The sequence below is a fragment of the Protopterus annectens genome, chromosome 1.part2, assembly GCF_019279795.1.
Source record: "Protopterus annectens isolate FY-2018-M chromosome 1.part2, PAN1.0, whole genome shotgun sequence".
Lineage (NCBI taxonomy): Eukaryota > Metazoa > Chordata > Ceratodontiformes > Protopteridae > Protopterus > Protopterus annectens.
Window position 1 is genome coordinate 624,311,062 of NC_056727.1, and position 72,089 is coordinate 624,383,150.

Sequence of the window (72,089 nt, forward strand, 5' to 3'; positions counted from 1 at the left end):
GAAACAGCTTGCCACTGCAATCGCCAGAGAACAAGGTGGAACAGGTGGTGGGCCACCAACCCAGCCCCCACTCACACACACGGAGGAGCTACTGGCCAGTCTGGGGACACCCAGGGAACAGCATGCGGAAACACTAGCCGCCATCGTGGAGGTGGGTGTCTCCCAACCACTGAGCCTGGAGTTGCCTGGTAAGTCAGTCCTGCATATGAGTAAGATATCCACTGTAGTTGCAGGTGTCACTGTACATCATGTAAAGTAACAACACATGCCAGGTATATGGGCACACAAGCTGCATACTATAGTATGCTATGTTGTGTATGCAGACGTGTGCATACCATATGCTATCACACAGGTACATGTGTTCACATGCACAGTGCGAACTGTGGCTGTCATACAGTCATGGATAATGTTTCTACTGTTGTGTCACCCCTATACAGGTACCTCTGGCGTGTCGCACAGACATGGGTCCATCGCAGGTGAGACTGTTGTCAGTATCAGGCATGTTACAGTGTAGAGTTATTTGCCATGTGGCCAGGTATAACATGCACACCTGGGTTTTGTTCCAGTCATGTTATACAGGTTGCGCCACCAGACACACACACATGCCACCCATGTGCAATAGATACAACCGTTATTATACACCGGCATGAAACCACAGTACCTGTCAATGTGATATGTGCGGTCAGCTATGCATACAATGGTGGAGGTGTTCTACAATGGATGCATATGTAGTATGCATTGGAACAACGTTTGTGGTATGCACACAGTACCACACAGTGAGCAGTGATATGGGCAGCACACAGGTGTCACCACTGTGACATATGGCCCTGCATTCTGTGCACACATTGTGACACGCCACCCGACATGTCACAAGCTTGTGGTGTTCTGTCTGCAATATTGTCACACCATCACATGACCTACACCCGGCATAACAAACATCCACACTGTTGTCTGCATAGCCCTGTGGATTGTGACACCTCTGACATGTATGGGTGTATGTCACATGGGACACCACAGACATGTGTACAAGATGCCCATCACACACAATTGCCCATGACCCGTTCACACATGGCCATGGGTGATAGCCACAGGCATGTTGCCACATGCCTGATGTGGATAGACCCCGTTGCACATTGTCCACACATAGTGCAATCATAGCCGTAGTGGACCACTTGTACATTTGATGTGTTACACCGGACAACCGGAATGCCTGTCTGCAGCCACCGGAGGTGTCACCGATGTCTACCATATACGATCTGTGGAACAGCATGACTGTGTTGCAGTCATGGCAATGCAATGCGTCCATGTTATGCATTGCACAGCAACATACATGCGTCATGTTGCCATGCAATGACACAGTGCCTGTACTCCACACTGTATAGCTATGTACACGGCTCACACTAACCACACCTGCACATACACATTTGCTAAACATGCATTCTATCTGTAGGCTGTACACACAACACTGCACTGTGAAGCCCATTATGATGCTGTGCATGTGTCAGGACACCATTGTGTCAAACATGTATACATGTTACTGCACATGTCAGCGGATTACATGTCAAGGTAACGTCAGCCATGTGTACTATTAACCTGTTTGTGGCCACATGGTGTATCACGGTGATGCATGCAAATTACCATGATTGTGTGTACTGCATGCCTACTGATATGACACCTTCTTGATGTATTGTGCACCACAGGGTGGTATGCATACTAACACTATTAATGTCTGAGCTGCATTCCCTGTGCTGTAGTGCAGGAATGCTGCATGCCATCTGAAATATCACATGCATGGTGTGTCTGTGTGTGTCTGTGTGTGTCTGTATGTGTCTGTGTGTGTGTCTGTGTGTGTGTGTGTGTGTGTGTGTGTCTGTGTGTGTGTCTGTGTGTGTGTCTGTGTGTAATGTACCTTACAGTATGTCTTTGCATTCACAGGTGGTGTAGGTGCGTTACCCTCCTGCGGTCCATCTGATGTTAGTGTCCCCACAGATACTAGCGGTGATGACCATATGCATGAAGTACAGGCAGGGTTGTCAGGGGCTGAATCTGTGCCATTGGTTACCATCCCACCTATGTCCCCCTCTTCCCCGCACACGGTTCTGATGCCAACACATACCACATCACCGTTGCCCATAGAGGAAGGACAGTCAGCGTCTGTTGGCATTGAACAGGAATGTGTGGTGGCTACAGAAGGTGTGTCTACACACCATGTTGCCAGTGTAATGACTGGCGATGTGCCACACAGGCATGTGGCTGGTGCAGCTCATAGGCGGACCTCTGGCAGACATGCTCCTGCAGTACAGGGTGCAGCAGCTGGTATCACCAGACGCATGTTCCAGACTGTAATGGCGGCACAGGCACGTGCAGAATGGCAGAGCCAAGAAGGGCAGAGGCTGCAGAGGGCTGCAATCCGTACCCTGAATGACAACATCCAGTCATTGGCAAATGCTCAACAGCAGATTGCTAATGTACTGGATAGGCGATTAGGTGAAATGGTTGGAATCCTCGACCGAGACATGGCAATCCGCGAGCGTGAGCTGTCTGTGCTGGAACACCTGGTAGGGGTGAGGCATAGGACACGTGGGCGTAGGCCAGCAACACCACCTAGTGTAGGTCGATGTGTGCGTGCCACCTCTCATGCCCACTCACATAGGGCCGGTAGCAGTAGCAGTGCAGCTGGTGCTGCACTGTCCACACCAGGACACAGCAGGCCATGTCGACGTGGCCCTGGCCGGTCCCATCGTGGACACGGTTCCAGCGGACATGTGTCATCGGACAGTAGCCACTCTGTACCTCCACCTGGTAGTGCCCATGCAACCCCAGGCAGGCACAGGTCACGTGGCCGTGGACGGACACAGTGAGCTGTACAACCTGCACTGTTCAGTCTGGGGCTGTCAATTATACCCCGTGTAGGCATCACATATGGCTGAACTGTGTACACACATACCCACACACAGCAGACACAACTGTAGGGCTCCACCACATCCACATGCATTCTGCACAGACATGTCCAGTAAACTCACCGGCCCTTACACACACACATGATGTTATCCATTGGTGCAGCCTATGCCCCTGGCAAACATATCACCCTGTGCATATGATGAAGCCTCTGCCACATCCCTGTCATCCACACCATCGGTGCAGGGTTATGCAAATATATTCTAATGCACAGGGTGGACAGGAGAGTGAGAGGTGTATGTGATACCTGTGTATGCATAGCGTGGGATGTGTATGTTGCAGTGGTTGTGTATGAATACTGACAGATGCGTATGTGACGTGGGTTGTGTACTGTCAACATGCAGCAGACATACCATGTAGTGCAGGTGCAGCATGCATTGTGATGTGTTCACGGTATGTGTGACGGTTACATGTGTAGCACCATGTTGGTTCTGATACCCTGAATCCCTCCTATGGTGTACTTGCATGTGCCTACAGGGAGCACTGTTATCGGTTCCCCACGTGTAGCTGTGGATTACTCAGAGGCACATCTGGCAATATCAGCATACTACATGTACCCGCAACCTGCCTGGACACCTACATGACACACATGTCCACACATATACTGCACCTGACGCATGTTGTCGGTGCCACAGGCTACAGTGGACAGAGATGTAACATACATAGCAGGACACACTACAGGTATGGTGACATGGTGCAGGTGTCATGGCCACTGACTTCAGGTGTCACCTGTCAGCTGTGGGGCATGCTGTGCAGCAGTAGGACCCTGTAACAGTACAGGAACATGGTCGCAATCGCGGGGTGTACACCACTATGACACACACCCCATAGTGTGCAGATGGGGACACCTGCCTTTGTGGTCAGCACCCTCACAATACTATGCACCCACACGCCATGTCACAGGGGGTGGACATGCACAGGTAGCCAGTATGGCTCACACCTATGGCATCGACAGGTTTGTGCAATGCAGCACCAGTATGGGATAGTCACCATGTGTGGTTAGTGTTCGTTCACAACAGTATATTAGCATACACCCTCACACCAAGCAGCAGACATACAAACATGTAGACACACACACATTGTGGTGACCACACATGTGTACACAGAGAGACAACGTGTTGCATGTACTGCACAATCCAAATTCATGCTCCCCACACTGAGGTATGTAGAGAGCTCTACTATGGTGTACAGGGATGTGTAGCACGTGGGACATATTCCCCCCGATATGTGGCATACATGGGCACACATTCATGCACACATGTCAGTGCTAGGAATACTACATCTGCCATATGATACATGTGCAGGCATGCAGCGGTATGTAGTGCATTATGTGTACCAACACTGTATCCGGCAGATGTGCTGATATATGCACTTGGGAGGTGGTAGGTGTTACAGTTGCCATGTGACATACAGTCGATAACACCTGACTGCTGGGTATGCATTATGTCAGCACTGTCATGTAACAGCGACATAGCATACTGTATGCACATGGCAGGGTAGGATGGTGTGTGACACAACTGTGAGCCACCACCTGCACACATGCATGTAGACAGGTGTTTAAACACATTATGTACACACATACCTCCATATGTGCTGTTTCTATGCCAATCGGTCCCTATGATGGGTATGTATGTGGTAGGTTGTTGCAACTATGTTATGAACATCGGCCACTGCTCATGCATGGCTGCTCCATGCACAGTTCACATGTCACATGTGTCTCCTGCTGCCATGTGTGTATGCATTGCTACTTTTTGACATGTGTGTTGACATACATAAAACATGGACTGTGGTATGGTATCACAGCTGTCACAGGCAAACAATACAAGGGTATGTGTCTCAGTCAACACTGCTACACCCTATAGTGGGAGCATTCCACAGACATGGGTCCACCTTCCATTCGTGTGTGTAGCACTGCGTACGCCAGTGTTATGCATGTGGTACATCACAGGCTTTGTATGTGTCATGTGTGCAGTCCATGCACACATCCAGACAATCACATGTATGACATATCCAGACATTTGTTCATTGTGGTACAGCAGCGGTCATGTGTCACAGCTGTATTAGGGCCGTGGTATGTGTGGAGCCGACCAGTCCATGTATACTGATATGGGTCGACTACATCACACATGTTGGATCATTGTTAGTACATGTGTACTCTGCACAACTGGTGTACACTGCTATACAGACCTGTGGACATATGTCACATGCTGTTGTTGGACCGTGAGGCTTACTGCTGCACCGATGACATGGTGCTGGCATGACAGCTACAGTGTTCACTGCAGTGTGTACATGTTTGACCTGCACCCGTGACACCTGTGATGTCATCTGTGTGTGTACGAGTAACTGCATGTGTGACCACCCTGTGCGTGTGGACAGGTTTACCTTACCGTGATCTGCTGTGTGTACACTCCGTCTGCATGCTGGACGGCACATAGCAAATGCTAAGTCTGTGAGCATGCCCAGTAAGCAGTTGTGTAGATGGACACACAGTACATTGCACACTGCGCCCTTCTGTGATTATACCCTGTGTGCATGCATGTTTCCCCTTTGCAACTGCTAAGTGTGTGAGCATGCCCAGTTTGCTGTTGTGTAGGTGGACACACAGTACATTCCACACTCTGCCCTTCCATGATTACACTCCATGTGTATGCCTTCTGTGTGTACACTCCGTCTGCATGCTGGACGGCGTGTAGCAAATGCTAAGTGTGTGAGCATGCCCAGTAAGCAGTTGTGTAGATGGACACACAGTACATTGCACACTGCGCCCTTCTGTGATTATACCCCGTGTGCATGCATGTTTCCCCTTTGCAACCACTAAGTGTGTGAGCATGCCCAGTCTGCTGTTGTGTAGGTGGACACACAGTACATTCCACACTCTGCCCTTCCATGATTACACTCCATGTGTATGCCTTCTGTGTGTACACTCCGTCTGCATGCTGGACGGCGCTTAGCAAATGCTAAGTGTATGAGCATGCCCAGTAAGCAGTTGTGTAGATGGACACACAGTACATTGCACACTGCGCCCTTCTGTGATTATACCCCGTGTGCATGTATGTTTCCCCTTTGCAACCGCTAAGTGTGTGAGCATGCCCGGTTTGCTGTTGTGTAGGTGGACACACAGTACATTCCACACTCTGCCCTTTCATGATTACACTCCATGTGTATGCATGTTTGCACTTTGCAAATGCTAAGTGTGTGAGCATGCCCAGTATGCCATTCATGGACACACAGTACATTCGGCACTGACGTCTGATACTAGGAATGTAGCCATGGCCATTGACATCCTGCATAGCCATAGTGGCCATCCAGGCGAATTATAAATAGTTGCTATGCCACAATGGATGCCTACATCAAACACACTGGTTGCTCTCTCAAAGGGTCTACTGTCTGTGGTGCATCCCATATCCATTTCGTGATGTAGTGCTCCGTAGATAGTTAGTATTCCCGAGTGCAGCACTGCCGTGTTACTGTACGTCCACCTTGGGATAGTAACATGCTGTGTGACTGCTCACTCTGTCTTCATTCCCTATCGGCATCCTTGCCTTTGCGGATGATATCACCCACCTAGGAGTATGCCTCTGACAGTGCTGTGCTCAGTAATCTCGGTAGCGCGTTCTGTAAATGCATCATGCTGTAGTGTGTTCATGTAGTTAGGTGTAGGTTCAACTCCCGGCCCTTCCCAGTGTGTGTGTGTGTGTGTGGTTCCAGCTGCCTCTGGAGGCAGTGATGCTTTTAGATGCCTCACAACACATACATTTGCTATCAGCATCTATTCCTTTGCGGATGATGTCACCCACCTAGAAGTATGCCTCTGACAGTGCTGTGCTCAGTAATCTTGGTAGCACGTTCTGTAAATGCATTATGCTGTAGTGTGTTCATATAGGTAGGTGAAGGTTCAACTCCCGGCCCTTCCAAGTGTGTGTGTGTGTTTCCAGCTGCCTCTGGAGGCAGTGATGCTTTTAGACGCCTCACAACACATACATTTGCTATCAGCGTCTATTCCTTTGCGGATGATGTCACCCACCTAGAAGTATGCCTCTGACAGTGCTGTGCTCAGTAATCTCGGTAGCGCATTCTGTAAATGCATCATGCTGTAGTGTGTTCATATAGGTAGGTGAAGGTTCAACTCCCAGCCCTTCCAAGTGTGTGTGTGTGTTTCCAGCTGCCTCTGGAGGCAGTGATGCTTTTAGACGCCTCACAACACATACATTTGCTATCAGCGTCTATTCCTTTGCGGATGATGTCACCCACCTAGAAGTATGCCTCTGACAGTGCTGTGCTCAGTAATCTCGGTAGCGCGTTCTGTAAATGCATCATGCTGTAGTGTGTTCATGTAGGTAGGAGTAGGTTCAACTCCCGGCCCTTCCAAGTGTGTGTGTGTGTGTGTGTGTGTGTGTGTGTGTGTGTGTGTGTGTGTGTGTGTGTTTTCAGCTGCCTCTTGAGACAGTGATGCTTTTAGACGCCTCACAACACATACATTTGCTATCAGCATCTATTCCTTTGCGGATGATGTCACCCACCTAGAAGTATGCCTCTGACAGTGCTGTGCTCAGTAATCTCGGTAGCGCGTTCTGTAAATGCATCATGCTGTAGTGTGTTCATGTAGGTAGGTGGAGGTTCAACTCCTGGCCCTTCCAAGTGTGTGTGTGTGTGTGTGTGTGTTTCCAGCTGCCTCTGGAGACAGTGATGCTTTCAGACGCCTCACAACACATACATTTGCTATCAGCATCTATTCTTTGCAGATGATGTCACCCACCTAGAAGTATGCCTCTGACAGTGCTGTGCTCAGTAATCTTGGTAGCACGTTCTGTAAATGCATCATGCTGTAGTGTGTTCATGCAGGTAGGTGTAGGTTCAACTCCCGGCCCTTCCAAGTGCGTGTGTGTGTGTGTGTCTGTGTGTGTGTTTCCAGCTGCCTCTGGAGACAGTGATGCTTTTAGATGCCTCACAACACATACATTTGCTATCAGCATCTATTCCTTTGCGGATGATGTCACCCACCTAGAAGTATGCCTCTGACAGTGCTGTGCTCAGTAATCTCGGTAGCGTGTTCTGTAAATGCATCATGCTGTAGTGTGTTCATGTAGGTAGGTGTAGGGTCAACTCCCGGCCCTTCCAAGTGTGTGTGTGTGTGTGTGTGTGTGTGTGTGTGTGTGTATGTGTGTTTCCAGCTGCCTCTGGAGACAGTGATGCTTTTAGATGCCTCACAACACATACATTTGCTATCAGCGTCTATTCCTTTGCAGATGATGTCACCCACCTAGAAGTATGCCTCTGACAGTGCTGTGCTCAGTAATCTTGGTAGCGCGTTCTGTAAATGCATCATGCTGTAGTGTGTTCATGCAGGTAGGTGTAGGTTCAACTCCCGGCCCTTCCAAGTGCATGTGTGTGTGTGTGTCTGTATGTGTGTTTCCAGCTGCCTCTGGAGACAGTGATGCTTTTAGATGCCTCACAACACATACATTTGCTATCAGCATCTATTCCTTTGCGGATGATGTCACCCACCTAGAAGTATGCCTCTGACAGTGCTGTGCTCAGTAATCTCGGTAGCGCGTTCTGTAAATGCATTATGCTGTAGTGTGTTCATGTAGGTAGGTGTAGGGTCAACTCCCGGCCCTTCCAAGTGTGTGTGTGTGTATGTGTGTTTCCAGCTGCCTCTGGAGACAGTGATGCTTTTAGATGCCTCACAACACATACATTTGCTATCAGCATCTATTCCTTTGTGGATGATGTCACCCACCTAGAAGTATGCCTCTGACAGTGCTGTGCTCAGTAATCTCAGTAGCACGTTCTGTAAATGCATCATGCTGTAGTGTGTTCATGTAGGTAGGTGTAGGTTCAACTCCCAGCCCTTCCAAGTGCGTGTGTGTGTGTGTGTGTGTGTGTTTCCAGCTGCCTCTGGAGACAGTGATGCTTTTAGATGCCTCACAACACATACATTTGCTATCAGCGTCTATTCCTTTGCAGATGATGTCACCCACCTAGACGTATGCCTCTGACAGTGCTTTGTTCAGTAATCTGAGTAGCGCATTCTGTAATTGTGTCCTACTGTCGTGCGATAGGGTAGGTAGGTGTAAGGTCAATTCCCATGCCTGCCAGATGTGTGTGTGTGTGTCTATGCTCCCAGATGCATGGGTTCGTAGGTTATGGTTTTAGATGCTTCGCAACACACATATATCCTGCTGACATCTCTGTGTTTGCGGATGTTGAGACACACCTAGTGGACTGCCTGTGTGTCTGCTGTGGTTAGCGACCTCCGTAGCGTGTTCTCTACGTGCTTCATGCTGTGGTGTGATAGGGTAGTGATGTGTAGGTTCCACTACCGGCCTTGCCACATGTGTCTGTCTGTATCTCTCTCAATGTATATATATATATATATATATATATATATATATATATATATATATATATACATATTTTATGCCCATAGCGCTGCTCTTGCATGGACAGCTGTCTGTCCCATGTATTGCATATTTGCACAGCTTACACATAGCAATGTGGTACGATGCAAATCCAAACATTGTCCATGCAACGTCCATGTTCCGGGAGGTGTTACATGCCCTTACAGACATCTGCTGTATATCTTGGCAGACAGCTATCCTTGCTATACTGTCACTGTACTCATACACGCCATAGACTTTGTGTATCATTGCCTGGTTATGATGTGTGTATGTCTCTCTGAGCTGTGTGCATGGTTGTGTGTATGTCCCACTATAATCATCTGTGCAGGTGTCGCCAATATAGGTAATTCATGTAGACTGCTATTAAATTGCATTTCAGCACATACCTGCGGACAGTACTGCACTTCCTACTGCAGCACATTTCATCATCTTGCAGTGGATAATAATGTTGCCACACACATGTATCTGTTTCTGTTCATAACACTCCACCTCAAGGAGTGTATATCTGGACAAGGCCTTATGTGATAGTGGGACACTCAGGGCCAGTAATGACATGTTGCTCTTACAAACATTGATAGTGAGCACAGTGATATGTTATGCATGAGTATGGCATTTCTGTCTGAGTTGGTGTCTTCATCACATGTTTGTCATTGTTTCCTGTCGTCAGTTATCATGAGAGTGCTGGACTGTTACTGTTACGTGGAACACAGCAAACATATGAGGCATAACTCTACACAGTCTGCGTACATCTGTACAGTTGCAGAGTATGTGTCTGATACAACATACCTACTGTCTGACTACAATACACACACAGTGTATGGCAGCATGACAGCCCACATGACATTACTTTGTATTTGCACGACACACCCACACAGACAGTTGCATTCCTCACACAGGTCTACATCTGCTTATCCACACTAATTGTTCTTTCATGTACCATATGTGTGCGTCGTATTTGCGCTTTCCATCAGTGGTGGGGCTCATGTACGGCTATGGGGGTCTGGAAATTGTTATGTTGACACTTCATGACACCCTGGGGGACACTTTACCTTTGTGTCTAATTACTTTCCACATTGACCTTCGCAGGGCATACATTGTCATTCACATTTTCCGAGGTATGACTTATACATGTTTGCCCATTTGTCCTGCTGTCTTTCTTCTCACCTGTCCACCTAGTATCACCAGTTCAGTACATGTATTTTGGACAGGTTAGCTCCTTCATACCCTTGACCTGTTGTCATTATATGTACACGCCCTGACGTTTGGCCTTTGCCCTTGTTACATTTCACATAGTGATGTGCCTTTCTAGCTGATTGCTGTCTAGGCATTACGGACTGTGCGGTAGGTGATAGTGACCGCTATTTCCATTGCATGATTCGTGACACTCATAACATCCATATTCATGGCTACGCCAGTATTCGCACAACGGTCTGACTTTGTATGGGGTATTTGTAATATAGTCCCTATCTGTATTTCCTGTACTATGCCTTACTGCAGCTGTGTTATTATGACAGTTTTCCAGTTATGGGTGCCATCTTGGTCGTACGCATGTACATCCATGGGAATCACCTACAGGACACTGATATAGGGCTGTACATATTTCCAAATTGCTTTCCGCATTATCCAGTGGATGCTTTGCACCATTATTGAGAATAAAGGCATGTGCTATACCCACATCCCTCCCACAGGGCGACCTACAAATTCTCTGCCAAACAACACCTAGGCCCAATTCTGCATACCCAGGTTCCCATGCCTGCAACCCTCTACGGTACACATTACACATGGTTAATGTGTGCGGTACTGGGATGTGGACACACTTATATGCACTCCCCACTCTAGGGATATCTGTTCATACGTCCTGCATTTCATGGACACATGTGTCATCACCCTTGCACCTGATTTTAGTGCATGTACAACTGATTCGTATTTGCGTCTGTCACTTCCTTTGCATCAATCGTAGCAGGTACTGCGAATGGATAACTTTTTGGAGTCCTACAATGGACACAAATATGCATGTTTAAAGTGTAGAACTTGCTGGACTGTCACTTTCTGGCCAATGATTTTGACTGCTGCTGTATATTCCCCATTCGTGGATGTCTGTTTGACTACCCATATTAGCTATTACTTGGCATATTTATATCCATGTGTCATATATACAGGACATAGGTCTGTTGTGTGTACATATATACATGTAAACTCCTCGTTTCGCACCTTGCTTTGTTAATGTCTGTGGATTACCTGTGTACACACATCTATAACCATACCATACCTTTCCACTGTACAGATACTGGCAGAGTGTACGGATGGTTGACCCTTTATCTTAGGTGCGTTTTACATTGACCTGTGTCTATCTGGCAATTTGCTGGCATTTCATTTGAGACTTATGGTGGCACCTTCTGACAAGTAGTTCAGGATACGAATGCATACCCTTCGTCAATCCCTGCTACTAACACACCCGTTATTCTATCCACTTTCTATGTTTGTTTTAGCACATATCTTGTGTTTCTCACTATTTGTGCCAGTACTTTGCATGGCATTGTCCGGTTCCATACTTTCAGAGGCTGACAGTTTTGAGACATGTATAACTAACGTGGGGGAAACAGCATTAATTTACTCTGCTGTCAGCGGATCACACACGCACAGGCGCACTTGCATTTCCTTATTGTGGGTTACGTGCAGGCGCACATGCATATCCGTATTCAGGGTTACATATGTTTACTGAGTCTTTGTGCTTATGTGGCCTGTATTAGTTGTGACAGTACCAGTAACATATCTCTGATCCGGTTAACGGATGTATGCGAAACACACTTTCACCTTTACATATCTAACTGTCTTTGCGGCACAGACGCATTAATTACACGTTCACATTTATATGTTCTATACTCGTAATTCAAACGGGACTGCATTCACATTGGCTGGTTGCTGTGACCACTACACGTTTGGTGTTCTGTCTCATTTATATGCATACCCATGGTACATAGCTACATTAACATATCCCCCCGCACTCACTTACGTCACAGGCATCCATTCTCCTGCTGGGAAAAGTGTGGTACTACATGTTACACATTCCCTATTCCCTAATGCTCTTGACCCAGGATGCATATGGCATAACCGCAGGGATATTCAGAACACAAAGGCTTATAGTCCCAACGCATACAGGTCTTTAATTGCCAGGGTGTTCCTGTGGTGCTCTGGGTTTGGTCTTGTCCGCCTAGTGTACAGATCTGCCCTGAACGTGTATGACTGTCAGACGAGGCACATGGGCACGGTTTGTCCATGTTTATTATACCATGACCTCCCATTATTCCAAACCGTGCACGCTGATTGGCCAGCGTGCCCGTTGTAAATCGAGTTATACTAATGGAAAACGGTCTGGTCGCCTGGACTTTTTTCCATTAGTATAACTCGGTATTTAAAACCTGTCTCGCTATGTTAGATGGGTTTAACATAGCGAGACAGCTTTAAATAAGCAACGGAGATGTCTGCTGCTTACTTTAAAGCTGTCTCCCTATGCTAAACACATTTAACATAGCGAGACAGGTTTTAAAAGAAAGCAACGGGGAAATCAAGCTCTCCATTGCTTTTTTGTAGTGTTTTGCTATGTTAAATGGGTTTAACATAGCGAGACAGTTTTAAAATTAGCAATGGACATCTCCGTTGCTTATTTTAAAGCTGTCTCGCTATGTTAAACCCATGTAACATAGCAAAACACTACAAAAAAGCAACAGAGATCTTGCTTTCTCCGTTGCTTTTGCTGACAGCTCTGATGTACTGCGCGCAGTACATCAGCACTGCCGCGGATGCCAAACATCTGCGGAAGGGTAGCAGACAGGCATTATACTATGCCATTATGTACAGGAATTAATAGTTTATTTTCTTACATGATGTCATGGTATAATAGCAATAACCCACTTCTGGGTGTAGGTAATGCTGTATTTACCCACAGTTGGCTTTGTTTGGTCCCTCGGGCTTCGCCCTCGGGACCACCCCACGCCAACCGTGGGTATATCCAGCATTACCCACACCAAGGCGTGGGTTATTGCTATAATATTAAATCTGTGTTTACAGACACGGGTGTTTGGACAACTGACAATAGCTTATGCTGTTGGCATACAATGATGTGGGTGGTGCTGGTTATCATACATATTCCATGTTGTGCGTTGTTCCCATTCACAATTGTCTATTCCCTGTAGTCATTCATACGTGGATATTTATGTAGCACATGACTGAACTATATATTACCTGCAGGTATGCTGTGTTACAGTGAACATATGTGACGGTTGGTTACAGTGTATATGTGTACGTACCTCTGTGATACTGGGGACTACCACACATCCTTCACAGCATTTCATGCGTATGTACATACTATTATTCGGTGACCTGTAGAAGGTTGTGAGAGCACTGATTACATGTGTCCCTATTTGTGCACGCATCGTGTTAGTCTTTGTCCAGCTTTTGTTGCTGTCCTGGGTTGGACGGTGGTGTTGGTGTGTGATTGGGTTGTATTTATACTGCCGATACTTCAGTGGGGGGTAGGGTTAGCACTTGTTCCTCTTTGCAGGGGAGGCCCCATTATGGACATTTGTGTCCTGCGTCAACACTTGACACGTGCCATATGTCCTGTGATATTAACACAGTAGTGTATTTCTTACCTTCATTACTACTTGCATGTTACAGGCGTTTTGTATCTGGTACACATGACTATTATATTGGATAGCTTAAGCTATTCACATGCTATGCAATAACCTTTCATTCTGGCATATACATGTTATTCTATCCTTTGCATTGGCCGTAGGTGTTTTACCATGCAAATCCACACATATCTACGAGTGATGTCCCACCTTGACAATCTGCACATGTGGCAACCCTGCTGGGGTGACCTGCTTGGTGGACAGCTGTTCCACCCTGTGTATTATGTTTTGCATATCTGCATAGCTACTCATCAGTACTGTGACTACACATACTGCTTTGTCCAGATGTGTACAGTTATGGACACTGTGGCGTGTGAACACCTATGGGGTTTCGACAGGTCAGTAACCACACGCGGGATGTACACATTCTGCCGACACATTCACATGCAGCCATTTGGATTTCAGTACCTGGGATGGGATGTTGACATATGTGGGGTACATATTTGCAAGCCTATCACTGCCTAGGACAATACTTCCTACTACATATGGGGTATACCCGCTCTTTGTAGGTGTGCAGCTGCGCAGGGCTGCTAACTGGATTAGGTGGACACTCGGACATGGGTGCGGGTTACGTGCTATAAAGGGGTTGTTGTGTATTACATTTGCATGCATGGGTTCTGCTTCTGGATATTCTGATTTGGCATATGCCATCCTATGTGTATGTGACGGTTACATTGCTGTGTATAGCACATTTTACTATACATCTGTGTGTGTTTGGGATGTCTAGTTTCTTTATGGTTGTTATATGGCCACGACTGCCCAGCTGTGTACTATCACTACCACTGTGGGACTGCTGGTGACCATGCCCATGGGGCTAGTCGTGTGTATTTGTGCCGAGCTGACATACTGCAGTACAACTCCACTGGGTATGACTGCTGACAGTGCACTACGTAACGGACACAGTATTCTAAGTATCATTTGTTCCATGAACGGGAACATTTTGTATTTCATGCAGTTATGTTTGGTTCTCCATTTTGTGTGGACGGGTACTATGTAGCATACTTGGCATACATTTCATTATCCACGGACACTGATAGGTGCGGTTACTATTGCAGGCGGGCTGTAGGATTCAGCACTTTAGGTTGCTCATCGCCTGCCGACTTGGCCACGCCTCCGAGTGCAACCTAGTTAGGCTCCCTGGACACATGCACGTGCCCTATGCACGTGGTTGTGGTTGCAGCGCACACTCATTACTATGCATGTGGCACTGCTATGCCATTTATACGCTGCACGGCCGGCGCAAGCCTTACACCGGCCTTGCGCCGAGCTTCATGAATCCGGGGGCATCTTTTTTTTTACGAACACCCATTTTATGCCTCTCCATTAAATCATGTGATTTGTTTGGTAATTGCGTTTCACTGCCTTTGCATGGAAGGTGTCCAAGACATTCTCTATTCTTTCCGTAAATATCCACTTCCTCGTAAGTTTGCTAATGTTGCTTGTAACTTTCGTAACATAAATATCTGTTAGGAATTTTGCTGTACTTTTTTTAAACTATGCTTTTCTTGAACCTATTTACACCTGTGTAGTAAAGGAATATTTCACCATATGCCTGCCTTTATCATTTTTGTTGGAAGAAAGGGATCAAAACTATTAGTATTTCATGTTATTTTAGCAGTCGTTAGTCAACACCATGCATCTTTTTTACTAACTTATCCAGCTGCACTATTTGTAAGGTCTGTGCAGTAAATGGAAAAACAATAAAAATGTATTTTCATATTTTGTTATTGGGGATTTTCATTACATTTCAGTGAATTTGTATCTCTCATTCAGTTCTCATTCCCCAGCCAGTTTTTCACTTCAGAATTATACTTGGTAAAAGAATACGAGTTCACCTCAAAATTATACTTACAGTGCCTATTTCTTTATGGCAAATGAATACGAGTTCATTTCAGAATTATTCTTACAGTGCCTATTACCTCATAGTAAATGAATACGACTTCACTTCAGAATTATATTTACGGTGCCTACTTCCTTATGGTAATTGAACACGAGTTCACTACAAAATTATACTTACGGTGCCTATTTACTTATGGTAAATGAATACAAGTTCATTTTAGAATTATACTTACGGTGCCTATTTCCTTATGGCAAATGAATATGAGTTCACTTCAGAATTAAACTTATGGTGCCTATTTCCTTATGGTAATTGAATACGAGTTCACTTCAGAATTATACTTACGGTGCCTATTTTCTTATGGTAAATGAATACGAGTTCACTTCAGAATTATACTTACGGTAACTATTTCCTTATAGTAAATGAATACGAGTTCACTTCAGCATTATACTTACGGTGCCTATTTCCTTATGGTAAATGACTACGAGTTCACTTCAGAATTACACTTATGGTGCCTATTTCCTTATGGTAAATGAATATGAGTTCACTTCAGCATTATAGTTACAGTGCCTATTTCCTTAAGGTAAATGAATACGAGCTCATTTCAGAATTATACTTACGGTGCCTATTTCCTTATGGTAAATTAATATGAGTTCACTTCAGAATTATACTTACGGTGCCTATTTCCTTATGGTAAATGAATACGAGTTAATTTCAGAATTACGCTTACAGTGCCTAATTCCTTATGGTAAATGAATACGAGTTCACTTCAGCATTATACGTATAGTGCCTATTTCCTTATGGTAAATGAATAAGAGTTCACTTCAGAATTATATTTACGGTGCCTATTTCCTTATGGTAAATGAATAGGAGTTCACTTCAGAACTATACTTACGGTGCCTATTTCCTTATGGAAAATGAATAGGAGTTCACTTCCGAATAATACTTACGGTGCCTATTTCCTTATGGTAAATGAATGCGAGTTCACTTCAGAATTACACATACGGTGCCGATTTTCTTATGGTAAATGAATACGAGTTCACTTCAGAATAACATTTACAGTGCCGATTTCCTTATGATAAATGAATATGAGTTCAGTTCAGAATTATTCTTACAGTGCCTATTTATTTATGGTAAATAAATACGAGTTCACTTCAAAATTATACTTACAGTGCCTATTTCTTTATGGCAAATGAATACGAGTTCATTTCAGAATTATTCTTACAGTGCCTATTACCTCATAGTAAATGAATACGAGTTCACTTCAGAATTATACTTACGGTGCCTACTTCCTTATGGTAATTGAACACGAGTTCACTTCAAAATTATACTTACGGTGCCTATTTCCTTATGGTAAATGAATACAAGTTCATTTTAGAATTATACTTACGGTGCCTATTTCCTTATGGCAAATGAATATGAGTTCACTTCAGAATTAAACTTATGGTCCCTATTTCCTTATGGTAATTGAATAAGAGTTCACTTCAGAATTATACTTACGGTGCCTATTTTCTTATGGTAAATGAATACGAGTTCACTTCAGAATTATACTTACGGTAACTATTTCCTTATAGTAAATGAATACGAGTTCACTTCAGCATTATACTTATGGTGCCTATTTCCTTATGGTAAATGACTACGAGTTCACTTCAGAATTACACTTATGGTGCCTATTTCCTTATGGTAAATAAATATGAGTTCACTTCAGCATTATAGTTACAGTGCCTATTTCCTTAAGGTAAATGAATACGAGCTCATTTCAGAATTATACTTACGGTGCCTATTTCCTTATGGAAAATGAATAGGAGTTCACTTCCGAATAATACTTATGGTGCCTATTTCCTTATGGTAAATGAATGCGAGTTCACTTCAGAATTACACATACGGTGCCGATTTTCTTATGGTAAATGAATACGAGTTCACTTCAGAATAACATTTACAGTGCCGATTTCCTTATGGTAAATGAATATGAGTTCAGTTCAGAATTATGCTTACAGTGCCTATTTATTTATGGTAAATAAATACGAGTTCACTTCAGAATTATACTTACAGTGCCTATTTCCTTATGGTAAATGAATACGAGTTCATTTCAGCATTAGACTTATAGAGCCTATTTCCTTATGGTAAATGAATATGAGTTCACTTCAGAATTATACTTACAGTGCCCATTTCCTTACGGTAAATGAATACGAGTTCACTTCAGAATCATACTTACAGTGCCTATTTCCTTATGGTAAATGAATATGAGTTCACTTCAGAATTATACTTAGGGTGCCTATTTCCTTATGGTAAATGAATACGAGTTCACTTCAGAATTATACTTAAGGTGCTTATTTCCTACAGGGTAAACAAATACAACTTCATTTTAGAATTATACTTACGGTGCCTATTTCCTTATGGTAAATGAATATGAGTTCACTTCAGAATTATACTTACGGTGCCTATTTCTTTTTGGTAAACGAATACGAGTTAATTTCAGAATTATACTTACAGTGCCTAATTCCTTATGGTAAATGAATACGAGTTCATTTCAAAATAACACTTACAGTGCCTATTTCCTTATGATAAATGAATATGAGTTCATTTCAGAATTATACTTACAGTGCTTATTTCCTTATGGTATATGAATACGAGTTGATTTCAGATTTATACTTGCAGTGCCTAATTCCTTATGGTAAATGAATACGAGTTCACTTCAGCATTATACTTACAGTGCGTATTTCCTTATGGTAAATGAATACAAGTTCACTTCAGAATTATACTTACAGTGCCTATTTCCTTATGATAAATGAATATGAGTTCACTTCAGAATTATACTTACGGTGCCTATTTCCTTATGGTAATGGAACACGAGTTCACTTCAGAATCATACTTACAGTGCCTATTTCCTTATGGTAAATGAATACGAGTTCACTTCCGAATTATACTTACAGTGCCTATTTCCTTATGGTAAATTAATCCGAGTTCACTTCAGAATTATGCTTACAGTGCCTATTTCCTTATGGTAAATGAATACAAGTTCAGTCCAGAATTATACTTACAGTGCCTATTTCCTTATGGAAAATTAATACGAGTTCACTTCAGAATTATATTTTAGTGCCTTTTTCTCTATGGTAAATGAATACAAGTTCACTTCAGAATTCTACTTATAGTGCCTATTTCCTTACAGTAAATGAATACGAGTTCACTTCAGAATTATACTTACAGTGTCTATTTCCTTACGGTAAATGAATATGAGTTCACTTCAGAATTTTCTTACAGTGCCTATTTCCTTATGGTAAACAAATATGAATTCACTTAAGATTTACACTTATAGTGCCTATTTCCTTAAGGTAAATGAATATGAGTTCATTTCAGAATTATACTTATAGTGCCTATTTCCTCAAGGTAAACTAATATGAGTGCAATTCAGAATTATACTTGCAGAACTTATTTCCTTATGGTAAATTAATACGAGTTTACTTCAGAATTATACTTACAGTGCATTTTTCCTTATGTAAATGAATACGAGTTCACTTTCGAATTATACTTACGTTGACTGTTTCCTTATGGTACATGAATACGAGTTCACTTCAGAATTATACTTACAGTGCAACTTTCCTTATGGTAAATGAATATGATTTCACTTCAGAATTATACTTACAATGCCTATTTCCTTATGGTAAATGAACACGAGTTGACTTCAGAATTATACTTACAGTGCCTGAATACGAGTTCACTTCAGAATTATACTTACAGTACTTATTTCCTTACGGTAAATGAATAGGAGTTCACTTCAGAATTATGCTTACAGTTCCTATTTCCTTACGGTAAACGGATACGAGTTCACTTCTGAATTATACTTACGGTGCCCATTTCCTTAAGGTATATGAATATGAGTTCACTTCAGAATTATACTTACGGTGCCTATTTCCTTATGGTAAATGAATACGAGTTCACTTCAGAATTATACTTATAGTGCCTTTTTCCTTATCGTAAATGAATACGAGTTCACTTTAGAATTAAACTTACAGTGCCTATTTCCTTATGATAAATGAATACGAGTTCACTTCAGAATTATACTTTCAGTGCCAGTGCCTATTTCCTTATGGTAAATGAATACGAGTTCACTTCAGTTCAGAATGATACTTAAAGTGCCTATTTCATTACGGTAAATTAATACAATTTCACTTTAGAATTATACTTACAGTGCCTATTTCCTTACTGTAAATGAATACGAGTTCACTTCAGAATTATACTTTCAGTGCCAGTGCCTATTTGCTTATGGTAAATGAATACGAGTTTAATTCGAATTGTACTTACAGTGCCTATTTCTTATGGTAAATGAATATGAGTGCACTTCATAATTATACTTACAGTGCCTATTTCCTTATGCTAAATGAATACGAGCTCACTTCAGAATTATACTTACAGTGCCTATTTCCTTATGATAATTGAATACGAGTTTATTTCAGAATTATATTTACAGTGTCTATTTCCTTACAGTAAATTAATACACGTTCTCTTTAGTATTTTGCTTACAGTGCCTATTTCCTTAAGGTAAACGAATACGAGTTCACTTCAGAATTATACTTACAGTGCTTATTTCCTTATGGTAAATGAATACTAGTTTACTTCAGAATTATACTTACAGTGCCTATTTCCTTATGGTAAATGAATATGTGTTCACTTCAGAATTATACTTATAGTGCCTATTTCCTAATGGTAATGTATACGAGCTCACTTCAGAATTACACCTACAGTGCCTATTTCCTTACAGTAAATGAATACCAGTTCACTTCAGAATTATACTTAAGAGTGCCTGTTTCCTTACGATAAATGAATATCAGTTAATTTCGGATTTATACTTACAGTGCCTATTACCTTATGGTAAATGAATGCCAGTTCACTTCAGAGTTATATTTACGGTGCCTATTTCTTTATGGTAAATGAATACGAGTTCACTTTACAATTTTACTTACAGTGCCTATTTCCTTATGGTAAGTGAATACAAGTTCACTTCAGAATTATACTTACAGTGCCTATTTCCTTACGGTAAATGAATTCGAGGTCACTTCAGAATTATACTTACAGTGCTTATTTCTTTACGGTAAATGAATACGAGTTGACTTCAGAATTATAATTACAGTACCTATTGCCTTACGGTAAATGAATACGAGTTCACTTCAGAATTATACTTACAGTGCCTATTTCTTTATGGTAAATGAATACGAGTTCACTTTACAATTTTACTTACAGTGCCTATTTCCTTATGGTAAGTGAATACAAGTTCACTTCAGAATTATACTTACAGTGTATATTTCCTTATGGTAAATGAATACGAGTTCACTTCAGAATTATACTTACAGTGCCTATTTCTTTATGGTAAATGAATACGAGTTCACTTCAGAATTATATTTACAGTGCCTATTTCCTTACGGTAAATGAATTCGCGTTCACTTCAGAATTATACTTACAGTGCTTATTTCCTTACAGTAAATGAATATGAGTTGACTTCAGAATTATACTTACAGTGCCTATTTACTTATGGTAAATGAATTTGAGTTCACTTCAGAATTATACTTACAGTGCTTATTTCCTTACGGTAAATGAATATGAGTTGACTTCGGAATTATACTTACAGTGCATATTTCCTTATAGTAAATGAATATGAGTTCACTTCAGAATTATACTTACAGTGTATATTTCCTTATGGTAAATGAATACGAGTTCACTTCAGAATTATACTTACAGTGGAAATTTCCTTATGGTAAATGAATACAAGTTCACTTCAGAATTATACTTACAGGGGGGCGTGGCCAAGGATGAACACAGGATAGCAGCAGATTTCTTCAGCTCCACCAATTTCATTACATTGACAGGAATTAATTACTTAAAAAATTAATTCTTGAAGTAATTTTCTTTCTAAATATGTTTGTTTTATATAGTTCTTGAACTATATCTAAAAAAGAAAGGAAATCTTAATAATATTCCTGTCAGAAATTACTTTGGAAATTTTCCTGTCAGTTTATCAGTCTGAAATGAGTTCCAGTAAGACAAATTCTCAAGACTCCAGCATCAAGAAAGAACTTCAGTCTCTGATAATTATAGTCCAGCAACTTACTGCTAAGATGGATAAAATGGATACTAAAATAGACACTTTCATAGTGAAACTACAAAACCAATAGACTTGTTACATATGGACCTGCAACAACAGAAGATCCAGATGACAGGCATAGAAGAAGCTGCGAATGACATGGAAAATAAAATACAAGAAGAGGAAATCAACATTGAGTTTCTGCTGAAACAAAATACACATTTACAAACAAAGCTGGATGACCTGGAAAATAGATCTAGGCAATAACATTAGGATTTTTGGACTGCCAGAAAATATTGAAGGTAACAATATTACTTCTTTTTAACAACATGGCTCCCTAAAACTTTAGATTTACCAGAAGCATTCTCTTTTGGTATCGAAAGAGCACATAGATCTATAGCTAATACTAACTCTAACAAAAACTATCCTAGATCAGTTATAGTTAGATTTCTATCATCTTTTGATAAAGAGATGGTTCTTAAATCTGCTTGGGCTAAAGCTCCTGTTAAGTTTAATGAGACAACTGTGCGTTTTGACAATGACTATTCTTCCATGGTAATTCCTAAAAGAAAAGTTTTTCTGCCACTAATAAGTGAGCTTAAAAAGCACAGTTTAAAACATACCTTCTGTTTCCTGCCAAGCTTAAAATCTTCCTTCCTGATGGTCCTAAGGTCTTGATGATTTAGACTCTGCTTTACTGTTTGTCAAAGAAAAAGGATTTTGGATAAAATAGAAGAAATGGAATGGGCTAGTTCTTCATTAAAGAGATTGGCAATTGAAGCTTCCTGGAAGACTTCAGAGAAGAAGAAGAGACTAAAAACAAATGATTTGTTATATGTTTTTTTCTCTCTCATTATTTTAGTTCATTATTAATCTTTTGAATATAGTTCCTGCATTTCCAGAAAGCCACAAATATTTTGGAAAAGATTTAATCAAAGTTATTCTCTATGTGCAAAGAAATGTTTTGTTTCATAACCAGTCAAAATGCCTGAGGATTTAATGGCAGGCTGTGACTCGATTTGTTTTTCTTTCTGAAAAAGTAAGGTTAGTAATTTGATACATTTTTATCTTTATCTTTTTTTTTCCTTCTTCTTTTATTATTTTCTTTGTTTAAACAATGACATTCTATTTAGAATATGTAGTGGGTAAAGGGTGGGGGAGGGCAGGGAGAGAACAGTAATGAAAATATCATTAATAGAATAATAACATATTTATTTCTTGTAAAAGTTTATAAGTTCTTCAAATGCTATTTCTAATTATACTTTCTTGATTATACTGCTTATGCTTGTTTGTAAATAATCTGTCATGCTTTAACTAATAATAATCAGAACTAAATAAGAGTAAATAATATGTTTTATTTTTAACTCTATTAATATAAACAGTAAGTAACATTCCATTGTATATACTTCTTACAGCTTTCTCTTACATTTTTTTATTTCTGCCTCACTCCCTTTTATTTTCTACTCTCTTTTCTTTTCTTTATTAATATATAGAAATGCTTTTGACTGTGTGGGCACAGTGAATAATAGGATTTGTATGAAAATTGAGTTGGGAGAAGAATGCTGAGTTTTATTGCTTGTTGGTAATTTTGAGTTTAATTTCACTTGCATAGAGGCTGTGATGATCTGTGGAATACATTGTGGAGGTTCTGTCATGTTTAGATGCATTTACACTGCTAAATGAATGTTTGTCACTAGTTTTTAATAAGTTTCCCGCCAAAATGTTGAGAGACAATCTGGGATGTGGGCTGTCTTATGCACAATGTCCTTGAGTTACCTCAGAATCTTCAAATCACAGAATTCTCACAGAGAAACTGAAAGCAGTTAGTATAAACATTGACAAGGTTATCACACTGACACACCACAGATTCAGGAAAAATACTCTGTTCATAAAATATGTCAGTTATAATGAGTTTAAATGATGTAGTTTCTTGTAGTAAGTAAATGTCTTATTTTAGAAGGCATAAAAAATGAAACATTTATTTAAATGTTTTTGAAAATCTACAGCATAATAATCTGTGTTAAAAATTTGTGTTCCAAACATATACTTTACGATAACTCATTTAATTCATCTGATTGACAAACATAAATAATCTTATAACTCTATTCTGGAAGAAATGTCATGTGATATATTTTAAAGCAGTAGGTTAGCATGATTGTAAAATCTGGTTACCAATATGTGTTTGCTGTGCATTATTTTGTATAAAGCAGACAGATTTATTCTAGGGACAGCAAGTAGGATAGTGCTCTATAAAGACACAACTCAGTGAGATCAGATATATATATATATATATATATATATATATATATATATATATATGTGTGTGTGTGTGTGTGTGTGTGTGTGTATGTATGTGTGTGTGTGTGAGTGATGTCTTTTTCTGAGAATCTGCATAACTATCCAATATGATTTATAATAATTTCTATGAATACAATATTTTACTCTATTGACAAAATGAATGTTTGCCACAAGTTTTAATAAGTTTCTCGCCAAAATGTTAAGGGAGACAATCTGGGATGTGGGCTGTCTCATGCACAGTGTCCATGAGTTTCCTCAGAAGCTTCACTCACAGAATTTTCACAGAGAAACTGAAAGCAGTTAGTATAAACATTGACAAGGTTATCACACTGACACACCACAGATTCAGGAAAAATACTCTATTCATAAAATGTGTCAGTTATGATGAGTTTAGATGATATAGTTTCTTGTAGCAAGTAAATATCTTATTTTAGAAGGCATAGAAAATGAAACATTTATTTAAATGTTTTTGAAAATCTACTTAACAGTAGCATAATAATCTGTGTTAAAAACTTGTGTCCCAAACATATACTTTACTATAACTCATTTAATTCATCTGATTGACAAGCATAAATAATCTTATAACTCTATTCTGGAAGAAATGTCATGTGATATATTTTAAAGCAGTAGGTTAGCATGATTGTAAAATCTGGTTACTAATATGTGTTTGCTGTGCATTATTTTGTATAAAGCAGACAGATTTATTCTAGGGACAGCAAGTAGGATAGTGCTCTACAAAGACACAACTCAGTGAGATCAGATATATATATATATGTATGTGTGTGTGTGTGTGTGTGTGTGTGTGTGTGTGTGTGTGTGTGTGTGTGTGTGTGTGTGTGTGTATGTATGTATATATGTGTATGTGTATATGTATGTGTGTGTGTGTGTGTGTGTGTGTGTGTGTGTGTGTGTGTGTGTGTGGGTATGTGTGTGTGTGTATATGTGTGTGTGTATATGTATGTGTGTGTGTCTGTGTTTATGTGTGTGATGGCTTTTTTTTAGGTAATAACGCAGGTGTTTCTGAGAATCTGCATAACTATGCAATATGATTTATAATAATTTTTATGAATACAATATTTTACTCTATTGACAATAATGAGTTTAAGTAAATGCTCATATACAAACAATTCAAGATTTTTTTGGAAGCTGTTGATAGAATTCACATGACAGAAAATAGATGCATCTTAATGCATGTAATGTCTGAATCATATTAGCCAAAGTTTTTGATTTAAATGAATGTTAGAACATAATTTTCTCTCCTCTTGATTTCTAACATTAAGATTATTTGAATGCTATTAGAATACAAGTGTTATATATTACATAGATCTATATAATAGTATGAACAGTTTAAAAAAAAAAAGTTTATTTTAGTTTATATGATGCTGTTTTACCAAATGTGTAGTTTTGTCTTGATAGATAATTGAATTGAAAACTGTTAACCTCAGTTAAATATAACTAGTATTAAATTGATAAGGTGGTAGCTGAGGTACTGCTGCTTAGGGTAGGGGTTAACTTGAGTAGTAAATACTGCTCTAAGTTGGAGTTTTCAACTCCAGGCGGGATGCAAGGTTTAATCCTTACATTATTTTCACTTGTTCATTGTTATATGTATATAGTTTTGACATCCACAATATATTTTGTACACTCATTGTCACTACAAACAAAATTGAATCCTATACAAAATCCCATAAGAGATTTAATAAATACAGCTATATTTAAAGGTACACCTAAAAGAGGAGATGTAACATTATTTATCTTGTTATTTGTTATTTCGATCATAAGATTCTTGAGTTTTAAAATGCCAAATGACATCTTTAAAAGGAATTTCTTTAAACATTAATGGATTGAATAATCCGTGTAAAAGGGCAAGCCTAATAAGATACATTAATCTACACAAGGCCAATCTAGTCTTCCTGCAAGAAACCCATCTCTTGAAAAAGATATTGATAAACTAGCCACTAATAAGTATACAGTATTGGTTAGTTCAGAGCACACTCAGAAAAAAAGAGGAGTGGCTATTTTATGGAATAAAAGTATGCCCATTCCTAAAACCATTAAGTCTTATCAGGATGACAAAGGAATGTTTTGTATGGTTACAATACAAATTAATGGGAAGACTTACACTTTAATTAATGTATATTGGATACCTGGAATTGGTATTAATACAGTGAAACATCATATTGATAAGATCATATCATTCTCTGTAGGGGATATTATTTTAGCTGGTGATTTTAATTGTATACTACATGAAAGTGATACTACCACTATAAAGATAAGAAGAATTACATCTAATGCAAAACATTTAAATGATTTTGCTAATTCTTATCATTTGAATGATATTAATAATCAGATAGAATCAAAATCATTACCATACACCTTTTTTTCTAACAGATACAAAACTTATTCAAAAATAGATAGGGTCTTTATTTCTAACCAGATGGTAACAGATTTAATTAATTCCAAAATCATTTCATGTCCTATATCTGATCATAACTCAATTGTTTTTGAATTCATGATAAAAATACTCATAATGTTCAGATCAAAAGGATACCAGCATACTTAACTCAGCTAAAAGACTATAAAGAATATATACTTTCAGAAGTACAACATTTTCTAGACATAAATAATACTCCTGAAGTCTCCATTGTCTGTGTTTGGGATGCCTTAAAATCATATCTATATGGACAAAGTATCAGATGGTATAATAACAAAAGGAAATCTTGGGATAAGGAATTGTTAGATATTCAAAGTAAACTAGACTCTTATAAACATAATAATAAAGAAAATATTATGGACAAGAAAGTTATTGAAGAAATAAACAAACTAAATGAGAAATACAAAGAAATTTTAACTCATAAAGTTAAAATAACTTTAGAGAAATACAAGTTTTGTCTTATTCAATAAGCCCCAAATACTTACATAGACTTAAAAATAAAACAAAAAGATTGAATAAACAAAACCATATCAAAGAAATCTTTTCTCTAAGGAAAAAGAAGAATGTTTCTAGTATACCAGAAATACTGGATGAATTTAGAAATCACTTTCACAAGATTAACCATAACAACATTAACATGGAACCTAAAGATAAAATAAAGGAGTTTATAACCACACACATGAATAAAAAGCTTAATAAACAACAGATTAAACTATTGGACAAGAGTATTTCATATACAGAAGTTATTACACAAATAAATAAGCTTAAATCAAACAAAGCACCGGGTAATGATGGTATTATACCAGAGATATATAAAATCCTTTCTAAAACTACATACTCATTAATACATAAGGTTTTTATTCTGGCCCAAACTGAGTTAATAACCCCCCATCTTGGCAATATCCATTTATTTCACCAATTTTAAAACCTAATAAAGATCCAACTAGATGTTCTTCATATCGACCCATCTCATTACTTAATGTTGATTATAAAATGTTTATGAGTATTTTTGCTGATAGATTGAAGACAATTATCCCGCGCATTATAGACATAGATCAGACGGGCTTCATTGTAAATAGAAATACTTTTGATAATATAAGAAGAACTTTAACATTAATTGATTTTGCAAATAGGAAAAAGAAAGATTTAACACTTATTAGTCTTGATATAGGTTCAGCATTTGATTCAGTAAGTTGGGACTATCTGTTTACCTTACTGAAATGCACAAATTTCTCTGATGCATTTGTAAATTTAATTGAGCATTTATACAAAGGAACGCTGGCTTATATTAAGGTAGGAACATATGTTTCACAAAAATACCCATTCTTAAAGGTACAAAGCAAGGATGTCCACTTTCTCCACTATTATTCACTTTAGTAATGGAGCCTTGGGCTAATTTGATTAGAAACAGTACTGACATAGAGGGTTTTGAAATAGAAGAAAATACAACATCAAAAATTCAACTTTTGCAGATGATGTTCTAATTACATCAGCAGGATCTAATTCTTCTATGCAGTCTTTATTTGATAAAATGATGAATTTTAAAAGTATTTCTGGTTTAATATTCAATGAAGAAAAAATAAAATACTACCTATATATACACGAAAAAATACTCTCATTAGTGATTTTACTAAATATGTACCCAACTCAGGTCAGATAACTTATTTAGGTATAATACTATCTAAAGATATTAAATCTATTATATATAATAACTATAATACCTGTTTTCTTAATATACAAAATCTTTTTAATACCTGGAATAATATGTTTTTACTATGGAGGAGAGACTTACAATTATTAAAATGATAATATTCCCCAAGATTTTATACTTAATACAATCAATAATACTTTCACCTACAAAAATAACTATCAAGAAACTGAATACACTAATGTTAAATTTCTTATGGGCACCTAATAGACCTAGGATTGCATTAAAGAAACATACTAATAGCTGGTCTCAAGGGGGTATTTCTTTTCCAGACTTTAATTTATATATTATCTCTTCTATTATAAAAGTTATTACTTTATTAATAGATCGGTCATATGTCCGAAATGGAAAGATTATTGGGAGCTAATTAGTATGCACTTCATGAAAATCTCCTTAACACATAAAAATATGATTATAAATAACTCCATGTTGTGGTTGCTAAAGGAATTTTGTACTTCACCTATTACACCTAAACATATGGTCTGTTACCCATTAAATATTATTATTAGTTATCGTAACTTTATATTCATGCACCCTAAGTATAGGGAATGGAATTTTATTGTATTCCCTATAATTTATACTCAGGGTATGCTTATGTCATCTACTTCTGAAGGCGCTCATTTAGCTATAGATAATAATCTAAACTACTGGTATCAGCTGATATCTGATAATAAAGTTAAAAATCTAGATTTCTTAAAACAAGAATTTGATCTAAGAGAAACTTGCTGGTTAGAGGTTCAGATCTTTAGACAACATCTCATTGATAGAATAGATCTAATGTCTATAACAGTTAAAGAATCTATTCCAAAACTGATTGATTACTTGATAATAAATTTACAGCATAAAGTTTCTGATAAAGGTAAACTTTCATATATACATAAAATTATCAGACAAGAAACTTTTACAATGTAGATTCATACTGGAATTATTTCACCTCTATTAATGGGGACCCACCAACTCAACAAGATAAACAATATATATTGGAATCTGCTTATAGAACTACATCTTCCATTGTCTGGAGACTTTATACATGGAAATTTTTACATAGATCTTTTTATACACATTTGATGATGAATAAAATGAATAATAAAGATAATCTATGTAAGAGATGTAATGTAGAAATTAATGCTGACTGGGCTCATATGTTTTATGACTGTATGAAGTTGAAAGAATACTGGAAGTCAATTAATGAATTTTTGCAGGCTCTTTTACAGATAATTTCATTATTTCTAAGTCTCTTATATTATTCAACACACCTGTACCTCAATGTGTTAAAAGATTAAGCTTCCCTTGTTATGGTCTATCCTAGCAGTGGCTAGGAAAATAATAACTAGAAATTGGATTTCAGATACACCTCCTTCATTCAATGAATTTAAAAATGTTATGAATATAATGTGTCATATGGAAATAAGCACAATTAGAATGAGAACAACTAGAAAAACATCACATTTTATTGTATGGGATAATTTACAAAATTTGTTAAAAAAATTCTAATTTCAATAGCACAGTATTTTAGTTTAATTAATTGATCTGATTCTAGTGGATGTCTTTGTAAATACTTTAGTTGTTTTGTTGAATATTATAATAATACCTATTTTTAATTATTTGTATAAAATTTTTATGATATTTCTCTTATATGTTAAAACAATAAACTTGTTTTGAAAAAAAAAAGAATTATACTTACAGTGCATATTTCCTTATTTTATTGCTGATTTTGTTGTTATCAATAATCTGTGTCCAGAATTTTCCTCAAGTCAGTGCCATCATCACATGGCCAAATTAAAATGAGATTTCTTCAATGTTAAGTCTACAAATGCATCCAGTTTGCGTAATTCTCTAAAAAATCTTTTGAGTCAGAATATTTCATAATCCTTCGAGTTTATATATTTCCCACTAGTTATCTTTTTTCCACAGTGCTCAGATCTTGTCAGAAATATTCCTGAAGTCAAGGTATGATGAAATATCTCTGCACCAACCTTTGCCAGGTCCATATAGAATACTTGATGGGGTCTCTCAAATTTCATTGCATTGTTCTTGTCAGTGGAGCAGACTGGTTTTGTTGATGCTCCTTCAGCTTCCTCGGTAAATTCTTTTGTCAACAACCACTTGGCTTTTACGTCTATTGGTGAATAAAATGGAATTATGGATACCTTTTGTTCCTGCAATGCTTTTTTCTGTGAATATGGATCTTTACTTGTGACTACCCATGAAGGAAGAGTCTCCCTCTTTATCTTATGTGAGGGGTGGAACTTGACTAGGTTTGCTTCCAGTGGCCCTGCCACCTTGCCTAGTTACAATTGTTGGTGAGCCACCAATGGCAGGCTCGTACTGTCTGGAAATGGCAACCAACTGCACTATCAGCGGTCACCTATATCCATCGTTACTGCTTCCCACAGTCTTAGCTGTCCAAACAAGACGAGTTCAGTTTTGGTATAGCTTGCATGAAGATACCATTCTCCTCTTTATATCAAAATTATCACTGTTTTCTTTGCCTAATCAGACATACATAAACTGATATGTTGTGGTGTGACATGATGTACATATATGCATAATGAATGGTGTTAGTGCTTGTATCTCACTGTTTAGCAAGTGATGCATATGAAGCAGCCTTATCAATTTCAGTGTGTTTATGCCATCACTGTGTATGATTGGTTAGCTATATAGTGTGACACTGTTAGTGTCATAGGATCTTCGGATCTACAAGGCTAGTAAGACTGAAGGTCACGTATGCCTTGCCAAACATTACCCTCAAGATATGCTTTACACTTCATAGATGCAAAATGTGTCAGGCTACCAGTGAATTTGGGGGGATCCATTCAAACATCGAGTAGTTCTGCAGGAGTCATGTGGGTCACTCTGCTTAAAATGCAGGGTCAACTTATTCCAGAGATGAGACAAACACTGGATACTTAATCCATCCCTCCAACATATTTGACCTATGAAATTGAACATCGATGTCTGTGCTGTAACTGAAACCTGGTTCAGGGCCTGAGACCCACCCCGCACTATTAGTTTTACCATCTCATATCCGGCCCCCGGCCCCCCAAAACCCCACAAAAAAAAGGGAGGGGTGTCATATCATAATAAAGGATACCTCCTCCAGGTGGTTGCAACAGCTTAGAATCGGGAAACCATCCAGGTGCAACTAACAGGCAAAAAAACTTTCTACAATTATGCATGCTGCAGGCCACCCCTCTCAAACTCAGGAACCCCACACAGCCTTCCTGAAGACACTGGAGGGTATAAATGTATCTCCAAACACCATCATATTGGGTGACTTCAACTACCCGAATATAGACTGGGAACATTAAGCCCTAACTTTTCTAGCCCAACGCATGGGGAAAATGCTCCAACAAAGTATATATCCCTCATTGGTGAGATCTGATCATAAACTAATACACTAAATCCACATCAATCCCCCCCCCCCCAAAAAAAAAAGACCATGAAGAAGAACTTCTCAAAAAACACACTACTCTCAAGACTGGTGTGGTATCCTTCAAGGCCCTGAGTCAGAGGAAACCACAACAGGCAATCCCCAAAAACCAAGACTCTCTTTCCCAAAAGGGCAAACGTCAGTCTGGTGGACCCCCCCCATTATTAAAAAACTTTATAATAAGAAGGGAAAGCTATTATGATGAACAAAAAAAAAAAAGGAAGTCACCCCTGTCATTTTATTAAAAAAAAACGAGCACACTCATAAAATCAACTAAGGCCAATTTTGAGAGAAAAATTGCCATGGATTCAAAGGACAAAGGGCCTTCCTTTTTCAGCTATGTTAGAACCCTGGGTGGAAACTCACAGATATGCTCAGAATTAAAAAAATGATAAAAAAAACTGAACCCACAGACATTGCCAACATACTGGCAGACAGGTTCAGTGCAAACTTCCCCCTCTCCCCTAAAGGAGAATGATATCCTTCAGAAGGGACTCACGAAACAGACACTCACATTGCTAAAGTGGTTAGAAAGACCTTTATCAGACCAATGATGAGTACAATGCCATTGCCCCATGCGACATCTGCAGCAATTAGGAGACCCCAAAAGTTCCAAACCCAAAAACAAAGGGACTCCAAAATCTGTCATATGCTGCCAGATTGAAAGAAACTCCAGCTCTATTCAGTCTCAGACGTCTGCTCAGAGGTGACATGTGTGACATACAAGGCCATGTCCAACCCATGCCATTAACATGTAAATGCTCCACCTCAAAAAAAACCAATCAAAAAAACCACTAGAAAACCACTAGAGCATATAGCTTAAATATTAGCACGGGGAGGCTGGAGGATTAGATTTTTATCACTCCTATGCTGTGGAATAAAATCCCTGTCCATGTGAGGAGGCCAGAGCAGCAGGCTGGCGCTGTTCAAGAGAAATAGAGACCTGGGGATGGGGATGGTGGTTTAAGTCTGAATCATCTCTGGGGGTCACTGCAGGACAGGCACAAAACAACAATGCACAGTATTTTTTTTTATATGGGGGTGGGTAAGCCACAATAATTTGGGCTAGGCTTATAAATGCCTTAGGGCAGATAGCCTAGTATAAACCTATGAACCTATGAACCTATGAACCTATATATTGCTGGAGGTTCAGATACTTGAGTTGGGCATTTGTGTACCTGTTCATCTTATGAAGGTATAAGTGACCCATTAGGGTGCATAGCAGGGGGAGTGGTTGATGACACAGAATGTCAGGCATCGATCTCCATGCAAGGATCTACATCAGACAGAGTTTAGGGATATGGCTTGTAATCTGTCATGGTAGCTTAAGGATGTTTAAGACAATATTTTTTCATCAGAAGTCTTTGATATCTTTCTAGCTGCATGATATGTCTGCATACCAAAAGGGGCACTGTATTCTAACTGTTCTACTTAGGGCAGAGTACAGAGACTATAATACCATTTGACCTGCAGAGATACCTTTGGAAATCAGCTGTGCTAGATAGAAGAATATCCTAACTACTGTTGCAATATGGTGGTTAATGATGAGGAACTTGTTGACTCAGGTAACAGGAGTTTCCATTACCATGTCTATGTGGAGTGGTGTATTAGCTATGTTGTAAGTTATAGATGAGGACTTTTTCCAAAGGAGACACTATTCTACTTTTCTTTGCATTTAGTTTGAGAACTTTCTCTGCACACCATTGACTTGTAAGGACTAGTAACTGCTGAAGTGCTTTTGTATTAGTGGGTGAATGGACAGTGGCACCCAACATGCAGTCATTGGTGAATTTGGCTAACCATAGGCTAGGGTTTGTGGTATGGATGTCAGAAAAGTATATCTCAAAAAGGAGGGATCTTAGTACTGAACCTTGCGATGCTCCACTGGTTTCTTTCAGATTTTCTGAAAAGGGACCTGCCATCTTAAGTGTGTGAATTATATTCTTCAACCAATTGGAAACCCATCTCACCACATAAAGGGCTTACCTTTAGCTCTTTAACTTGTTTACAATGCCAATATTGTGTACCATGTGGTGAGCCTTGACCAAATTCAGATAATGTTGTTTGGACTGAGTGACCACTGTCCTGTTTGCCTGTAATCCTCTCAGAGAAGTTTACCAAGTTTAGCAGACATGGTCTGCCTTTGACAAAACCAAACCATTGTGGTCCAATTGTATGATTTTTTAATATTGCAGTATAAGAAGTCATATATGATATGTTCCATGGCAGTTCAATTTGTGTTAAATAAGGTTATGGACCTATAATTCCTAAAGTCTGTGTTAGTGCCCCCTTTATGCAGGGGCACAGCTACAGGTGTCAAGCATCATTTAGGAATATGTAGTTATAGCAACGTAATACAACACTGTGCTATTGCATCAATTGACTGGTAGTTGGCACAAAGGATTAAGGCTATGAGCTGTTAACACTTGCATTCTGTGGTACATGGTTTGATCTACTCAGTCTTCATTTGTCAACTGTGTGAAATTTGAGAAGTCACTTAACTAGACAGTGATTTCTGGTAAATGCGAAGTTGAAGTAGACTCCTAAATGGTTTCCTGGTCTGCACACCTAGTAACTAACTATGAATCTACGAAGAACTTGTTTTTCTATTCCAGCACTGAAGAGGGAAAGGCAGCTACATTTAAAAAATATAAGATTTTACAGGATCAAGTCCATGGCCTAGAAATGAAACATCTTGTATTAGCGAAATCTTATAAGGCATTAGAAACTAAAACTATTGATGTTAAAGTGAGATCCATTAGTGCGTTCTTTAGACTTATAAATATATCAAAGTGCTGGACTCAAGCTCAGAAGCTTGAGCTTTGTGTCTACAAATCCTTGGTCAGCTATTTCACTCAGATTGTGTGTAACCTCAATGACTGCATAACATTAATATTATACACTGACAAAACTGCCCAGAGAAGAAAGCAGTGCAGTGATCATTCCTAAGATTTTGTCATAAGCATGTTCTTTCAGATAAGGAAACAACTGATATTACTGCCAGGATTTTATAAATGAATGATTAAAACAAGATACTGAAAGCAGCAACAATGGCTGAGAAAGTCCTGGTTAATTGGGTCACTGTTGTGATTGTTTGATTTTTCAGCTAAAATTACCTTGTAGCCAAGTCACCTTGGCTTCCTCAGGCACTTTGAGGGAAGCTTTAGATTCAAATTTGGGACTGCTCATGCAACCACTGCAGCAAATGACTTTGGTTGCCACCAGTTCACAGACTCAGCAAATTTCATCTACAGACCATAGGGAGGTTTCACCATTGTGTTTGATTCCTTTGGGTCAGTGTACTCCAGGACGGAGGCATGAATACAACAGAGACATTTCTTTGAAAATACAGAACCAGACTGAGGATTACAACAGTGACATGAGAAGTAACATCAATTCATGGTTCAACAAAAGAATACAATAGTCTACAGCTGGGATTCCTATTATTTATTTATTTATTTATTGCATTTGTTAACAGGGAAAGTCAACTGGGCCTAGAAAAAGCCCATTTTCAGTGGAGGCCCTGGGAGAAAAGCTCCACATTAATTACATACAAAAGTAAAATATTAATACATAGAACAAAGTATAATGAGCAGTACTTTTACATTCATTAATTACATGTAAATAATGTTTAATTACATACAAAAGTATAAATGTTACTATGTAGAACAAAGTAATAAGAGCAGTAGTTTTGTAATTAAAGACAGTACTAGCAATAAGAATGATAATGCTTCAATCAGATATGGACAAGTAAGTAACAATGGCACACATTTGAACTAACACATGAGTATAATTTGCTGAGTTCTAAGCAGAGGAGAGTTGATTTCAAGGTGGAGAGGAGGTGATGGGATGGTACATGGTCAGTATGGAGGAGAGAGAAGGGCAGGTTTCTGGTTGGTAGATAATCATGTGGGCTGCAGTTAGTTGTAGATAAGTAAATTGGTGAGGGGATTCTAGCCAATTTAGCTGATGCAGAGAGGAACAGTGTTGAGTAGAATATTTTGCATTTGCAACAAATTTAGCAACTTTATTGTAACAAGAGTCTTGTTTAGTTTTTAAGGAGGATTGTAGATTCATGATGATGGGTGCACCATATAGAAGAGGTGGAAGCAGGAAGTATGAGGCCAGGGCTTTTTTTGCAGAGGGGCTAAGGAAATAGTTGTGCTGTAGAGGACACCTAGCTTTTGATGTTTTTTTTATGTTGCTGTGGATGTGAAGGTCAAAGGTTAATTTGTCATCAATGATGACAGCTAGCAATTTGGTGCTAGGGGCAACATCAATGATAGTGTTGTTATGGGAATGGATAGTGAATAATGAGTTATCAACAGGGCTAGATTTTGTGGGGGTAAATATTAGGAGTTTTGTTTTATTGGGGTTAAGGGTAAGATGGTTCTAAGACATCCAGGATTCGGTGGAGGTGAATGATTCTTGTGTAAGACGTTGTAATACAATGACAGATTTAGAAGAGCAGATGATAGTTGAGTCATCTGCATATTGGATGACAGTACTGTTGGTAAGAGTGTTATGAAGGTTATTGACAAATATACTGAATAGGAGGGGACCCAGAATTGAACCTTGGGGAACACCTATATTTATAGTGATGAATGGGGAAGAAGAATGCTGCCGCATAGTAGATTGTTGCCTGTTGCTACGATAGTTAGTAAACCATTGTAGGATGGGGTAGATAGGCTGAGGCTAGAGAGTTTAGTAAGCAGTAGGGAGTGAGAAATAGTGTCAAATGCCTTAGATAAATCAAGAAAGAGTGCAGAGACTAAGGAGCCAGAATCTCACGCTCTATTTACTGTGTCCAAGAAGGAAATGAGTGCAGTGTTGGTGCTATGTCCAGTCTTAAAGCCATATTGAGTGTGGGAAAGGATTTGGTATTTTACCAGATGACCTAACAGCTGAGTATGAATGCACTTCTCTAGTATTTTAGAGATGTGGGAAAGAATAGCGATAGGATGTAATTTTGAGATGTCAGAGTTGTTGATGCCTTTATGAAGAGGGAGAATAAATGCTTTCTTGCAGATATCAGGTATATTATTATATTACCAAATGAGGAACTTTAAAACAATCTCTTGACAATTTTGAGAAAAAAGTTGTCTAAGTATTGTAAACTTCAATTAGAAAATAGTTATTTTATTGAATGTATGAAACTGAAATGTGTCCGTAAGGGACTGAGATATTGTAAGGTCCCAACGAGGCTTATAGAGAACTCCAATCTGCTTAAGGAATGATCAACACAATCAGTGAGCAATGGACAGGTTAATTAATGAAATCAACAAACTGAATTGGGGTATTACCACTGATCTTTTGTTTCCCAATTTTGAACTACACCACAATTGTGTATTTTCCAAGGGTGACAAAACTTTGGAATCTGTTAAAATTAGAAAACAAAAAAGCTTGAGAGAGATAGTATTGATTATTTGAAGGGGTTACCTAATCCCAAGCCACCCAAAGTTTTCACCATGAAACACATGAGCATGTAGATGAAGCCCCTGTAATGGGATAACCTTATGTTACCCCTTTAGAATCACCATCGTTGAGATCTCAAAAGGTATGAAACTGGAACAATTCTTACAATACACAACATGCGCTGTTGGAAAAAGATTCCAGGATGAGTTCCACACAGAACAGGAATAACAGGGATTAGATAGCTCCCCAAATATATTTACCTGACTGCAATAGTCCTTTTATTATAAGTAGCCATTCAGATGATTTTAAGTTATATAATTAACGTGATTTTCCTTTCCAACAGGAATATGCAGACTTGTTGGAGAAAGGTTTCACTTTCATTCCTTCAGATAGGTCTCATATTGATAATTTAGTAATCAATTTAAAGTTATTTTTGAGGAAATTGAATTTTAAATTGATTTTGCACAAAAATGAAAGAATTTTAGATTCTGAACTTCTATGCAGAAAAAGTTTATACAACCCTTCTTTACATCCTAGTTTGGTATTGTTTGAGAAATGTTATTTGACTATGATTTTAGGTATCTGATAAACAACAAGGATGATAATGTACAATATAATTTAACTTATGAGGAAAACATTTGTTAAAAGAGTTATGCATGAATAAGGAATTGAGGGTCATGAAGCCAAATAAAGGTGGGTGTGTGGTAATAATATGTAAGACTGAATATGTTAATAAGATGAACTTACTTTTGAATGAAGGGTTTTATAAGGAGGCATCCATCAACTGTGTGAATATTTCTTATTCAGAAGTTAACTGGCTATTGAATGCTCTAGTTAATCAAGGGCAAATTACCAATGACACTTTTAATTTTTTAAATGCTCAAGCTTCTATCATTCTGTCTATCTACGGTATTCCGAAGATGCACAAGTGTTTGGAAGATCCTCCTTTAACACCAGTTGTTAACGTGGGTAAACCCAAAACCACTGCCTGACTAAATATATTTATGTCACCTCTAAACACATGCTAGAGCCCTTCATCCATTTATGTAGGGAGTCTTTTTTAGTTAAACTTAAACAAGTGCCCTGCATGGATGAATGCTATTTTCTAATTATAGATGTGGTTAACCTTTACAACGTGATTCCTCATGACATTGGATTGGAATGGTTCCATGAATTTATGGCTGAATCTACAGATTTTCCACAGAACAAAATTAACTTTCTGGTTTTGTTGATGGAACTGGTGTTGAAAAATAATTATATTCTTTTCAAAGGCCAATATTATTTTCAGACTAAAGGAATTGCTATGGGGGCCACATGTACCCCTGTCTATGCAAATATAATAATCCAATGGGAGAAGAAATTTAGTTTTGATCAACCCTATTGGCATCAATGTACTACATATACTCATTTTTGAATAATGCCTTCATTCTTTGGAATACTTCTAACGATGAAATTTATGAATTTACGAATTATATAAATGCTACAACCACTTTTTAAGATTTACTTTTGCATTTGATAGGGACAAGATCAACTATATGGATATAAAATTAAAATAACTAAAAATTATAAAGAGAGAAAATTTACAACTAACATTTATAGAAAACCTATATATTCCAATTCTCTTCTTTTTTCACTAGTTGTCACCCATTTCATCAAAAGAGGGGTATAATTAAAGGTTAATTTGTCTGCTTGGCAAGGATGATGTCGGAAGATGTTTTGTTTTTACAAGAATCTGAAATTTTACTTAAAAAGTTTCTATTTAGGGGTTACCCTATTCACTTAGTTCAAAAAATTATAAATGAAGTAATCATTAAAAGGTATCAAGGCTTTTACCAACCCTTAGTTTGGGTGATGGATGGGCAGGAAATGCAAAATCCTTTTAACAATACAAGAGGGACATAAAATTTCACTTATGTGGATTCTTTTGCTACAAATTTTTCAGCTGATAATTTTAGCATAAAGTTGATACTTAAAAACTAGAAAATTTGAATTACTTACGATATGGCCACTGAGAAAATAGGGGATGTGCCACATGTAGTTTTTAGGAGGGGTAAGACTATAAAAAAATTGGTTGGAGTAAGGTAATTTTACCCCCTTGAACTACATTAATAGGACACAAGGAACTTTTAAATGTAGGGCTTGCACTCAGTGTAAATTTATTTTGGAAAGTGAACGGGTAAAAATTCCAAAATTTTGATCCAAACTTCCTTTCATTGCTCATGTAATTTGATGGGAGTTGTATATGTTGCAAAATGCCAGCACTGTTTAAGTTTTTTATGTATGTATAATAGAAAGGAAGTTTAAGGAGCGCATTTATGAACATCTATATGACATTAGACATAATAATCCCAACAACTCACTGTGTAAGCATATTAGTAAACATTCTACTCACAAATTCCTGTTTTTGGTATGGATATAATAAAAGAAACCTTCAGGGAGGTCCTTGGTGTGAATTATTAGCTCAGAGAGAATTAATTTGTCAGATTAGATTGAATGCTTATAATACTCCAGGGCTTAATGACTCTCTTTCTATTTCTAGTGTGTTAAAAATAGATAATGCACAGTTTGATTCACTTAAAAACATAATATGCCATCAAACAGTAGAAAACATTGTTTTGGATAATACTTTTTCAATTTGTATAACAATATTGTGTATGCACTGAAATTTGATGAATGAATATATTGAGTGTACAAATCATCTGATTGGCTATTTAAAGTTTAAAACCTGAGTGCTTGCTTGTTTGTATATTCTGGTAAAGTCTTGTCACTCATAGACTATATACCAATACACCAACCAGGGGTGCAGCCATACTGGATGTGGTCCTCACTAATGTGGGAAAGTGCTGCACACCGCCCACTGTAATGTCTTCCCTGACAAGGTCAGACCACAAAATGGTCTCCTCTGAAGTAAAAATAAAAACTGGGCACCAGCTAAACCTAAAATATTCAGGAACTACTCTAAGGCTAACTTCCTGCTATTAAGTGATAACCTGGAAAAAATCAAGCCACTATAAACCATGAGAGCACTGCTGCCTGTGCAGAACTGTTCACAGAAACTCTGTACAAGCATGTTAATAGCTGCACACAGGCAGCTGTACCCACCAGGAAGAAGTATAGAACTACCTTAAAAAACAGTCACCCTGGTGAAATCACAAAATCAGTAGGCTGTATAACAGAAGGAAGAAAATCATGGCAAAAATTTGGAGGTGCAGCACCTAGCAGGATAAAAGCACTCTCATCAAACTAAACAAACATGTCAGAGGGCAAATAAAGTCCACCAAAGCCAAATTTGAGGTGAATTTGGCTTCCCAGGCCAAGGACAACCACAAGGCATTCTTCAGCTATGTCCACAACCTCAAAGGCAATACACAATTGTGTGCAGAGCTCAATGAAATTGGAGCCAACTATACTGAGCCAGAAGATATAGCAAACCTACTGACCAATAAATTTAGCTCCAACTTTACCCCTCTCTCCCCCTCAATCTTCCCTCAGGAAATACTATCAAATATAACTCCCCTGCTATCACTAGTGAACAGGTTCTTAAGTCCCTCTCTAAGGGCAAGAACACTGCATCAATGGGCCCAGACAATATCCCAGGATGACTTCTAAATAGCATGAAACATGACCTATCAGGACCTCTGGAATTGCTATTTAACTATAGCATCCTAACAGGCTCCATGCCTCATGAATGGAGAACAGCAACAGTCATCCCTCTGCACAAAGGTGGGCCATCTGTAGACCCTGAAAACTACAGACCTGTAAGTTTCACTAGTTTTATATGTAAAGCCATAGAAAGAATTATCATGGAAATGATCAATAGTGATATAGTAAATCTCCAGACACTGGACCTAACCCAGTTTGTTTTCATCAAGGGCAGATCATGCCTTCTCAACCTGGTGGACTTCTTTGGGAAGGTCACCAGGGCATTGGATGAGGGAAAAATGTTTCACACTGCCTACCTTGACCTGGCCAAGGCGTTTGACACAATACCCCACTCAGGCACTGTTGACAAACTCAAGAGGTTAGGTACAAATTCATTTGTCACCAGATGGATAGCCAACTGGCTCATAGACAGGACACAGGAAGTTAGATTTGGGGAGTCCACCTTTCCAAAGAGGCCAGTCAGAAGTGGAGTCCCTCAGGTATCAGTCCTTGGACTACTCCTTTTTGGCATTTACTTCTCTGAAGTCAAGGCCAAGGTCACTGGATTTTGGCTGACTAAATTTGCAGATGATTGCAAATTAGGAGTTGCCATTGAATCCCACAGTGACACAAATTTTCTCCAGGAGGGCTGACACAGACAAACAACTGGTGTCAGAGCCATGGACTAAAAATAAATGCCAAGAAATGCATAATAGTATCCTTCAGGAAGTCATCAACCCCTTGTAATTATCATATTGACAACACACCTCTTAGAAGTGACCTAGTAATCAGAGACTTAAGGACACACACAAATAGTAATCTAGTCTTTGACCATCACATGTCTATAGTAGTTAGAAAATCATTCTATGTGGTGCAACTTATAAACAAAGGTATGGCATCTAAGTCCAAGGAAGTCATTGTTCCACTGTATTCAGCACTCATTAGACCTATAATTAAGTACCATGCCCCCTTTGGTATGTACCTAACCAGGCAAATCCAACAATTAGAATGTCCACAGAGGTTCCTCACTAAAAGAATAGAGAGCTTAAGTAAAATTTCCGTTGCAGACCACCTCAAGGATCTAGCACTGTATTCTGTCTCCTATAGGCTTTTGAGAGGGAGATCTATGCCTGAGATACAGGGTGCTGTCAAACCCCCATTCTGATGGACCTCCTGCATATCCGCAAAACAAACAACACCAGAATTATCCATTATTAGGAATCAAACCTTGCCTGTTATATAAATAGGACCTGCTGGGGAGACAGGTATGTATCCCAGTGATTACCCCATCTCTGGAACAGGCTCCTCATCCATGCAAAACAGAGTTCCTCCCTAATCCATTTCAAGTGCAATTTGGACAGTTGGATGGGGAAGAGGAAATTCATCCCTGGTTTGACAACTATGTCTCTAATGGACACAGGCAATCTGTAAATGTTTCATCTCCCAAGCCCCTGCTTACACTTATCAAGAGTATCAGAACTTGTCAGAGATTTAGGATGCATGGCTAGGCTTAAAAAGGCCCTTGTGGTCATTAGCCTAGTAAACACATATGAACCTGTGAACAAAAGCACTTACTGTTTTAACATTTTTATTTTTATTAAACTATTTTTTTATGGATACCTGTGGTCCCATTCACTGAATTTTTTTAGCCTCAGCAGGAATGGTTTGGAGTATTTTTCATTGGCTGCACACAGATTGGGTTACAGATTTATAAATATACTAAAATGTTGGACTTAAGCTCAGAAATTTGATCAATTATTTCACTCAGACTGTGTGTAACTCAACGACTGCAGACAATTAAATTGTACACCGACAAGACTGCCCAGACATGAAAGCAGTGCAGTTATCTTTGCAAGATTTTATCATAAGCATGTTCTTTCAGATAAAGAAACAACTGATATTATTGCCAGGATTTTATAAATGAATGGTAAATACAAGATACTGAAAGCAGCAACAATGGTTGAGAAAGTCCTGGTTAATTGGATCACTGTTGTGATTTTTTGATTGCCATAACAACAGAGTTGTACCAATTTTATTTTACAGCAAAACTAGAGTCCAGACATACCAATTTACTTTTAAACTTTAGTTTAGTTTCAGTTGCTAAAAATGAATATAATGTGTCTTAATTAAGTGGTGGTAACTTCAATGTGCCATTAGTAGGGTGGGAATGTCCTTATATTACAAACAGTCAAATGGACATTATCAGTTCCTGTGTCTTATGCATTTGTCATTTTTAATTCTGTTTTAAGGGATTTTAGATTGAACTACCTGGATAGTCGGTTATTATTTGTACCTGACTGGATCTTATGCCAGTTCTTTTTTATAAAACTATGAAGACACATTCTGTAAATATTATAGGTCTTAAGCACACCCCTAGGAGAAACAGCACATTCAGGCATTTGCAGTTTGCTACACTCCATGGGACATGTTTGCATAAAATGAATTTAGCGAAATAACCAGATAGTACAGCTGTGTATGTAAACTTACCATTAACAGTAGCTGTTCAAATGATCACTGCTGCAGTAGCCTTAGCTATATATTGTGATATCCTGCCAAGGCTATAACATGATATGACAGCTGGTCAGCTCCCAAAGCTTCGGGACACCTTCCACTTATCCAAACTGTCAGTCAGCTCAAGCTGAGCTGACCATAAAGACAGGTTTGGGTGCCAAGCTATTCAGAGATTTCATGCCAACAGAGAGAGGGAGGTCGAGCCCTGATAGAACAATGTTAAGAACAGCAAAAAATAAGTATTCACACCCTGCCATACACAACACACCAAAAACAAGGATTATGGAGGGAGGAGTGGCTACTGCAACAGTGATCATTCGATCACCTACTGTTATGGTAAGTTTACTTACACAACTGTATTATGTTCATGATATTGATCACTGGAGCAGTAGCCTTACCTGTATAGGTAGATTACCATAGCTAACTACATTTGGGAGGTGGAAGAAGAAGAGTCCAGGAGCTCCTGGAGAATGGTCCAAGCAAAGCCTGATGAAGACCTTGAGAAGAAATCAAGCTTATAGTGCCTTGTAGAAATATATACAGAGGACCAAGACAGAATACTTCTATAATCCAACCCTTTCCAAAAAGTCAAAGATGAAGCCAAGGCCCTGATCAGGATTTTCTCCTAGGCAGTGAGATATTTCCCTGTGGTACAATTGGCTGGGGACACTTGGCTGAAGTGATATTCAGCTGCAGAGACATATATTCCAAATTTTGTATAGGCAAAGAGAAACATGCAGTGTCATACCCACAGTGTATGACCAAATGCACATGGGGAAAATGCCCATGGTCCCCAATGCACCAATTGACTGCAGATAGTATGGCAGGCATCACAGCAGGTCACCCAATGGGCATGACAGTGCCAGTAAAAATGCAGTGCACAATGGGCAGTGCCTTTATTACTGGTGCATATGGACCACTACCCCCTTCACAGTGTCTAGGGAACATTTCCTAAAACACATACTGGAGTATAACTGACTACAGCAGCTTGCAGAATTTCCTCCATGCTGAAGCACATTTCAACATGTAATTATGTAAGTATTTTCTGTACACCAAGCACAATGCGCATTACTTCTGCTGCACACATGCACGTGTTTATTGAAGTTGTGGGCATGGAGCTGTGTGTTTCTCTTTGCCCACAGGGAATTTGTAACAGGTCAGGATCCTGAATCCCTGGCAGAATGGGCCTTGACCCTGGCTGGAATAGTTTTGTTGTTGAGAGTATAACAAAAGATAATAGCCTTAGACAACCATTTACAACTAGTCTGTTTTTACACAGGTTGTTCCTTCTTCTTACCTTCACAAGAATGAATAATTCATCTGAAGATCTGAAAGACCTGAGTTTTCTGTGGGCATGCAAGGTATGGAGTATTCTTTCTCACTCCTGTTTAGGTTCAAGAAAGAAAACAGGGAAATGGATAGTTAAAGCAAACTCAGATGCCACTTTAGACATAAAAAAAGGATTAGTTCTCAGTGAAACTGTGTTCCTGAGGAAAATGAGATAGTGTTGACTCACCACAAGAGCTTGCAACTCAGAAACTCTTCTTGGAGAGGTTAGAACAATTAGTAAAACTGTTTTCCATGCTAAGACCCTCAAGCCAGTCAGCTTATCCAGTTCAAATGGAATGAGAGTTTGCTGCTCTAATACAAAATTAAAATCCCAATGAGGGGCCACCAGTTTAATGGAGGCCTCTTATGAAATCCCCTTTCAAAAACATTTTGACATGAGAATGCTGTGAAAGAAGAGGAGTCATGGGCAGACATGCTGAAATGGCTAAACAAACAAACCTTGTTGGAGGAGTAAGAAAGGACATTGGATAGTAACTCACACAAATATTGTAAAGCCAGAAAACAATTAACTCTGAATGGGTGCTGGTTATGTTGCTGGCACCAACTAGAAAAGCTTTCCTATTTACTAATATATGACGATTTAGTAGCAGGCTTTCCTGCCTTCATTAGTACCTGCTGCACAGCCTCAGTAAACAGGTGCCTGAAGGGAATTAGAGCCCTGCCATGCAGGCACTCTACTGAAGTTGATTGGGTTTGGGATTATGAAACAACCTTGATCTTGTGTGAGTATATCCAGTCTGTGAAGAAGCTTGTAGTAACTGATGCTAGCCATTTACAAAAGAAGGGAGAACCATAGTTACCTGAGCCTAGATAGGAGTCACCACAATGATCTTTGGGGATTCCTTCTGACTCTTCAGAAGTACCTTGGATATCAGTGGAAAGGGTTCAAAAGTATACAGGAACATTTATGCTCAAGGAAAAGAAAGGGCAGCTATCTTCCAGTCCTTCTTGCATGGAGTCCTGGAGCAGAATCTTGACAGTTGATTGTTCAGAGAGGAGGTAAATATGTCTACTCGTGGAACTCCCCACAGATGCATCAAACCTTGGACAACTCCCTAATCTAGTTTCCATTTGTAAAGATCTGCTCTTGTCCTTCCACACAGTTTTGGTCCAAAAGAGTGTAAGATATCTGTAGAGTGTGGTTATGCTGTGAGGCTATATGCCAAGCTAAGATGGCTAGCCTGAAAAGGGGGTACAACCAGCTTTCCCTTGCTTGTTGGTGTACCTTGCTGACTTACTTGTTAGCTTACTTGTTGTTACTTGTTCTTGACTGTGGTATTGCCTGTAACAACTTGAAGAGGTCCTGGGGTCCAAAGATGATTCAGAGAGTTAATTATCTTTAGCAGGGCAAGCATCTTTTTTGTATTTACATGCTTGCATCTGCCCTTGGTGTCCCACACACTTTGCACTTTTATCCCTACTGAAACTGCAACACAGGCAAAGTCTGAGGCATCTGTGGTGACTGACTGCTTTGGAACAGGGAGGGAGAAAGCAAAACCTGAATTTAAAGATATTTCCTATCTCCACCAAGTGATTTCTTTTCTGACAAATCCCAGCATTGCTGGGATCAAAAAGATTTCAGATATCATTGTATCTTTGTCATTTGGAGTCTTGACAGGAATATCATGCGAATGATAGATGCCATGAGATCCAAAATTCTGAGGTATTCCCTTACAGTGACCAAAGTCTGAATTGAAAACCTTACAAATAGATCTAAATGTAGACCTATTTTTCCTTTGGAAGAAAAGCTCTTTCAATTGAGGTGGCTAGCTGACACCCCATGAAGAGAATCCTATGTGAAGGAGTCAAAAAAGAATTTTGAATGGTTTTCTAGAATCCCAGCTTGTGTATGAAATCTCACACTCAAGTAAGAGATTCCTAACTCTGTGAAAAAGATGCTGCAAAGAAAACACATAGACTAAATATGGAAAAATGTGGATATCCTGTAGGCTGCAATGCACTGTAACTGGAGATCGACACATTATGACCACTCCTGGTGCAGTGGATTGCCCAAAGGGTAAGGTAGATACTGATAATGCAATCCAGACACAAAGAAGCTTAAGAAATGCCTGCAGTTCTGGATGAATAGGGATACGATGGGAAACATTTTTTAAATCTAGTGTTACCAGGAAACTTGAATGAGGAATTAGAGGTAATAGGTTCATAGGTATGTACTAGGTTAATGGCCACAGTGGCCTTTTTAAACCTATCTATGCATCCCAAATCTCTGACAAGTACTGGTACTCTTGAGTGTAAACAGGGGCTTGGCAGATTAAACATTTAGAATCAGGGATCTGGTAGATGAACCATTTACAGGTTGCATGTGTCCATTAGAGACATAGGTGCCAAACCAGAGATTAATTTTCTGTTCCCCATCCAGTTGTCCAAGTTACACTTGAATTGGATTACAGAGGAAGTCTTCTTCACTTGGAATGGGAGCCTGTTCCAAAGAAGGAGTAGTCTCTGGCATAAATGCCTGATTCTTCAGCATGTCAAATTTACATCACAGGTAAAGTTTAATTCTTTAGAACATTTAATTCTGTTGCTGTTTGTTTGTTGGATATGCAAGAGGTCCATCAGGGTGGAGTCTGAAAACACCATGTTTACCAGGCATAGATTTCCTGTCAACAACCTATAGGAGACAGAATACAGGGATAGGGCCTTGAGGCAGTCTGCATAGGACATGTTACTTACACCCTGTATTCTTTTAATGAAAAAACATGTATGGATGTTCCAATTGTTGGATGTTCCTGGTTAGATACATACCAAACAGGTCATTGTACTCAATAATAGGTCTGATGTATACCGAATACAGTGGAACAATGACCTTGGACCTAGATACAATGCCTTTGTTTATAAGTTGCACAACATAGAATGATTTCCTTACTGCTATAGACACATGATTGTCAAAGGCTAGATTACTGTCTATGTGTCCCCCCATGTCCCCGACTACTGGGTCAAATCTTAGGGGTGTGTTGTCAATATGATAGTTACCAAGGGGGAATGACTTCCTGAAGGATACTATTATGCATTTCTAGGCATTTAGTTGTAGTCCATGGCTCTGACACCAGTTATTCATCTGTGTTAACCCTTCATAGATAGCATTTGTGTCAGTGGGAGATTCCATGACTGTTCCTTATTTGCTATGATGTGCAAATGTAGTTAGCCAGAGGCCATTGACATTGGTCTTGACTTCAGACAAGCAAATGCCAAAAAAAGAGAGGTCTTAGGACTGATTCCTGAGGCACTCCACTTGTGACTGGTTTCTTCATAGTGGTGCACTCTCCAATTCCAACTTCCTGAATCCTGTCTGTAAGTCATCTGGCTATCTACTGGGTAACATAAGGGTTTATACCTAACCTCTTGGTTTTATCAACAATGCCCAAGTGGGGTATTGTGTCAAATGCCCAGGTCAAGGTAGGCAGTATGAACCATTTTGCCCTCATCTATTGCTTTGGTGACCCTATCAAAGAAGTCCACCAGGATGAGTAGGTATGACCTGCCCCTGACAAAACCAAAATGGGTTGGGTCCAGTGTCTGGAGGTTTTCTATGTCATTATTGATTATTTCCATGAAAAGTCTTTCCATGGTTTTGGATATGAGACTAGTGATACTTATGGATCTGTAGTTTCCTGGGTCTGCAGATGGCCCACCTTTCTGCTGTGAGTTGACTGCTGCTCTTCTCCATTTGTGAGGCATAAAGCTTGATTCTAGGCAACAGTTTAAAAGCAATTCCAGATGGCCTTATAGGTCATGTTTCATGCTATATAGAAGGCATCCGAGGATATTTTCTGGCCCATTGATGCAGTGTTCTTGACCTTAGAGAGAGCATTAAGGACATGTTACATAGTGACAGTAGGGGAAGTTATAGTTGATGGTATTTCTTGAGGGAGGTTGAGGGGGAGAGAGGGGTAAAGGTGGAGCTGAATTTGATGGTCAGTATGTTTGCTATATTTCCTGGCTCAGTATAGGTAGTTCCAATAGCCATGAGCACTGTACACAATTGCATATTGCTTTTGAGGCTGTGGACATAGCTGAAGAATGCTTTGTGGCTGTCCTTGGCCTACGGGGCCAACTTTACCTCAGATTTGACTTTCATAGACTCTATTTGTCCTCTGAGTTGTTTGCTTAATTTGATGTGAGTGCTTTTCTCCTGCTGGGTGCCGCTCCTCTTAATTTTTGCTATGATTTTCTTTATTCTGTTATACAGCCTACTGATGTGGGATTCCACTGGGGTGGCTTGTTTTTTGAGTTAGCTCTGTTCTTCTTCCTGGTGGGTACAGCTGCTTCTATGCAGCTATTAATAGGGTCCTTATTAGATTGATGAAAAGGCTAGAGATTGAATGGTTTTGAAATCAAAAATGGCGTTCTTCGGAATCGGTATCATGAGATTGTGGTACAGTGAAGATTGGAAAATTTGCCCTTTCCTCACTGTAGTTGGTATATATAATTAGTGGGGGGTGTGGGGGGTGCAGCCCTTCACAATGCTTATTTCAAAGAATGGCATTTTCGATCATTAGGCCTTTCGATCTTTAGCCTTTTCATCAATCTAATAGGGACCCTGTTAGTATGCTTGTACAGTGTTTCTGTGAACAGTCCCATGTAGGCAGCAGTGTTTTCAGGGTATATGGGGGCTTGGTATTTTGACATGTTTATCACTTAATAGTAGAAAATTAGTCTTCGAGTAGTTCCTGAATATTCCAGGGAAAGCTGTGGTTCCTGGTTTTATTTTTACTTCAAAGGAGACCATTTTGTGGGCCAGACTTAACAGAGATGACATTATACTGGGGTGTGTGCAGCACTCTCCCATATTAGTGGGGACCAGATCCAGTATGATTGCACCCCTGGTCAGTGTATTGATGCTCTGGTCCAGGAAGTTTGTGTTTAAAAAATTCAGGAATCTTTATGCCTGTATGTTTGGTATATTATATGATTCCCAATTAATACTAGGGTAATGAAAATTGTCCTTGAATATGGTATTGAGTTGGATGGTAAGTGCATCCAATAAGTTTAAATGCATGCTAAGGGGGTCAAGGATCAGAGACAGAGACCTATAGCTTTCAAGTAAATGGTATGGAATTTTGCTTGTGGTGATTTGAACATGAAGAAGCTCAAGTGCATTGTCCTGTTTGACCAGACCTGAGGTATATTTATTTTAATGTAAATCAAGACACCTCTATTTTCTGGGAGTGTAATGAATTGGCTGACTTTAAAGATTCTCTGCAGACTGCTGTGTCAGAGATGCTGAGTGAGCAAATTGTAGTGACTAGGGAAATGATTTTTGAGCTGTGATACAAAGTTGGAATTGCCTAGACATAGTAAGGCCTTGCTGAGTCTAATTATGATGGCTGCCAAAAAAGCATTAACTAGAAAATGGAAATCAAAGTGTAAACCAAGTTTACTAGAAGTAACAAACATAGTAACAAAGATAAAACAAGTGGAAACGGGATCTTTAGAAAAGGGTAGGAGTAAACTACATAGGAAAAAATGGGAAATGTGGGACCACTACACGAAGAGGAGGAATGATATTTAAAAGATGGCAGGATTTGAATGAGCTGTGCAATGGCTGACTGACAATGACTGGAATATTAAAAGTGATGTATAATGTTTGCAGCTGCAGTTGTGTTGGTGCGGTTTATAAGGTATAATGTTTGCAACTGAGATTGTGCTGCTATGCTTTATTTTCATGTATATAAATGTAAGATTGTCTGTGTCACACATGATAATTTAATAAAAATGTTTCTTGTAAATCAAGACACCACCTTTAGTCCCTGTCTGTACAGTAGCTGGTCTAAATGAGTAGAAGGCATTATAGCCTTGCACTGCTGTTGTGCTCTCCATGGCTATAAGCCATGTCTTAGTGACTGCACATTCTCTAGGGTGAGGAGAGCTTGTAGGGAGTGGAGTTTTTTGTTTAGACTCCTAGAACTGGGCAGTAACACCTTTAGATTTTGATTTGCTATGTCAGAAGTACTCTCAGCTTTGCATTTTCTAAAAAGTCACTGTGGGAGAGGAAAATTCTTAACTAATATTCAAAAGCCTAGCTGTCTGTGAACATTATTTTGATGACGTGACATCAAGGTTGTGAAATTACATCATTTTAAACTTGGGCAATATAATGATAAGGTTTAGGAAAGAAAGATCCAGAACCGTTCTCCAAGCATTTTCTTTCTTTGGCACTAAAGACATCTTTGAATAAAAACCTTTCCATCCTGGGAGGAGGAAATGGCTCTATCAGTCCCTGTGAAAGCATGTGATCAAAGACAGGTGGGCTGGTCTGGTGAATGAGGGATTACCCCCTAGAAAGGAGGAATTTCCTCCTACTGCTATCTGTAACATTGATAAACGATCTTCAGAACCATTTATCAAACATTATCTGTTGCCACAGAGAAAAGTGGAGATTCAGACTTTCTGGAAGGGAAATGGGGCTGCCAGGGTAGAGGGGGTACAAGGTCCCTTAAATAGTCATTCTGACTTATTGGACTATCCTTGGTATTAGGAGGTTCCGGAATTGTTTTTTTGGAATCCCCTTACCATTTCTTCTTAAACATCCATTTATCTGCATTTTGTTATGACTTTTATTTATTTATTTAGTTTCATTTATTTATTTTTTGCCAAAACTAGAGGATTTAGAGAATCCCTTAGAAAATGTGGAAAAGGGGGGCTGAAAAATTTCCAGATTCCCTGTATCACCTTACCCTTTAATCACACTTGTTCATCTTTGCAGTAGAGAGGCCAACAACTAAATCTTTCTTCTAAAGGAGAATTTAAAATTTTGTTTTTAACATCACCTGGTAGATTCTAGGACTGCAGCCAGGCAAACTTTGTCAAAACAGCACCAGTGGCCACAGCCCCTGAAAAAGTATCAACTGAATCATGCACATACTGTAAATAATGACTAGTGCACAATAGAAGGAACTAAATTATTTATAGCAAATTTTTCCTCACAAGAAGAAACTGCAGACAGAACATACCTCATACTATCACAATTAGTCAGAACAAACTTTAACATATGAGCTCATGAATTCAAAATTCACTTTTTACACAATATGTATCAATAATCTTACCATCCTTATCAGAAAGAGTAGAATTGGAATTAATGAAATGTTTAAGAGCAGTAAGATTGATTTAAGCTATAGGTGTTCAGGTTTAGGAAGAGTGAATAAAAACTTAAAAGACTGAGGAACTTTATATTTCCTATCTGCCTTTTTAGGGGCAGCTGGCTGACAGCAACACACACATTCTCCAAAGCTGATAAAGCTGGAAGAATGGCTGAAAATTCTGGAAATTATTTCTATAACATTTTACAGTAATTTCTGAGGGACTGAGAAACTGCAGTGTTCTCCCACTGAAAACATTGGCACATTCTGGAAATAGTCTCAGAAAAAGAGAACTCCCTGTAGGGAGAAACAGAAACTGAGAACTTCTCTGAGTTTTAATCAGAAATCTTAGGAAAAAACCCTTTATCTGTCCCTTCATCTTCCTGTCTAGATTCAGAATCTTGAATTTCTTCAGTAAAAGTGGTATCCCTCTCCTTCTAACTAGAACCTACTTTATAAGAAAGATCAGAAGCTTGAATGAAACCCTGAGCCAGACCCAGTCTATTCCTGTCCAAGGAAATTTGAGGAGGCATAAATATATTTTAGATTTCTGTTTCGTTTTGACAGGAAAAATGGGGCCAGCAGCAGCAGCACCTTCCTCAGGAATTGGTACAACATTCTGACCAAACAGGGAAGCCATCCATGTTACCTCTCCCAGGACTGATAAAGAGTGGTTCTCCTTTGTCTACTGAGGGGACCCCAACAGCTGCGGAAGATGTGGCTAATCCCCATCCATAGTGACTGTAGGTGATAGACCAGAGGGATCTGGAATAAAAGATGAGTAATCTGGGGTTGAACTAATGGTCACAGCAGAGTCACACACCTGTGGTTGAGGTAAGGTACTAGGCTGCTGTTGTGGCAAAGGCTGTTTGCTTATGTGAAGGCTGCCAGCCTAGCTAGATAGAATTTTGTAAATAATTCTGTCGTAAATATTAATATGATCCACAGGCTTGTTTTACAAATGTAAGAAAACCAAATTTAAGAAAACTGTGTCATGTGCTGAGCTTCAAAAATGCAACCACAGTGCAGCCTGCTGGAAGAAAGCAGAAATGTGTATAAACTCTAAGAAAATAAGCTGATAAAGAATTTTACGACTGTGTGTGATCTCAAGCTAAGAGACAGGATGTCTGCAGCTGGAAATTATTTCTATTGTCTTAAGACAGAGATAATTACTAGGTTTTACATGTAAAGTATCTTTTATTGCTGTGACTTCCTGGCAGCTGCAGATCACAAGTAAATGTTAAATTTTAAGTTCTGTGAGCCTGGGAAACTTCAGCAGAAGTGACATGGATGATGGAATCTGAAATGACTCAGCAGTAATGTGTATTATCAATTTAACAACTATCTCAAGAGGAAGAGGATGCATTTTGTATTTGTCTTCAGAACTGTTAATAACTCACCAGCACTTGGTTGCTCAGTAAGTAGGATTTAGATCATAGTATTTCTCTTAGATATAGATAAAAATAGCAATATTTGTCTAGCTGTTTTCTATATTTATGTCAGACTGTTCTACAATATTGTTTTAAAGTATTTCTTGTGATTTCTGAACTCTCTATTGTCCCTTCGTTGAATTAGAGTATTGTCTTGTGTTTTTTGTTATTTATTATTAAATATTTTTAAACCTTTTAACTGTGGCTGTTTTGTGTAGAGATAATTTAAGCTCTTACAGTACTTGCATATATTTCAATAGCCTTGCTGTTTGCCACACTTACCAAATGGATAATAATAACATTGCACAGTAGAATTGGACACTCTTTGGTAAGGGCCTTTACAGTAGCTGATAAGTGTAGTTGGTGGCAGTGATTACTACCTTATAGCCTGGGCAGAAGAGGGCATAGCTCGTGAACCTGTGCCAGCTTTCCCCGGGAGTGTCTGTGTGTTTGTATATAAATCAAATCTCAAAGTATGTGTGCCTGTCACAGGGTTGCCAGATGTCCCTATTTGGGCAGCCTGATCCCGAGTCCCGCCCTGCTGGTTTAAATCCCGGGCAGCCTCCGCTTTGTTTTTTTTTTTTTTTTTTTGATTGGCCCGTATACCGGCATACGGGCTAATCAAAAACTGCTAAACATGGAGCTTCTTGTGTTTAATGCGGAAGTTCCGCATTAAACGAATCTCCGTGTTTAGCGATTTTTGATTGGCCTGTATGCCGGTATATGGGCCAATCAAAACATTGCAAAACAGAGCTACTTCTGTTTAATGAGGAACATCGCAGTTCCACATTAAACAGAAGTAACTCCGTGTTTAGCGATTTTTGATTGGCCCGTATACCAGTATATGGGCCAATCAAAACATCTCAAAACAGAGCTACCTCTGTTTAATGCGGAACTGCGATGTTCCACATTAAACAGAACTAGCTCCGTGTTTAGAGATTTTTGATTGGCCCGTATACCAGTATATGGGCCAATCAAAACATCGCAAAGCAGAGCTACTTCTGTTTAATGCGGAACATCGCAGTCCCGCATTAAACAGAAGTCATACCTCTCAACTGTACAGATTTTCGCTGAGTGTTCAAATTTTTGCCTCATATTTTTGGTGTGTTCCTCCTAAAATCTGTACTTTTCTGGCAAATAGCTGAGAATTGAAGTCATTAAATAATAATAAAATAATTAAATAATAATATTGAGTTTAATTCGCCACATCCTTCAGAAAATTCATGCTAGTGCAAAACCTATTATTATATCAACTTTCTATGTTTGTAAGAGCAATATTTAAAATCTGTCCCTATTTGTCCCCCCATCATTTTAGGCTTTGTCCAGATTTTTTGTTCTAAGAGGTTGAGGTATGACAAAAGTAGCTCTGTTTTGCGATGTTTTGATTGGCCCATATACCGGCATATGGGCCAATCAAAACATCGCAAAACAGAGCTACTTCTGTTTAATGCGGAAGTAGGTCTGTGTTTATTTATTTTTTATTTTTTATTTTTTTTTTTTAGTCCCTACCTGGCCAGTCGGAAATCTGGCAACCCTGGCCTGTCAGCTACTTGGGCAGAGACATGAAGCACTGGTTGGACAGAGAGAGTACTGGAGGTTTTGGCTTGACTGCTCAGCTGAGATCTGAACACTATAGCTGTGCCAGTGGGGAGTCTTACTGGGGATCTGGAGAGAATGTGAGAAACCAGCCCCAGACTCTGTGATCTAAGTGTGCTCTTAAGGGAAACTGTCCTTTACTGTGTGTTTACTTGTTATCCTCTCAATGTGGATGCCCCTCACTGATGCTAGTGGTGAGGATTGAGGCTCGTTGATTACTGGGCCTATGCATGGGCATCACATATTAATTGTTTGGCAGTGGTGGGATATCCACATCATATGTTAATTCTTTGATAGTGGTGAGTTAGCCAGATCACATATTAACTGGCTTGTAGTGGTGTGGATAGTGAATTCCTGTAGTTTATTTATAGTGATCACAGAAGGTGTTTTTGTAATATAAATCAGCCACACAGTGAACATTCAGAGTTCAGATCACAATTGTTTTATTTCTTTTGTTAGCTTAGTTAGTCAGGGAGAGCAGGCAAGCATGTCAGCAGAGGAGTATGGAAAGCTGACAGGCTAAATGACTGGTTCATTGAAACCTGACTAAGGCAGACATGATTGCAGCTTTAGTCACAGCTGCATCAGAGAATAGCAACTAGGAGGATGATCAGAATGGCTGTGGAGATGTACAACACTCAGAAAATGGACAGCTTAACCTTTTTACAGAGGACTTAAAAATCCATCTGGAGCTAAAGAGACTTGAGTTGGATGCCAGATATTTGGAAATAGAAGCTGAGGAGAAGGAGAGGCAGAGGCAACATGAAAAAGAAATGCTGACTCTTCGACAGAGTCATGAAGGTAATGGGAAAGGGAGTAACTGAATCCCAGAAGCACAAAATGTCAGTACATTTCTTCCACAGTTTACAGGGGGGATAATTTTGATAGTTTCATTCATATGTTTGAGAGGTTATGTAAACAGTATGATGTTGACCATAGGCTCTGGGTACAGTTTCTGACCCCCTTACTCCATGGTAAAGCTGTAAATGCTCTATCCACACTGTCTGATCATGACTTTCTAAATTATAATGTTGTAAAGAATTGTTTGCTAGAATTTTTAAGCTAACGCCTGAAGCTTATAGAAAAAAGCATAGATGCAAGGCAAATGAAAGTGTGTGTGAATACATTGCTGAACTAAGCACTTATTTTCATAGGTGGCTGAGTGGATGTCAGATCACCACTTTTGAAGGGCTGGCAGACCTTTTGGTGAGGGAACAAGCCCTTAGCACATTGCCTGAGGACCTGAGGATCTGGTTAGCTGATAGACAATGCTCTACTGTAGATGAGTTGGGTAAGAAGGGAGACCTATACCTAGCAAGCAGGGCATCACTGCACATGAAAGGGGCACACAGTGCTACTCATGGGTCTAAAGGTACCCATTGTGGGCAGCCCAGACTACCCCAACAGAATCTGCCAGTAGCAGGGACAGCCACTAGTCCAGGTACATGTCTAGGACCTAGGGTTAAATGTTTTGAATGCAACCAGTGGGGCCATGTAGCATATAGATGTCCATGGAGGCAAGGTGGGAAACAAAAGGTTAGAGAGCCAGTAAGTGGAAATAACAAAATGCCAATAGTAGGTTGCCTTGAGACAACAAGGGTACCAAACTACCATCCTGCAGATGTCCTGATAGGGAAGGATTTTGATAAGGAAGTACCATGTGTTAATGCAGTTGGACTCAGTCAGGCTTGGAGACAAGCATATGAGTTTGGTAGCCTGGGGGAGACCCAGTCAGACTGCATACTTGCAGCCAGAACTGGTGAGGTGATTACTTCTGGGAGAGAGCTACCCTGTAGCAGTGAGACTGAATGTGAGCCACAGCTGCTTGTGAGTACTGATGTTCCCTTGGACAGAGTGACTGTAAGAGCAGAGGTGAGTAGTAGTACCCAGGCTGACAGTGAGACTTAAATTGTGATGAGTGGGAAGGTGAGTGTGAATGTCAGAGGATGCCAGACTTCCTGTGGAAGTGGAGCTGGGAAGGGTTACAAAGAGAGTTGAGACAGGCTAAGCTCTCAGACCATACATTACAAGGCCTGATTCAGGTAGCTAGTGAGGCACCTGATTCTCAAGGGAAGGGGGAATCTGAATACTGGGACAAAGGGTTACTGTATATAGAGAGTGGACTCCTGATTGAGGGCTAAAAGTTGAGAGGATACAGCAGTTGGTAGTGCCTAAGGCCTACCATCTGGCACTTCTAGCCATAGCCCATGATATTTCCTTTGCAGGTCATATGGGCATAAAACATATCAAGAGATGTAGTATGCAGAACTTCTATTGGCCTGGAATTTCCAGAGATGTAACCAGGGACTGCAGGACCTGTGAGCAGTGCCAAAAGTTAGGCAAGGCAGGAGACAAGGTGAAAGCTCCTTTGATGTGTTTTCCTGTGATAGAGGAGCCATTTCAGAGGGTAGCTATGGATATTGTGGACCCTCTGAGTACCCCAAGTTCAACAGGGAAAAAGTATATCCTAGTGGTAGTAGATTATGCTACAAGATACCCTGAGGCAGTGGCTTTGTCCTCCACTGAGGCAGAAAAGGTGGCAAATGCTTTGTTAGAGATTTTCAACAGGGTAGGTTTTTCCAAAAGGAATACTGACTGACAGAGGTGCCAATTTCATGTCAGACCTGCTGGCTTGTCTGTGAAAGTACTGTGGGGTGAAGCACCTAAAGACCACACCCTACCATCCCCAGACTAATGGTCATGTTGAGAGGTTAAACCCTACACTCAAGTCCATGCCATGGGCATTTGCAGACCAGTTTAAGAGGGAGTGGGACAAATATTTGCCCCATCTGTTGTTTTCTTACAGAGAGGTTCCCCAGGAATCCACAGGTTTTTCACCCTTTGATTTGCTGTATGGGCATAGGGTGAGAAGGCCTCTAGACTTAAATTGTGATGAGTGGGAAGGTGAGTGTGAATCTCACCAGGAGTCTGTTGTGATATATGTCCTCAACCTCAGGACAAGGCTCAGGGAACTCATGGGCTTGGCTTAGAAGAACCTGGCAGAAGCCCAACAGCAGAAAATGTTCTGGTATGGCAGTAATTCTCAAGATAGAGAGTATGCTGTAGGGCAGCAGGTAATTATTCTCATTCCTGTCAGACACAACAAGCTGCAGGCAGCTTAGAAGGGACCCTACAAGGTGGTAAGAAAGGTCAGTGATGTTGACTACATGGTGGAACTGCTAGGCAGGATGCAGGAGCACAAACTGTACCATGTTAACATGATGAAACCTTACCATGATAGGGAGGCCTCAAACTGTTCATATTTCTACAGAATGTCAAGATGTGTGCCTCATTTAACTGGTCTGCATACAAAATAACTGTGGATGGCTGCTAAATCAGTGAGGAACAAAGTCACCAAATAGTGACTCTCCTCCCTGCTGCAGATGCTATACGCATTTACACATGCTTCCCAAGACAATTCCTGTTATTCTAGCAACTTTCTAAGTTTATAAGATCAATATTTAAGATCTGTCCATAGATGTGGCCCTTTGTCCCCCCCCATTATTACAGATATCTTGTGCGTGGAGGTGGAGAATAACACAAACAATTGAGGGAACGCTAGGCATTAGATAGGCTAAGGATGAAGAATCCCACTTATAACCTGTGGGAATATGTCACAAATGACACATGTAGTGGCCTGCTTGTAAAACAGAATGGGAAGCATATAACCCTATGAATATTTGAGTATGTGCTCACCATTCTGCTTTACAAGCAGGAGAGGAAGCACATACCAGAATGAATATTAAGTTTAGTGACTACAATCCTCTCTGACATGTCACAACACAGCAATTGGTAAAAGGAAGGAAAAGTCTGTCCAGTACACAGCTGTACAGTGAACATGACATTACAGTAGTACCCCTCAGCCATACTAAAATGTAAAATAGGGAAACCATATTACAGATGGCAAAACTGTGATTCATTTTCCATCTCACCTACCAAGGCAGACTGTAGTGTACTGGCGCAACATGTGTGGCAATTGCAGGTCCATCACAATCATCCTATAATAGCTGCAGACAGGGAAAACATATATGTACAGGCAGTCATGCAGAAAAGGGTGCTATACAGGGAAACATCCCTAAGTAAAATCTGTATCTGGAAATAAGATTGGACAATGTAATCTGGGTGGTCAAGACAGAAGGCAGGCTGTTAAAGGGGAACTGTTCACTAAAGGCAGTGTCACTAGTGTATTCATCCAGTTTAGATACCTACAGTTTTGTACATCTATGAATATTCTACTGTTGTTCAGTTTGGAACAGCAGCATGGTGGAGTACATTGGGCAACAGACAGGCCTTTGTGACAGACAGCAGTTGTAAGCCACTGTGCATGATTAGTAGACATAGCAAGCTACTACATGAGTTATACTACACAAGGTGATGTACTTCATGGTTCCCACAGCCACAGAGCAGCCTATACTTGATACCATTGGCATCCAGTTGCTCAGCCTTGCTAAACTGTAGAACATGAATGCTGAGCAGCTATCTACAAGTATTGTTGACGTGATGGATACTGCATATAAGTACAGACCAGGTCAGCTTGGCAGCAGATATTAGACAGTGCCCAAACAATGTGGCAAGCCAATGATAGTGATAGAGGGATACCTATATAATTCAGAGTGTAAGGTGCTATCCAAACAATACTGGACATATATCAAGCAGAGGGAGTAGGCCTGCAGAGGCTGATCTATCACTGTTCACCATACACAGTTGGAAGAACTACAGAAATCCTTGCCACACCAATATTGGCCTGATGTAACCAGTGCACAAGTAGCGGTGCTCCATACAGAAATACGGCAGAGTGCAGAACACAGCAATGATTTGCCTGGTCAAGTAATGCAGTGTGTCCTTGGAAAGGCAGATGAAAATGTGCTACAAGAGATGCCTTGTCCTGCCACCCACCATCGCACCATTACCAGAATACGACAGAGGGCACAAGCACCCATGTCAATACTCCCGGCAATGCTAGCAGACATTGATGTCAGCCGGTATCCACTCCACAGTGTTACCTTTCTCTTAAGAAGAAAGTCAGATATGGATGGTAAGGACTCAATTGCTTTGCTCACAACAGTGTGAAATCTGGCAGATCTGTGCAGGTCACACATCATATTTGGGATGGCACATTCCCAACATATGCAGATGTGTGCTGCCAACTGTACACCTTGCATGGATTCATTGACACTTCCACTACTAATAGGATTGTTCTCCTGTTGTATTGTGTAATGACTCGGAAAACAGATGCAGCATACACCAATATGTGGGATATGATTAAGGGGATGGCTGCAGTTATTGTATACACCTTTCATGACTACATCATGACTGATTTTGAGAAGAAAGCAATTCATGCCAGTTATAAGGCATTCCCCAAGAATATTGTAAAGGGTTGCTTGTTCCATTTTGCCCAGATCATTTGGCTGCAACTCCAGAATCACCACCTTGTGGCCCTTTATGGTACGGACACTGCATTTTCGATAACCATCTGCAAGTTGATTGCAATGACTTTCCTACCAGTAGATGATGTTGTGCCTGAATTTTTGGAGATTGTGTCTATACTACTGGAATGTGCTAGGCCCACATCAATATTTTGGGGTCATCATTATGTGCGTGGCTGACCTAGGAAATATGCCTCCTGCTCTCCTGTACCACAATGATTGCCAACATCCTATCCTTTGAAATTCTGGAATGCTTGTGATGTTTCTTACATGGGCTTTCCACAAACCACTAATCAGGTGGAAGCATGGCACCGTGACTTAAGTTGTTACTTGGATGGCTTACAGTACAGCTTTCTGACCTTCTGTCTATTCTGCAACAAGAAGAAAATCACTTCTCGGGGGATGCCAGTGACACCATATAGAAAGGTTGTTGTAAGGGAGCATCACCTAAAACACATCCTCCAACATAAGTGTAACTACAGCAATGTGCAGGATTTCTTACGTGCTGTGGCACATTTTTACAAGTTGTGATTGTATTTGCATATAAAACACACTAAGCACTACACACATCACTTCACATACTGTCTTAATAAAGGCTTTGCTATTGTACACTTCTTTCACAGTGCCACATTTATGTCCCCCTAGTTTGATTGCAGCAGTCTGTAATGCAGACAAGTCTACCTTTGTGCCCCTGGGTGCATGCAGACTCTCTCACTCTGAGGTTTTGCTTCTGCCACCTATGGACATGGTGCAAGAGGATCTACTATGCCTACAGGAGAATGTCCACAGCCATACATCACTGCAGCTAGACTGCCATCCAGCCATGTCCACATCCAGCTGTCTCACAGGGAGGTGTCTGAGCCCACCATCTCCTGATCTGGAACAGAAAAATACCTCTTCTGTCATTTTTATTGTAACAAGCAGCTGATACAGTTTATGCCATACAGAGAACACTAAAGCACTTCAGTTCTGACTGCAAATGCAATGTACTAAATCATCAAAGGTAATGCTTTCCCCCTTTGCCTCACCCTACCTATGTTTCTGGACAATAGGTTTCATTTAGTACTTTATGGATAAGTGTATTTAATAAAAAAAATGCTCTAACTTCCTCTGGTAGCCACTTAACTCTTTTCATAGTATTGTAGTGATGCTCACTGTTATATGACTAGTGTGTATACCTGAGTATTAATTCCTGATTCATTGAATTTAACTTCTGTGCATTACATGCTAACTTCATATACAATATTGTATGGTGGCGCCTTTCACAAAAGCAAGTAGCTCTCCATGAATCATTTATTACAATACAGATTAGGTTAATTATTCCTTGTTAGGTAGGTCATTAGGAACCTAGCAACTGAATTCCCATTATTTGTTCCCTCTGTTGATGAAGACCATAGAAGGTATTCTTCTGGTGATTTAAGGCTCCCATCCACTCATCAAAGTTTTCTTTGGAGAGAGTTAGGAATCTGCTTTGCTTAATATGGAGTGCAAGCCTATTTCATAGATTCAGGTTCCTTTGGAAACAGTTTATGTTATGCCAATGGGTTTTGCTTATATTGCAGTATAGGTTTAAATCTCTTGAATGAGTGTTGGTAATACTACCAGATGTATAGATATGTAATACATTGCACAGGTTGGGGTCATTCTTAACCCTATAACTGAAACAGAGGCTACAACACAGGAGTTTGTAAGAGACAGAGAACAGAGGTAGGGTTTCCAGTCACTAAGTGTAATATAGAAAGGACATACCTGTTATTTATTTGTTAATAGCTATTGGCTCCTCTTAGGATGGGCTGTATGGTTGGATAGATGCATGGCAATGGGGCATTATGCACTATTAGATAATGGGCAAAACAACAACCATATCCTATTGTTGAACAAACAGGGTACTAATGCACAGATATCGACTGGTAAAAAACAGATTTGCCACATCAGGGCAGCATATTAAGCTACCATGAGGAACAGACTGAAAAAAAGCAGTTGGCCACCATCTTGTTTGTACTCTCTAAACACAGATATTAAGTAAGTGTAAAATAAAAAAAAGAAGAAAATAAATAAAAGCAAAGTTAGCCAAACATAAAAGGACCTGCCATTTTACTTTCCCCACGCTTAAAAAAAGTACCTATTGAGTATAAAAAATAAATACATAATTCAGTTTTATGTGTGCGTGTGCATGTGCGTGCACGTGTGTGCATGTGCGTGTGTGTGCACGTGTGTGCATGTGTGTCTGCGTGTATGCGTGTGTCCGTGTGTGTGTGCATGTGTGCACGCGTGTGTGTTTGTGCACGTGTGTGCATGCATGTGTGCGTGTGTGCGTGTGTGAATGTCTGTGTGTTTCTGTGTGTGTATATCTGTTGGGGGCACATATATAGCTCTTCTGAATGACAGTGAAAGTAGTTAACAAGTAATTATCTTTTAAAAATAAAGAAACATTGACTAGAGAGCATCTAGACCATTAGAGTTTCTTGGGACTTGATGACCCCCCCCCTCCAGATGTCTAAATGGATTTAGACCTAGGCTTAGTAAGGGGACTCATCTTCATCTTCTTCCCTAGGCCTCACCTAGTCTAAATTGTCCCTGCTTAGAGGTGTGCTCAAAATGTTGCTGTAGCTTATGTGGGGGCTGGTAACAGTGTGGTCATTTTTTTCCCTTAACTTTCCCCACAGACATATCACAGAGGTTAGCACAGAAAGCTTATCTAGAGGCAATGTACTGTGCAGTACAGCAATTTGGAATTCACAAGCAAATATATACCTATACATGTGGTGATCTTTTGGGGTAGGTATTAGGATGTATGATGTGTATATACACCTGATGACATCAGTTTGATGTTGCTAAGGAATTTTGTTTGCTTACTTTTATCCCAGTCTAACATCAGAGGTAAACATAGGGGGTGGATGTCTTTTGGGGGTAGGGGTGAAGTGGCATGCTGTTTAAATGTGTGATAACAGCAATGTAAAATACATAACAGTGTCCACTTCTTCTTTCACTTTCATCCCAGTCTAACACCAAGGTGTGCATAGAAGGTGACCATTTTTTGGAGTGAGGCAGTTAGGTAGGCAGGCGCTCTTTCCATGTACGACTTATGTATCATTATAAGTATATGTCTTTTTGTTTTACTGGGAAATGTTGTTTTTTCACCTTAGAACATTAATCTTTGGACACTGTTTATCTATTTCCTTAGTCAAGATTTTTGTATAGACCATCATTAGATCAAATGGTTGGTAAATATCTGCACAATTCACCTCTGAGTATCTAGAATCCCAGAGCTTCTACCAGCTGTGACTTAAGTTAGTTATTTCAGTGCAGTCTTGGTCAGACAGTGTTCAAAGGTTGGAAGAAAAAAGCAAGAGTAAGACTAGGGACACAAACACATGGAAGAAGTTATGCATATGGTGTGGGCAGCCAGGGGAGGGGGTTATATGAAATAAGGAAACATTATAAACTTTGGCTAAATTTAATACCAGACATTGTGGATTCTGCTTACGTCTTTAATGTTTGTTTGAAATGTACTTGCTTACCACAATTCAGTGTTCACAGCTTCATGTCTGCATTTCCAAACATGCAGAACAAGAAAAGAAAATGAGAGGTGGGACTATGTAGTAGTGAATTACTGCTGATCTGCATTTGATCAACAGTAGCTCTCCCTCTATACCTGTTCTGGATACAGAATTGATATGTCTCATGGTAGATAATGGCTGTACAGTGACTCTGGTGTCACACTATTTCTTCTCCACATATCCCATGGTAGGAGATGGTTATGCATTGATTGTTCCATGACAGCTTCACATTGCAAAGAATAAGAGTTCCCTATCAGAATTATGAAACCCATAACTGCAAGTCACGCATCTGTGAAGAATAAAGTGTGATTGGCATAGACATACACTGAATCTTAAATATGCTGTTAATTCATTAAGACGTTTGCATGAGAGCTTTTCAGCCTTGCATCGACAGTATGAGGGGACATCATCCCTCTCTCTGCACATACAGTTACTAAAGTATTACTGTACCTTGAAGTAAGGGAAATACTATAGGGTACCCTGACCTCTTCCCTTGATATGCATTTTTAATCTCACTGTTCCAATGAATGCTATGGTAGTCACCAGAAGTTCTAAGGATCCTGACAATGAGGTACTGCTAGAGGTGATACAGAAGCAAGATCTGGCACTATTGGTCCATGACAGGGATTGTGGCCAGTGCAACAGGCTGCGGCACAATATAGTTATGAGGGCAAATGTTGCTGATGGCCATGTAAGCAACATGCAAGCCTGCCATTGCTGTGTTACTAACATGTATGATTAAGCATGGTGCCATGCTGGTAAAACAGGCAACGGTAAAAGCCAACAGTGGTAGTGCTAGACTGGTGGCACACCTCCATCAAATGGTATTAAGGAGTTTTTCTCTACATTGGTGGCTGGGGATCCAATCATAAAATAACCAAGAAGATGCAATGATACTTTGCGCCCCTCCCCCCATGTGCAGGTGTGTGCTGTACTTATGAACATTACCATTTGTGTCGGTCGGTTCAATGTATATTTTGTTCTGTGCAGGTAAAGATATCTACCACGATATTACCATAAAGGACAAACCAGGTATGGTGCTTGGTCATACATTTCTTGTTCGTCACTTGCCATCATTACACACTACTTTAAGTCTCACACAAATGCTGCATGTCTTTTGGGGCCTTCTGATGTAGAAGAGAGTTCACACAGTCAGGCAGGCAAGCAGGTAGGTACAAGCCTCAGATACAGCAATACATATTAATGCATGCCTAAGTGTTGACTGTTGAAATGTATTACAGTTATGACACTTTCACCATACAAGCAGAACTACTACTACAGTAGATGTGGATCTTTTCTCTAGCACTATTAAATTAGTGTATTGACTCCACTGGTATTAAGTCACAGGGTACTGGACTTGTTTCCATTATAAAAAATGCAGACTTGGTTAACACAGGTTGCACCCAGGGTATGGCAGCACTCACACAGGTCATGTCATTATAGACACACCAGATCTTTCCACTGGTACGCAGGAAATAGCAAGGAAGCTGAGCTTGGCTAGCATTAGAGAAATAAGTTCCGTGTAGGATACCTGCTTTAGTGGCTGTAGTAGGGAGGAACCTGCTGACAGGAAGCAATAAAGCTTCCATAACTGGTACAATACCTCCAGAGACATGGTTTTAAGGAATGCAGATTATGTAATATAAAGACAGAGCATGCTGCATTGCAGATAGTGAGGCTCAAAGAGAGGCATCGGACCTCATACCCATGCATTGGGGTGGAACTTAGGATGAGTAAACACCTGGACATTTTTAAGCATTGGTAGTGCTTCATATTTGATGGCTATTGGATACCAGAAAAAATAAGGAGTTAAGTTTACGCTACTTCAGATGAGTGCATCCACTATCAGAAAGGTGGACTGACTTACTACCCAAGTTTTAAGCATGTGTTAGGAACATGTACACATGTCAAATAGCTAAAATGTTAGAGGATTTCACAATATAGAGCTGTCACACTAGCTACTGTTCATCTCATCCTCTGTCTTATAAATGTCATTAAGAAAACAGGAGTTGTGCCTGCCACTGGTCACAGGTACAAGTATTTTATTGCATTACACTGGAACCTGAAGACCATATAGTTCCTGAATTCTGCCATTGTTTTCACAAGTATGTAAGTTTAGGAATACAAGAAATAAGTGTGAATAGAAGAAGTGCTGGAACAATGGTTATCCGCAGAGGGTGTTAATGTTTTATGTAATTGGGAAATATAGACAGGGCAAGGTAAGTAAGAAGTTCTCCTCATAAAATATTTTAGCCACCAGTTGAATGATAGGTTGTAGTCCAATGTCACATTCAAGGAACAAATACTTCTGATACCGTTTGCTTGTCATTTCTTCAAATATATGTAACCTAATCATCATTCACTAAAACATATGTATTTATTTGGGTTATCTGTTGTTGACTTTGCTCATTGCACTGATTTATATTATGTGATTGCTTACTTTGTTCTTGCACTGAATTGTGTACTATGTGAGTGATGTCTAATAAAAAAATTAAATACTGACCATCTGTCAAGCTGTGCTTGCATGAGTAAATTAACAGTTGTTAGTGAAGATAGAGTGCTCAGTCAGAATCTGAGGATGACGTATGCAGCAAGTACTGTTATGAATAATGCTGAACAGACTGTGGCATTGTTCAGATAAACCAGGTAAACGTTATTAACATCGGGGTAAGAATGAGAGTGGTGTGAATGGAGCCCTGGGGGATCAGATGACTTCATATAGTGCAAAAGATTGTAACAACACTGCAACCTCGAGGGAGTGTCTGCTATACCTCTTAGCTGTCCAGAATTGTGCAGAATATCTAGATTTTTGCCTCACGAGTTTGGTCTGTCTCGTGTAAAATTTATGGTTGTCTGGCCATTCATTTAGGACTTCCATCATTAAATAATGGCATTCATTTGAATTTCAGACTCGATATCCTTTAAGAAATGTATGCTGAAACCTATTATTTGAGCAACTTTCTAAGTGACTCCTTTGAAGATTTAGTTCAGAAAGCACTTGCTTTTTTACTTGTAGACTTGCGTTACAGCAGCTTACCATTTAGTATTTCCTTCATTAGTGAATTTTGTATTTAATTCTTCACCAGTTTGCTGCTGTTGCTTATTTCTTGGACATTCCCTTTGCTGCTAGCAAACCTGTTCAATCTGAAATTAGATCTTAGCTTTATTTATTGGATTACTTATTTATTTTTACCAAAGAACATGTACTTAGCTTAAAATCTGTAGGTTGTAACCATAGGACAAATTACAGACTTTTGCTTGATTCACAGTTTTGTGTTGGAGTCTGTCTCAGAGAACTTAATTATTTCTCTTGAGACTTTCTTTCCTTTAGTCAGCACTGTGTAATTTGTAAGCCTCTTTGTTTTTCAAGTATTTTGTGAAGAACAGCTGTTAAATCAAGAAGCTGTACTTTATTTGTTTCCTTTGTGGAACTGAGGGCATGGAACTCCAATAAATTAATTTGCTGCTTCCTGTGAAGACAGGTTGTTCTGGTGTTTTGTTTTCTTGTGAAGCCTTGAACTACTTCTTCTGTAAGTGCTGAAGCCTTGGCTGATTCATGTTTCTTTTTTTTTTTTTTTTTTTTTTGACTTTTTTTATAAGGGTGCTTTCATGTTTTTCTATTTTGCTTTTAGATTCATCCTCAGATTGCTATGGTCTTTGTGTCCTTTAAATGTCAATAGTTCTTTTCTTGTGGACTGAAAAAAAAGATTGCTATTATAGTTCAAATATCTTTGTTTGGTTTTGTCACATCTTTTATACACATCTCAGTAAAGCTCCTGGTGCATTCATATGCTATCAGATTCAATATGTTTCTGCTTTTAAAGCATTCTAAGCCTCCAGCTGGAATGTTCTGATGTACATTCCCTGAGGTGATTTATATCTGTATCATTGCTCTAATGATTATGCCATAGATTAGATTTTAAAGCAACTTCTCAATTTTTAAAGGATTACAGTGAGATTAAGCCTTTTATTGGAAGGATGTAATGTGGACAATTGTATTACAAGGCGACTAACTGGCAAAGCACTGACTCTCTTGGGGCAAGTTCAGGACCCAGAATGATAGAGTTTCTTATTTTGTAATTCGCAAGTCTTGGTTTGTTGCATTCAGTTGTTTAGAATATTATAAATATCATATCTCTTTTGCCAATGTGTGGAAGAATTAATCTGCTTCCAAAACCTAAGTGCATTTGAACATTTTCTTTAGGTTCTGCATTATCACCGACTTCTTTTTGTTGAATATAATTATGCATAGATCGATGTGGGATGACAAGGAACATGCATGCAACAGTTACTGGAAAGTAATTTTTAAGATTCAAAGCAAGAAATGTGTGAAATTTCAACAGTCTGTTAAAATGATGTCACACTGTATGGATACTTTCCTATTCACATGTTTAAGCTTACTACCAAGAATACAAAACTGCCGAAGAAACGCAGAAAGATAACTGTATACATACATACATACATGTATATATATATATATATATATATATATATATATATATATATATATATACATACATATATATAATATATATATATATATATATATATATATATATATATATATATATATATATATATATATATATATATATACACACACACATATACACAGAGAGAGAGAGAGAGAGGAAAAAGCCTCCATTATAGCTACTGATTTTATATAAAAAAAATGCAAACATACAAAAATAACTTCAACTCTTAAATTAGCTCTGTTCATGTTTTTGAATGTTTCTTACTAGTTATTTAAAACAAATTTGGTAAAATAAAACAGGGATAGTTAATGTTTAAAAATAAGATATGGCATGTCACTTGGAGAAATAAAGATAAAACAGAAGATTACGGTTGGGGTACCAATCAGAAGCTGCTTATTATGTGTTCGAGCCATGAATGTCAAGAAATTTGCTTGAGAGGTGAATCTTGTCGAGAACACATAATTCAAGGTTATGATTAGAAACACAATCATAATTCTTTGTAGTGCATGATACTTTAACTACTAGTTACAGTAAAAAAATGATAAAAAATATTTTGGCAGCTTTCAAAGCTGTAGAACTCTTAGCAGATGTTGTCACAAAGGCAATGTAAGACAGTCTGTTACATTCACACATTTCATATTTTCAAAGAGCGTCTAGATTATTGTATCACGTCTTCGTTTTGCTTCTCATAAAATGTGTGATTTTCAGACAAACCACTGAGGCATGAAGTCACTAAATAATGATATACATTTGAGTTTCAGAATTTGCATACCTCAGAAAATGCATGCTAAAACATTCTGTTATTCTAGCAACATTCTAAGTTTTTAGAGGAAGTAAGGCACAACTTACTGGTAAGGATAGCAGGCAGAAACAAATATTTTATTTCTGCTGCTGTCATTTGCTGGTCAGTACAGGCAGATTTTACAGCCTAGCCCTAGACCTGACCTTAATCGCTGTTAAGGTACCAAAAAACTTTCACATGAGAGTTATAATTTCCTTTATTACAAAGAAAGGCTTGTATGCATGGGACCAGGCAAATCATAAACCTGTCTCCCCAAGTTGTGAAAGTCCACATCCCTTATACTTTTTCTTGATTAATAGCAATATTACTGTAACAATTATAAGACCGCCATGACAAATTGGAAATGAAGTCTACAGCATTAATTTTGCTAACTAAGATCGCATGGTTAGTGGTTTATCACCTGCTTTTAAAGCATCTGTAATAAAGCATTCTGTACAGAACAAATCTTATACTTGTATGACCTTGTCTGCTCTTACTAAGAATATTCTATTCAGAAAAAAATCTTATACTTAATAAAAGAAATTTGGGGGAAAAAACAAATCTTATACTTTTATAACCTTGTCAGCACTTGCTAATATTAGACAGGAAGCAAGCTAAGAGTTGCACACTGAAGGACATTTTGAATATTTATTTCTACTATGGAAGCACATTAGAAAGTAAACATACACATTAACATTTTTCTTTTTCTTTCACTACACATCTCATCCTTTACATAACTTTAGCAGGGTTGCTTAACATTTGTACCACTCTGGTGCTTAACTGGTTTGTCTTTTTCCATATATCGGAGCGAAATCATCACGCTCCATGCACCATACACATTGTGCGTGGATAACCAAGGCTGTGTTCCAGTACTGGAAAACAGAAAATCTGTTGGTGTATTAACTTCTTAAGTGAATAAGAGCAATATTTAAAAACTGTCCCTGATTATGATCCCTTGTCCCTCCATTTTTGGATTTATCCAGAATTCTTAAGCAAAGAAGCTGTGGGGTGTGCTGCTGTCTGTTTGACAGTACCAAGTACTTTACAGGCTTTCAAGCCAGTAAAACATGTTGCAGTCATACACTTTTCTTTTTCTGTAACTGCTAGTATATGGAGCAGATAAGACTCAGTGCTCTGCAGAGAATTATGATTGGTTCATCGATTATAACCTTTTATGTGTTCTCCATATGGATGCCTAGATTCACCTGTCGGTTCATCAATTATAACCTTTTATGTGTTCGCCATATGGATGCCTAAATTCACCTGTCAGTTCACCGATTATAACCTTTTATGTGTTCTCCATATGGATGCCTAGATTCACCTGTCGGTTCATCGATTATAACCTTTTATGTGTTCGCCATATGGATGCCTATATTCACCTGTCGGTTCATCGATTATAACCTTTTATGTGTTCACCATATGGATGCCTAGATTTACCTGTCAGTTCATCGATTATAACCTTTTATGTGTTCTCCATATGGATGCCTAGATTCACCTGTCGGTTCATCAGTTATAACCTTTTATGTGTTCTCCATATGGATGCCTAGATTCACCTGTCCATTCATCGACTATAACCTTTTATGTGTTCTCCATATGGATGCCTAGATTCACCTGTCGGTTGATCGATTATAACCTTTTATGTGTTCTCCATATGGATGCCTAGATTCACCTGTCGGTTCATCGATTATAATCTTTTATGTGTTCGCCATATGGATGCCTAGATTCACCTGTCAGTTCATTGATTATAACCTTTTATGTGTTCTCCATATGGATGCCTAGATTCACCTGTCGGTTCATCGATTATAACCTTTTATGTGTTCTCCATATGGATGCCTAGATTCACCTGTCTGTTCATAGATTATAACCTTTTATGTGTTCTCCATATGGATGCCTAGATTCACCTGTCGGTTCATCAATTATAACCTTTTATGTGTTCGCCATATGGATGCCTAGATTCACCTGTCGGTTCATCGATTATAACCTTTTATGTGTTCACCATATGGATGCCTAGATTAATCTGTTCGTTCATCGATTATAACCTTTTATGTGTTCTCCATATGGATGCCTAGATTCACCTGTTGGTTCATCGATTATAACCTTTTATGTGTTCTCCATATGGATGCCTAGATTCACCTGTTGGTTCATCGATTATAACCTTTTATGTGTTCTCCATATGGATGCCTAGATTAACCTGTCGGTTCATCGATTATAACCTTTTATGTGTTCTCCATATGGATGCCTAGATTCACCTGTCGGTTCATCGATTATAACCTTTTATGTGTTCTCCATATGGATGCCTAGATTCACTTGTCGGTTCATCAATTATAACCTTTTATGTTTTCTCCATATGGATGCCTAGATTCACCTGTCGTTTCATCGATTATAACCTTTTATGTGTTCTCCATATGGATGCCTAGATTCACCTGTCGGTTCATCAATTATAACCTTTTATGTGTTCGCCATATGGATGCCTAGTTTTACCTGTCGGTTCATCGATTATAACCTTTTATGTGTTCTCCATATGGATGCCTAGATTCACCTGTCGGTTCATCGATTATAACCTTTTATGTGTTCTCCATATGGATGCCTAGATTCACCTGTTGGTTCATCGATTATAACCTTTTATGTGTTCTCCATATGGATGCCTAGATTCACCTGTCGGTTTGATTATAACCTTTTATGTGTTCTCCATATGGATGCCTAGATTCACCTGTCGGTTCATCAATTATAACCTTTTATGTGTTCTCCATATGGATGCCTAGATTCACCTGTCGGTTCATTGATTATAATCTTTTATGTGTTCTCCATATGGATGCCTAGATTCACCTGTCGGTTCATTGATTATAACCTTTTATGTGTTCTCCATATGGATGCCTAGATTCACCTGTCGGTTCATCGATTATAACCTTTTATGTGTTCTCCATATGGATGCCTAGATTCACCTGTCGGTTCATCGATTATAACCTT